Raw genomic sequence first — 72,089 nt, 5'->3', positions numbered from 1 at the left:
AAAATGCTTCTCGGAAGGTTAGAAATACTACATCTTACTGATCGTGTAGAGGGAAGGCTTTTAGGATGCTGTTTGAAGGAAATGTTAGGTTCACCTCTTCCTTCTTTTGATCTACTACCTAAAGATGGCGATCACCACTTCATGAAAAATTAAAACAGAAATCAAATGAGAATTTCGCTGTGCATCTTATTCATGGAATATTAATGCAAGATCTTCAGTGAAGTTAACAGATGCAATAAAGAATTCAGTGTTTCTGGAGTGAATCGACAAGGAAAGGAAACTCGCTGCTAGAAGACGGATAGGTCAGTCAGATACATTGTTTTGCATCCTGAGGTTCTTTAACCGGTACTCGGTGTTCATTAAGTAAACCAAATCAAATTCCTTGTGACAGCAGGTTGGTTTTGTTGAGGATTACAATACGCCATGTTACTCCCCGCTCTTGTGATTACGTAACCGCATTTTCCGACAGAATCTCCTCTCCGTCCGACGGCCTTACACCACCATACTGGGACGGCCCGTACGCTCACCTGTTACTACTTTACTGGTCGATGTTGGCGCCAAAGTCATGCTGCATAAATAACCTCCCCATCACCACGTGCTGCTTGCCTTGGAGTACATTCTTCGTCGGGCCAAATAGATGGAGGTCGGAAGGTGTGAAATTCGGACTGTATGGAGGACGAGGAACAACAAAGAAGTTTTATGAGTACCTCCCGTGTGCTTCAAAAATAATTCAAATGGCTCCAGGCAGACTTGTGTGAGGCCTTGCGTTGTCATGGACAAGAAGTAGTTCGTTTGCATTTTTTGTGGCCAACACGCGTATGAAGCCGTTTCTTCAATTTCGTAAGGATAGCACTATACACTTCCGTTTTTATCTTTGCACCGAGAGGGAGGGCATCAAACAGAATAACCCCTTGTTTAAATTTCATCAGTCTATCGCCTCACACGAGAGTGTCCTCATGTTCCAACACTGCAAGAATCATAGCTGTGTGCGGCTGGCCGGTATCTACATCTACATCTACATTTATACTCAGCAAGCCACCCAACGGTGTGTGGCGGAGGGCACTTTACGTGCCACTGTCATTACATCCTTTTCCTGTTCCAGTCGCGTGTGGTTCGCGGGAAGAACGACTACCGGAAAGCCTCCGTGAGCGCTCGAATCTCTCTAATTTTATATTCGTGATCTCCTCGGGAGGTATAAGTAGGGGGAAGCCATACATTCGATACCTCATCCAGAAACGCACCCTCTCGAAACCTGGACAGCAAGCTACACCGCGATGCAGAGCGCCTCTCTTGCAGAGTCTGCCACTTGAGTTTGCTAAACATCTCCGTAACATCTATCACGCTTACCAAATAACCCTGTCACGAAACGCGCTGCTCTTCTTTGGATCTGCTCTATCTCCTCTGTCAACCCGACCTGTTATGGATCCCACACTGTTGAGCAATATTCAGGTATAGGTCGAACGATTATTTTGTAAGCCACCTCCTTTGCTGATGGACTACATTTTCTAAGGATTGTCCCAGTGAATCTCAACCGGGCACCCGCCTTACCAACAATTAATTTTATATGATCATTCCACTTCAAATCGTTCCGTACGAATAGTCCGAGATATTTTACAGAAGTAACTGCTACCAGTGTTTGTTCCGCTATCATATAATCATACAACAAAGGATCCTTCTTTCTATGTATTCGCAATACATTACATTTGTCTATGTTAAGGGTCAGTTGCCACTTTCTGCACCAAGTGCCTGTCCGCTACTGATATTCCTGCATTTCGCTGCAGTTTTATCATGCTGCAACTTGTCTGTATACTACAGTATCATCCGTGAAAAGCCGCATGGAACTTCCGACACTATCCACTAGGTCATTTATATATACTGTGAAAAGCAATGGTCTCATAACATCCCCCTGTGGCACTCCAGAGGTTACTTTAACGTCTGTAGACATCTCTCTCATGCCGAACATCGGATGGATTATGCGCGACCGTTTAGCTATGACGACAGACGCCTCGCCCAACAACACACCGTGCTTTTGTTCACTGCCAGGTCTTTATAGACATTCTGCAAGCCCCTAGGATTATCTGCAATGCTCTGGTTTTCCGCCGTAAGAAACTCATTGACAGCGCTCTGCTTGTAACGCATCTCCGTTACAAAAGCCATTTTGAAGGATACTCATATCGGTGCGCCAGCTATCGGAACTTCATGGTCTGAAGCGGGATTGTGTTATGATATTACGTACCAATTTCCTCGGTTTTTCATTCGAAACTGGACGAGGAAAGACACATTACTTACTGAAAGCGCTTCCTATAAAGCATAAAGAGGGGGAATGTTTGCCCACCACGACAGGAATGTCTTCTGTATATCTAATCGTAGCACAACAGAAAAACGAATGGGAAGAGGATGAAAACGGTGTAAAACCATCCGATAAATTGACTGATAAACTTTTTATAGCAACAACAACGTCCATCGGAGCAGTTTGCGCATCTAGAAGAGCGGCCAGACATATAGGGCCTGCTGGCATTAGGTGCTCTCTGATCGATATTCCACAGCCGGCCAGTGTGGCCGAGCGGTTCTAGGTGCTTTAGTCTGGAACCGCACGACCGCTAAGGTCGCAGGTTCGAATCCTGCCTTGGGCATGGATCTGTGTGATGTCCTTAGGTTAGTTAGGTTTACGTAGTTCTACGTTCTAGGGGACTGATGACCTCAGAATTTAAGTCCAATAGTGCTCAGAGCCATTTGAACTATTTTTTGATATTCCACAACGCCGACCCATCATGAACAAGTGTAGCAGACCATCAACACGTCCACCACGGGTCACAGTGTTTAGTGCGGCTGATAGCTGGTTACGAGTTAGAAATTAATCGATCTTTCTAGATGGAAAACTGCCGGTAAGTGCATTAGAAGCCTCATCATGTTCGGCTAGACGCTTCTTAAGTTGCCATTTTTACATGTTTCTAGAATAGGGCTCTAATAACACTATGGTTCGGTAATTTTAGCACAGTAGATAAATGACTTAGTAAATGGTAGAATTACTGGCAGTATTGGGAAAGGAATATAAATGAATCTTTGTGAGAGGAGCTGGTAGCCGAAGACTTCTGTTAGTTTTTCTTCGTTTGTTTATTTTTTGCACATAATTAGAACCGCACATCGTTCACTGTTAGTCCATTGTGTGTTTTATATCCTCACAAAATATGAAAAGCATTTAATAAGTTCTGAAGACCAGTGATCGCATAATTTCTGCACATTTATTTAATCAAAACAATTCCTTTTGATGCAAGTACTGTAGTTTACATGGAGAAACATTTAAAAACCTATATACTTATTGCTCTTACTGTGAACTCAATAGAACGTTGTGGAATATAATCAAAGGCAAGTGTTTTTCTATTATTACTGATAAGGGTGAAAGTTGCTTATGAATAACGGATAATGTTTCATATAAGCTGGGCGAAATATTGAAACAATGTTCGATATGTTTTTCTTTTGCGTTTTTTTGTGAGTAAACTGCTTTTATAGCGCAATATGGTAAATCTGTATTGTTTTATGTTTTTACTACGTCGTACCTCTGGTTCACGTCACAAATCAATAATTTTCGAACAAAACTTGAATTAAAAATTGTCAGTTTCAATCTTGCTGTAAGTACTTTTATTTTTATGTAACAAATAGGAGTATAAGCATGTAGTACAAAATTGTTTCGCAGGTTGTGTGGCACTTTTTATATCCTCAGTCAATTTGTAAACAGTACACCGCTACCGGGTTCTATGGGTGTTTGAGACACTAATCGCATATGCAAACAAGGCGGTCAAAACGAGTTAACACCTGATGGGTATACAAAACATTTTATGTGCAGGTAACACGGTTACGACCTTAAGAGACCAAGACTGGGGACTGATGACCATAGATGTTAAGTTCCATGGTGCTCAGAGCCATTTGAACCATTTGAAGACCAAGACTTCCAAGAAAGCTACCGTAGTTTACGCTTACTTATGACAGTCTACGGTAGCCTGAGGTTGTCTTACAAATCTAATTATTCAGTCAAAGAGGAATTCTGGAAAAATACTGAAAATTTTAAACAGATGCAAGATGTTGCCTCGTTGTTGTCATTACTAAAGGCATTTTTTCATTTAGTCGGTGTACCTATGTACTGATTCCCAGGCAATAAAGGGGGCCAACCTAAACAGATTTATTACTTGAGATAGTTCCGAGTTATTCCCAATGTTATTTTTACGCCTTTTCTGGGAATAAAGTGATTCTCAGTGACCGTCAATCCTTCCTAGGTCATGCCACAAAAATTGACATAAATTGTGTAGCGTAAACACCGCGGGTATTAAACGGTGTAAGACACATGGACAGGCTGAACAAACAACTTCGTACGGAACTGAATCAGCTGATATTAATTTGTCGTTGTACCAACAAAAGTTTCCAAATAATTACTAAATTCTTAGATAAGTTATATCTTCTTCAGATCAATGTCTTTAAGTGAACTTGCAGAAATATTTAAGAAATAACACGTGACGTAAAGACACAAGAACATCGATAACAACAAGAAATAAGTACGAAAGAGAAAATGAACATTTTTCTGAAGTGGAAAAATACTTTTAAAATTATTTGGACTTGTTACATTAAAAATATGACCGCAATGTTTATGCTTTTTATCCAACAAATGTGATACCACGAATACGGAAGAAATATGTCATCACTCTCAGCCCACTACAGGGAAAAAAAACAAATAATATTCATGTATGTAAGAAAAAAAGATGTATGTATATGTGTATGTGTGTATGTTCCACATCTCCTAAACCACTGGCCGACCTGTGTGGCCGAGTCTGGAGGCGCGCAACCGCTACGGTCGCAAGTTCGAATCCTGCCTCAGGCATGGATGTGTGTGATGTCCTTAGGTTAGTTATGTTTAAGTAGTTCTAAGTTCTAGGGGACTGATGACCTCAGATGTTAAGTCCCATAGTGCTCGGAGCCATTTGAACCATTTGAATCCTAAACCACTGGTCCGATTTCAGGTAACCTCTCGTACATCTTCCTTAACGTCAGGCAACAATCATTGCCCAGCCAGGAAATATAACGTGGTAAGCAATGAGGTGCATGGAGTACTGCCGCATCACGAGTGGCGTTTATATTTATTACTTTTTTACTATTAACCCTATTCGAAACACATTTTGCAGACAGTAATCACACATGCCACAGAAACACCTACAACATTATATCATTGCATGTCACATAGTCCAGGAGATAGGACGTCACGAACAGTGAGTAGCGTGGAAAATTGCCGCATCATGCATGACCTTTATATTTATTGCTTCTTTGCTTTTAAGTCTATACACAACATATTTGGCAGAAAGTATCCACATATGTCTCTCAGTCTACCTACACAAATGCATCGTTGTACGACAGGGTTCAACAGAAATGATATACACTGTGATGCGTGAAAAAGTGGCGCTTCATGAAAGAAGTTTTAATACATTTATTCTTTACCATCAAGACGCTTGTATGGTCGTGTCAACTTCAGTTAATACCTGACATCGGGCAGTGCTTTTGACAGCTTTCTCTGAGAAGCGCAAACAGCTGTAGGCGAAAACAATACCTGTCTGTAGAGCTATGAAGAGGCGTTGCCGTAGATCCGTTTACAAAATCGTATTGTAGACACGCGAAGCAACTACGCATAGCGTATAGCATATGTCCGGGATACTGAATTTACACATTTGTACATTTTTCACACTTCTTTGTACTACAGTTTTAGAATTTCAAAGATGTTTTCACGAAAACATGGAGACGAGAAATTTTTTCGATATTATACCACAAATATAAATCATTTTCGTTTTCGTTTCTAATAGATTATTGGCTAAAAGAATACCCAGACGATGTCGGGTTTGTCAGCTAGTAATATACAGGGTGGTCCATTGATCGTGACTGCGCCAAATATCTCACGAAATAAGCGTCAAACGAAAAAAACTACAAAGAATAAAACTTGTATAGCTTGAAGGGGGAAACCAGATGGCGCTATGGCTGGCCCGCTAGATGGCGCTACCGTAGGTCAGACGTATATCAACTGCGATCTTTTTTAATAGTAACCACCATTTTTATTACATATTCGTGTAGTACGTAAAGAAATATGAATGTTTTAGTTGGACCACCTTTTTCGCTTCTTGACAGATGGCGCTGTAATAGTCACAAACACATGACTCACAATTTTAGACGAACAGTTCGTAACATGTAGATTTTTTAAAATTAAAATACGTTTGAACATTTTATTTCGGTTGTTCCAATGAGATACAAGTGCCTTTGCGAACTTATCATTTCTGAGAACGCATGCTGTTACAGCACGATTACCTGTAAATACCACTTTAATGCAATAAATGCTCAAAATGATGTCCGGCAACCTCAATGCATTTGGCAATACGTGTAACGACATTCCTCTCAACAGCGAGTAGTTCGCCTTACGTCATTTCGCATATGCATTGACAATTCGCTGACGCATGTTGTCAGGCATTGTCGGTGGATCACGATAGCAAATATCCTTCAACATTCCCCTCAGAAAGAAATCCGGGGACGTCAGATCCGGTGAACGTGCGGGCCGTGGTATGGTGCTTCGACGACCTATCCACCTGTAATGAAATATGCTATTCAATACCGCTTCAACCATACGCGAGCTATGTGCCGGACGTCCATCATGTTGGAAGTACATCGCCATTCTGTCATACAATGAAACATAGTGTAGTAACATCGGTAGAACATTAAGTAGGAAATCAGCATACGTTGCACCATGGGGGCCAATTATCCTTCCTTCCAAATGCCGCACCATACATTAACCCGCCAAGGTCGCTGATGTTCCACTTGTCGGAGCCATCGAGGATCTTCCGTTGCCCAACAGTGTATATTCTGCCGGTTTACGTTACCTGTTGGTGAATGACGCTTCGTCGCTAAATAGAATGCGTGCAAAAAATCTGTCACCGTCCCGTAATTTCTCTTGTGCCTAGTAGCAGAACTGTACACGACGTTCAAAGAAATATGGTACGGGTGCAATCGATGTCGATGTAGCGTTCTCAACACCGTTGTTTTAGAGATTCCCGATTCTCGCGCGATTTGTCTGCTACTGATGTGCGGATTAGCCGTGACAGCAGCTAAAACACCTACTTGGGCATCATCATTTGTTGAAGGTCGTGGTTGACGTTTCACATTTGAGTGAACACTTCCTTTTTCCTTCAATAACATAACTATCCGGCGAACGGTCCGGACACTTGGATGTTGTCGTCCAGTATACCGAGCAGCATACATAGCACACGCCGGTTGGGCATTTTGATCACAATAGCCATACATCAACACGAATATCGACCTTTTCCAGAATTGGTAAACAGTCCATTTTAACATGGGTAATGTATCACCAAGCAAATACCGTCCGCACTGGCGGAATGTTACGTGGTACCACGTACTTATACGTGTGTGACTATTGCATCGCTATCTAGCACAATGCGAAAAAAGTGGTCCAAGTAAAACATTTATATTTCTTTACGTACTACACGAATATGTAATAAAAAATGGGGGTTCTTATTTTAAAAAAACGCGGTTGATATCCGTTTGACCTATGGCAGCGCCATCTAGCGAGCCAACCATAGCGCCATCTGGTTTTCCCATTAAAGCTAGACAAGTTTCGTTCCTTGTAGTTTTTTCGTTTGATGCTTATTTCGTGAGATATTTGGCCCGGTCTCTATCAATGGACCACCCTGTATAGTATAGAAACATTAGGGCGATATCGTTTTTATTACAACCGACAAATCTGTGATGTACTTCATCGTAATGACAACATTGCACTTGCATATCTGCAAGAATCAAAAACGAAGGCTATGTTTCGGAAATTGATAGAGTAGCTTACATATAGGGAATTCACGTGTTCAGAATTAGTGAATATTCTTCAAGTTTGTAACCAACCATTTTTGAGGTTAATATTGTTACTTAGTTTTTCGACGTAAAAGTTATATTTACTTTTATGTGTTTCTCTTTTAACCGGATGTCATTGTCACCTGTTCCTCTGGCATGTGACTGTCGGAATAATGAAATTCAAATTCTATGTACCTGAAATAAATATCTTATACACATGCATTCATCCGCAACATTACAGATAACTGGACAAATTAATATCGTTAATCAGTTTCAGATTAATTTCATGACTGTGTGTGCACAAAATAAATTCGGCATTTCAAGCATTAACTTCATTGTTCTTATTAAAAATTCGTCACTTCGGACATTCTTTGAAGTTCTCAATTCAATAAACTTTACCAATATATACAGTTTAGGGAGTATCCTACGATGATTTTAGTACAGATGGGTTTTGGTATTCATGGAGATAGATGATTGTATTCGTTTTATGTGCTTCAACTTCGACGATATGATGGTATTCGCCTAGTCATTTACCTTTTATTTTATTAGCGTTCCCACATTCTTTACTGCTTCGAAACTTGCTAGGTCTTAGTATTAAGGTGGTTTGGTATCTATAGATAGGTCGTGTAAGGACTGCTTTATACTCTAAATGGCATGTATGAAGTAGTCGGCTATGAATTTAGAGGACTCGCCTTCCTTAAGTAGGATCTGACTCTATTGTGTGTTTCACTGTGGTAATGTCAACTTATTAAGTTATCTAAAAGAAACCAATCATATCTTTTATTCCGATTTACTGTACAACCTAGGCCAGAAGTTAGTTGTGAATACTCTTAGAGTTGGCTATGCATGCTGTTTTCTCTTAATATGTCGACTGCTGTTGGGTTTTGCGTCAAGTTAATTTTGACACTGTGACAACTAGCTACTTGTCTTACCATCCGTGATATTGCCTAGGCTGTAAATATGCATACTATTGTAATTCATACCTTACAATGTGACATTTTACTAAGTGAAGATTGGGACTCAGATACAGTAGGCGCTTGATTATACGCTGTCTAATGCTGATCTTTTTAATGAATTTACACGTTCCCTAGTAAATCTGTGATGTAAAATAGTTCTATGGCTAACAAATGTGTACACATGTTTTAGTCTATTGTGGTGGACACACAAAGAGGTTGTGTTTAATGCTACTAACAAATATATATACATATTTTAGTGTGTTGTGCTGGATGTACACACAGATTTTATTTAACGCTAATACTTCCATTATTTTTACGTTTATGCGGTATTATGATTATCTATCACTTGTAAACATGACTTGTACACCCTTATATTACTACATGTATTCTGCTTTATTATGCAGGAGCCTGAAGATAGCAAAATGAATTGCTGAAACAGGTGGCGTTCGAAATAAAATAAAATGACCCAAAGTATACGACAATTCGTAAAGTTTATTGAATTGAGTAGTACGTACCAGGCCATGTCCCCTGGCCAAAATGGACCGGCAGAGACATTCTTTGAAGTTGTCATCTCTTACTCTCAAGTTGTAATAATTTGCGGAGTTTCCGTTTTCTACACCAAGTACTGGGAAGCTGTAATTCAGCACTTTGTTGGCTACATTGTGTGTACATATTTTATACATTGGCAGGCACATTGGTATTACTTCATCTACGGCTTATACATGCGAGCAGATGGGTCAGAAATTGGCGGTTCCATAAAGTAACGGCAATCGGCTATCACTGTTTGCACGGCTCGTCCCAAGAGGGCAGTAGAAGCGCAGGGGCACTTCGTCGTTAGCTGCACCGACAATCGGTGGGCCGTACGTAACGACTCCTGGGGATTGCAACCACAACAAGCCATTATCGGATGCTGTTACTCCGGTAACTAACATCACCTGTGGTGAAACCAGTTTGGCACTTTCGTAATCGAAATACAAGGCCGAGATACTGTGTCACGTTTTAAACCAGAAACCGAGTGACAGAGTTCCACCACGTGCAAATTTATGGAACAGACAAATCTTTTTACGATGCGTATTATGTGTCCGGGCTGATTTGTTTAACCTGTTGCACATGAAACATACTTTCTGTTCAGATAGAGTTTTTTTAGTATATTACGAACACTGATTCTGAACGATAGGTCTTCCTAATAATGTTCACTCTAGTTGCTAGTTTTACTGACCACCGCCTCAAAAATAAGAGGTGGATATGTTACTAGATTCCTGCTGTCACATACCGTTGTCGTGCGGAGTAGCTGCACGGTTTGAGACGACGTGTCATGGATTGCGAGGCCCCTCCCGCCGGAGGTTCGAGTCCTCCCTCGGGCATGGATGTGTGTGTTGTTCTTAGCATTAGTTAGTATAAGTACTGTGTAAGTCTAGGGACCAATGACCTCAGAAGTTTGGCCCCTTAGGAATTATTTTCGCATAACGTTAGAAAGACGATACGAGCCACTGGGGGCTTTTTTGTGTTTGGTAGCTTATTTGTCAACCACCTCATCTCTGATTAGCACTCATACCCTACATCATCAAGGTCTTGTTGAATGTATTGCAAAATCGTTCTTCTCCTACAGGATATATTCTTTGCAGCTACCTGTGGTTCCTTGAAAGTTTTTCCCTGATGTCTGAACACACGTCTTACCATCCTGTCACTTCTCAGTGTTTTTTACATGTTTAATTTTCGCTGATTCTATGGAAACCCTCCACATAACTTATCTGTCCTTATAATTTTCAACATCCTTCTCTAGAAACACATCTCAGACGCACAAACTCTCTTCTTTTCTGGTTTTCTCTCTGTCCATGGTTCACTACCACACTATTCTGTGCTCTAAAAGTCCATCGCCAAAAATTTCTTCCTCAGATTAAGGCCTACGTTTGAAGCTACTAAATTTCTGTTGGCCAGGAATGCCCTCTTCTGCTAAGATGGTCCGATTTTTATGTGCTCCTTGTATCAGCAGCCATGTGTTATTTTGCTACCAATGTCACAGACTTCCTTGCCTTCGTTACTTCGTGGTTTCCGACTTTCATGTTACGTTTCTCGATAAACCCATTTTTGCTACTCATCACTTTTATCTTTTTTCTGTTTGCTCTCTATCAATGTTCTGTAGTTATAACACTATTCATTCAGTTCAACGCTGATTAAGCGACAGTTAAGGTAAAAATGTTCGAAGGTTTTTGCTAATATATGTGCGGAATTGTGTAATTAGTTACTAACTGATATAGCGTGTGAAAATTGAGCGTTAAATTCGAAATTCACTTAACAGCCTTTAATCATAAAGGTGTGAAAGAAGGTTAACAGAGTAGTCCGCTGGAAAGCTGTCATGATTCTGCATCTTGGGTGAAAATCTTGCTGTGAAAATCTAGCCGTCATGAGAAGAACTGAAATTCGTGTGTGATGTGTACCGTATCGCTTAGACGGCAACACTTCTTCAACACTGTTTCATAGAAGTATCCGGACACTTCTGTATAACGAGGAATTGAACATTACATGTCACAACAGTGCGACACGCCATTATAAAAGGAAATTTGATGTATTTTGGCGCCGGCCAGGGTGGCCGAGCGGTTCTAGGCGCTACAGTCTGGAACCGCGCCACCGCTAAGGTCGCAGATTCGAATCTTGCCTAGGGCATGTGTGTGTGTGATGTCCTGAGGTTAGTTAGGTTTAAGTAGTTCTAAGTTCTAGGGGACTGATGACCTCAGAAGCTAAGTCCCATAGTGATGAGAGCAATTTGAACCATTTGTATTTTGTGGACAGTAGGGAAACAGTTACTGAAGACGAGGCTGGTCTGGAGAGATCACGGACTTCGAACGTGGAGAGACATTTCCCCTCTTCTAAGTCTGCCCAAGTAGACTGCCAGTAATATAATTTTGAAGTGGAAACGCGAAGGACCAACCACACTTCAAACAAAGAGAAGCTTGAGGTGGTGTAATGAGCGAAGTCACTGGGTGACAGAACAGGACGACAATGGATGACTGGAAACAAATAAAGTGGTTCCACAGTATGATGGTGTTTCTAATGGTTAGAGTCTGTTCCGCTTAGAGTGCGTAAGAAAACACTAAGTTAGAAAGGATACGAACATTTCTGACAGAATTTAGAACTGTGTGCGGCAGAGAAACAGTTCGGAGACGATAATGTTTAAACCAGCATGACTATGCATCCTGTCATTGATCACCGATTGTGAGGCAATGATTTGTGGACAATAATATTCCTGAAATGTACTGGCCTGCCCAGCGTCCTGATCTGAACACAATATCACTCCTCTGGGATGAGGAAGGAAGTCGACCTCGCGTCAGACCTTGACCTAGACCCAGACCCTATTGTCAAACATGACTGTATTCTCTCGGTTAAGCTCCTGAGGATGAGTGAGCTGCTTTTTCTTCACAGACACTCGCATACCTCACTGACAGTGTCCCCAGCGGAGTTCACAAATTCGTAAAGGGGAATCAGGAACACACAGCATATTAATATCCAATAACAGCCCGTCCGGTTAGTCACGCGGTCTAACGAGCTGCTTCCCAAGCGGGAAGGCGTGCCGGTCCTCGGCACGAATTCGCCTCGCGCATTAGTATCGAGGTCCGGTGTGCCGGCCAGCTTGTGGATGGTTTTTATGGCGGTTTTCCATCTGCCTCCGCGAATGCACGCTGATTCCCCTGATTCCTCCTCCATTAGACTATGTCGGCGACTGCTGAGCATACACTGTCTCCACGATCGCGTACACCATAATTAATCTACCACGCAAACATTGGGGTTACACTCGTCTAGTATGAGACGTTTCTAGGGGGGGAGGGGGGTTCCACTGGGGGCCGAACCGCACAATAACCCTGGGTTCGGTGTGGACTGTTGTGTGGTTGTGAACCACTGAGGGCTACGGCAGGGACTAAGCCTTTCCGTAGTTTCTAGGTCCCCGGTTCAATACCCATTACACACACAATATTCAATAGTAAGTGTCCGGATACCGTTGCTCAGATAGTGTAAACCTCTGCATCAGAAGTGCTAGCATTTCAACAAGTCAGTCGCAGTGTGTTCATGGAGTCCTACGCTAACTACTTAATTTTATATTTTTCCAGTGTGACATCTAGTTCAGACATCTCGTTCAGTATTGGCATAATAGTGCAAATGTGTAACTTTCTTATGAAATTGTGACAGTAATGGTTATTATTAGACAGGATTGCGTAATACCCATCATCCGGCACTGTCGCTCTATACATACATGTATTTGTTGAAATTACTGCCCACTTTTATTGTGGATTAAAAGATAAAAATCATTTTAGAACATTTACAGGCGAGTAATTGAGGGACATCATAAACTAAGTTGCAGCCAGATATCAAACGCAGTGAACGAACTGATGTACACACTAGGGAGCCTAAACCAAAATGATAATTACTAAATACGTCTCATTCTTATTCAGTCGGTACAATAACATAAAACCTCGTTCAATTTTGAAATGTGGAATAGCTTCTTTCACACAATTGTTTTAATAGTTCTGTTTAGTGTAGTTTTGTCGTATAAATCAAATCAGTTGGCCAAGCGTTAGAAGGACACAAGCTCTGAATTTTCTGTGCGTACATAATTTCACATATATATGTAATTCACCATGGGAATAGAGAGTCTGAATGATTTTGGCTTATTACCGATATCGATACTGGCAAGATAATGATCCAGGGAATTTTAAGACCGTATGAAAATCTGTACAGTAGTTCCTCACACTAGCCTGGACATACAAAAAGAAGCGAGTAGGGGACTTCAGTTTTTATATGTAGGGAGAGACGATTTAATAAAAAAGTTTATTTTTTTCCTAGAACATTAGTATAATTTATATTTTATGTTCTCATGCAGCAATGTTCATGTACTATACTCTTTGACGGATGACGAATCCAATGGCAATAGTTCGAATGGTAAAAGTTATTTTTTTATTCATATAATTGCAAATTAACAAGTTTCAAATTTTTTGCTTTATTCGTTTGTGAAGCCTTGCTTTTTAGTGAATTTAGCGATTGTATGTCATAGGGAATACGCTTCAAATTTGGATGAGTTTACGAGTACCAAAGTACGTGACATGAATGATAGAAGCTTTTGATAGCTTTTATTCAGAATTTTAACATTTTGCACCGCTAAGGGGCCGTAGACAGTAGTATGTCACGTAAATGTGAACTTGCGATGCCAACCTATTCCAGAGAGGAAGGGATCTTAAAAGACAGACCGACAGACTGAGGAATAAAAAACAACAAATTCTTTCTTGTGATAATATCACAAATCAACAACTTTTGGATTTTGAAACTTCCCATTATGCATGAAAAGAATGACTGTGCTGGTAAAACTTCTACGTTACCTGATTTACAAAAATCTTTACTACCAATTTCAAACATATGGTAGGTACGATAAGCAATTACATCTCTATCATTAAAACTTTCAAGATCAGGTACTCTAGAAACTCCGCTATCACCTCTTACTATGGCAACGGTGAACCATCCATTTCAATGTGAGAAAGTATCGTTTATATCCAAGCTAAAATTAAGAGAACATCCAAGAAACAAACAAGGTCCATCGACGAGGGCGTTGGCTGCAACACTCTTCACTGGAATGCTATTTTTCTTGTCTCGTGATGTTGTTGTAAGTTCAATGTTTTCTATGGTTTTGTAGACTGTTGTGCGGGTACGACGTCCCCGCTGGCGCGCCGCCAAGGCCAAGCGATAAGACTGTTTACATAACAAAACTGTTGCATCCTTGAGCCTCCGATTCTAGATGTACCTTTGTCCGGTTAGTGGCTGACGCTACAGATCTTTATTTATGGAAATATACAGTACAATCAGTTTAACTTTTACTTATTCACATACACCTTTACCTTTAACACGAATAAATACAGACTCATTTTGATTATTTTTTCTTTTGCTACGAGTATACAAGACAAGACGACCTATCATATGTTTGAAATTGGTAGTAAAGATTTTGGTAAATCAGCTTATGACTCAACATCTCCTCTTGTCTGCCCAGCTTAATAAAAGATTCTAACGACTGAAGGAACTAACTTCTGATAGGCATATAGTTAGCAAATGAAAGGTTTTGGTAGAGAACAAACGATGTATTTACCTTAATAATGCTCAAAAGTCATAAATAAATTCTTAACATCTAGTTTAACAGATTTCCTTATTCTGACGGACACACGTCCATATCGCCCGCTCATATTAACATCTCAGAACTCTGGCATATCTCCCTCCCCCTCCTCCTCCCCCCCCCCCCCCCCCCCCCCGCCAACCACTGCCACTGGCAGCTCACCTCCAACTGCCCAACACTACGGGCTGTTCACATCCAACTGCCCAATACTACACTGGCGAATAACTTTCATCAACGAGTCCAATCAGACGCAGACTGCACACAACGCAGTCAACTATTTTAACACAGAGCGCTACGTGGCGTCACCAACATAAAAAGCTAAATTGCCTGCTTACGATTTTTACCTTTAATTGTACTATGAAATCTTACTCTATGCCACTTAGGTCCACAGTAGCGCCCTATAGGTTTTGATGAGTGAGTTTGCAAGTATCACATTATGTGACATAAATGGCCGTGTCCTATTACTTCATTGACTTAGAAGCTTAAAAATTTTTACACCTCTAAGACACCATCGATCTTAAAAAGTGACATAAATCTGAACATGATACGTCTACCCGTTGCCGAGGAAAAACGCTCTTTACAGTACGACAGACAGAGAGACAGACAGACTGAGACACGAAATCAACAATATGAATACCCAACCTGTCAGAAATACGTTTGCTTTGTATGGTTTATCGTTAACGAAAATTCAGCGAAAGCAGAGGACGTCTTAGATTTGAGTTACTCGTGTGAAGGACGTCCGAAACTGAACCGCAAATGAAAGTTTGCAATTGACCATCCATCATCATAGATGTAAACAGAAGCTGACAACATAGAAATATTTAAGAAAAGAAAATGAATCATTTTACCTGTATAACAACTTGCGACAAAGATTTGCATAAAGAGTCCCGCAGTTATTGAATGCTGGCCAAAGATAAATACGAAAGGACTCAGCAACAACTGCCGAATTTTAAAAATAAGTCGTCTTCGATTAAGCAGCGGTTTGTGGCGGTGCCTGAACCGTTGCTACACCAGTTCACGCCAGAAACTAAAAAGAGATTGAAGCGATGGTAAGTAACTGGAGGCCATGATTAATGGTCGATCTATTCAAATGAACAAAATGCCTGCTGTGACAGATCTGTGATATCTCACTACTTCACTTGTAAATGAAAATAAACAAAAGTTTCCACACGCTCAATCTCTCATTTCATACAACTGACTATAAACATAAAATTATAAAAAGATACATTAACATGAAATATTGCATAAGGCAAGAATGTCTGAGTTTCAAGCCATAGAAAGTCACTGAGTATTAGTGTCGCTAACGCTAATTTTAAAAATGTCTCTCCACTTAAGAATCGACTGAAAATATGCACATCAGCCTGGGCATAGTTTTGCATATGAGTATAGTGTGGACCAAATCCACAAGCGAAATGATGTCATAACGTTAATATAATCCAGCATTTAACAATACAGAATACAGAAGGTTTTCCTTGGTTGGTACAAGAGTGCCATGGGTCTGAGTGCGAATTATAACATGACGTTAGCTATAATGCACCAGGCCATTGGTTTTAAGTTTATTCATAGAATAGAGGGTATTAGTTTTTATTATTGAATTTTAGAATAACTAACATAGTTTTGTTGTACTTTTCTATTTACTACATTGAAATACAGAGTTCTCACATAGTACTGCCCTCTAACCTTTTTGATTGTTTAAAAAAAAGTCTTTCTGTTCTCGAATTTTAAATATCTCTTGGGTGCTAATGGAACTAAGGTTGTTCTTTAAATTTTTCAGCGTTTTGGCGTATTTTCAGTTTTCGTTGTTGTCCATCCAAGCGGAAATGGCGTGAGTATAAATTCATAATTACTGTACAATGGCAGTTTCACCATGTTTATGAAAAAGTAGCACCAGACGACAAGAGGATTAAAGCATGGCATATGCAGTTTCTTAAAGCTGGCAGCGTTCTGAAGCGTTTTGCGAGGGTCGACATCTCTCTGAAAAACAAGTTGAGAGTGTTCGCTAAGCTTTCCAACGAAGACTATTCAGATCAATTCGTTCTGTTTCACGGGAACCTGAGATGCCAAGTGCAACTTGTGATAAGGCCCTTAAAAAGGAGTTGTGTCTGTACGCATACAAGGTGCTGATTTTGCAGGCCAACGGTGATTTCCATTGCACGCGACACGTTTAACCGCATCACGGGTGACAAGATAACTGGGCTGTTCTTGTTCGATGAGAAGCCTGTCGCAGGAAGAAGTACCTACACATCTCGGAGGTGTTTGCTTTTTCCCAGGTTGAAGAGCTGCAAAGATACCTTTGGTTTCAGCAAGATGGTGCTCCCTTTTACTGGTCGTAGCATGTTCGGACAACTCCGAATCGAACGTTGCAGGAAGCCGCATTGGACGAGATGGACCGGGGTGAATTGGCCTCCACGTTCTCCTGATATCACATTTTTTCTGTGGGACTACGTAAAGGACAGAGTATTCGCAACTGCAATGCGAAATCTTAAAGACCTCCGTACTCGTATTTTGGTACCATCCCTTCGTTTGAAGCGAACCTGGATGGAAACTGAGTACAGACTGCCGAGGTCACATGGAACTATTTTGGTTTAATGAAGTAACTTTGTTTTGAAAATTTAACTTGACATACAACATTTTTTGAGAACACAGATATTTCTTATTTCACATAATTTTGCATTGAGAGCAAGTTGAACATTGGATATTTCAGTGTAAACACCCCGTATTATGTGTCATTTTATGAAGATGACATCACACACTTGGCTGTTTTGTTACGAAAGTGGCTTCACTGCAGATCTGAAATCTTTCTTCTCGACCAAAGAGTAGAAAAATCTCTGGAGTGACCATTCAGATTCGCAGAACAGATTTTGATTCTCAGCATACATTGCCACCCTGGTCACTTGATGTCGGAAAGACGTAGGTATGTCCGTAAAGCATCCTTAAGTTTTATAATGTCATTACATCACTACTACAGACAAATTACCTCAGTATATGCCATGAATTTTCTATAGGCGTTTGGTACCCATCATAAAGATTTGCATTTGGTACTTGGAATAAATTAGTGTTTTTGCTTTGAAGGAACATTTCGTTTCTTCGCGGCAAGTGTCAAAGTTTAGATGCACCTATTTTTCGACTTCTTTAGCAACCACAATAATTATTCTGTTTTCTTTTCTTTTTTTGCCACATTTCATTGCACTGGCAAATATATTGTAGCTAATGTTCTTTTTCACGGCACTGCAAAACGAACTGATAGCAGCCCACTACCTTTGAAGCTCTCCGGGGAAACATAGCGTTTCTCGAACATTAAACAGAAGTGGATCCACCTTGCGTTTCTCGTATGTTTTGTTCGATACTCATACACAAAAGACTTCAAAATACTTGTCGGACAATTGTCTTTTATGTGTAACATAGAGTCGGGCTAAATATAGACCAGTCTGTCACCACTACCAAGAGTTCTCGGCTCTCACTCGAGCCCAACTGTCCCTTGTAAAATTTGTTTTAGCCCTTCATTGTTATCTGTAGCGCCGTAGATCGTTATAACGGCATCAAGTTAAGTAGCCAATATGACACACATAAATGAGTTCACTGCCATCTTCAGTACTGGTATTTTATGCTTGTTAATCAAATAATGAAGACAATACCCTGAAAGAATTTCCAGCATAACAAATGAATTTCTACTGTAACGATTATACAGTGCTTTTTTAATATTAAAATTACACAATTAGTTTACTACGAGGGTCAGTCAAAAAGTAATGCCTCCTTTTTTTTCTATGTTTAATTGTCAGGAAATTTAAATGCAATTACATAGGTTGAAAACCACAACATTGAGGATCATTTTGTCATTTTTCAATGTAATCTCCGCCCATCTCTACAGTTTTGGTCCATCTTTGAACAAGGGCACGTATCCCAGCATGGTAAAAATCACAGCTCTGCTTCCTAAGCCATTGACGCACGGATGTTTTGACGGCCTCCTCATCTTCAAAATGAATCCCACGATGAGCTTCTTTTAGTGGCCCGAACAGATGGAAGTCTGATGGTGCCAGGTCAGGGCTGTATGGGGGATGAGGCAAAACTTCCCATCCAATTTTGACAATCTCGTCAGAGGTGTGACGACTGGTGTGTGGTCTTGCATTGTCACGCAAAAGAAGAACATCTGCCATTGATTTTGTTGGGCGAACTCCCTGAAGACGTGCTTTAAGTTTTTTGAGGGTTGTGACGTATTGGACAGAATTTATTGTGCATCCCTGCTCCAAAAAATCAACCAGAATCACACCCTCTGTATCCCAGAAAACTGTTGCCATAACTTTCCCTGCCGATCGCACAGTTTTGAATTTTTTCTTCCTCGGCGAGCTTGTGTGACGCCACTCCATTGACTGCCTCTTTGATTCGGGTTCAAAAAAATGCACCCATGTTTCGTCCCTGGTCACAATTTTTTTCAGAAACTCATCTCCCTCCAAACGGAAGCGCTGCAAGTGTTGGGAGGCTATTGTTTTCCTTGCCCCTTTATTCTGATCGGTTAACATTCTTGGAACCCACCGTGCACAAACTTTTGAGTACCCCAATTGTTTAATAATCGTGATCACACTGCCTTTACTAAGAGAAATAATGCGACACACTTCATCTGCAGTCACCCGACGGTCACCACGAATGATGTCATCAACTTGCTGAATGTTGTGTGGAGTCACTGCACTCACCGGCCTGCCGCTCCGCTTTTCGTCAGTCAACGGTGTTTGCCCTTCAGCTTCCTTACAACGACGAACCCATCGTCTAACAGTGCTGACATCCACTGTCACAACACCATACACCTTCTTCAGTCTTTCATGAATGCGTATGGGCGTTTCACCTTCTGCATTCAAGAATTCAATCACACAACGCTGTCTCAAACGAACATCGATGTCGGCCATCTTACAAACTTCTGCTGTGCTGCCACCTGTTGACACAGAAAGTTACTACTGCAGTGGATTGCAGAAGAAGGTTTGAGGAATGGCGCCAAATTCAAATTTTTCACTTAATTTTTTTAAGCAGAAAAAAAATGGGAGGCATTACTTTTTGACCGACCCTCGTATTATGCTTGTTTTGTTTGTCTGATTTTTGTTCCCCAGTATTCTGATACTCATTCAATCTTTTGATACCTTACTGCCTTATTTTCGAAGAAGAATATACAGCCTAGGACTGAAGATGCAAATTTTGTCAGAAAAGTAAGCACATGAAGTGTTCTGTACCGGGACTCTGCAAAAAATGTACTGGAGACACATGCTGAAGTTTCACCCAATGCAGCATTTCATATTATTCGATTTCTATTGATTTCAAGTTGCTAGTAGCACATACTCAACTTCTTATTTACTTTCAGTATTTGACTGTGAAGTTAATTACACTTTCCACGCCACCTCTCCCCAGCGACCACCGAACATGTCGATTTCTTCAATGGTGCATCATTTCAAACAAGCAGACAAGTGTGAAATATTTCCTACATCTACACGTACACAGCTACTCTGCTAATCACACTTAAGTGTTCGGCAGTGGGTTCATTGAACCACCTTCACAGTAATTATCTATTATTCCACTCTCGAACAGCACACGGAAGGAACAAACAGGAAGGTCATGCGCAGTCTATACAGTAGTCAAACGTCGTGTGTACAGTTTGTTTAGTAGATCTAGTGCATATTCTAATTGTTCAGCCAATAAAACGTTCGCTTTTGTCGGCCTTCCTGTCAGCATTTTCTATGTGGACTTTCCAATTTAAGTTTCTCGTAACTGTAATTCGTAGGTATTTAGTTGAATTTATCTTTATATTTGGTTGATTTATTGCGTAACCGAAGTTTAACAGATTCCTTTTAGCACGCATGTCGATGACCTCAGACTTTTCGTCATTTACGGTCAATTTCCAATTTTTACGCCTTACAGGTATTTTATCTACATCGTTTTGTAATTAATTTGAACCTGTGATAACTTTACAAGAAGATAAACGACAGCATCATCTACAAACAACCTAAGACGGCTGCTCAGATTGTCTCCTAAGTCTTTTACACACACAAGGAACAACGGAAGGCTTACAACACTACTATGAGAACGCGAAAAATCGCTTCTGTTTCACTCGATAGCTTTCCGTTGCGGTCTGTGACCTTTCTGACAGGGTATCACCAATCCAATCGCCTAAATGCGACGATATTCTGTAAGTACGCAATTTGATTACAAACTGCCTGTGAAGCACCGTATCAAAAGCCTTGCGGAAGTCTAGAAATACGCAATCAATTTGAAATCCCTTGTCAGTAGCACTAAACACTTTGTCTGAGTAAAGAGCTGGTTTACTTTTACAAGCACCGTGTTTTCTAAATCCGTCTTGACCGTGTGTCAATAGACCATTCTCGTCGAGGTAATTCATGGTTTTAGAACACAATGTGTCTTATAGAATATTTCTGCATATTGACGTTAATGACACAGCCTTAGTGATATGGTCCTGTACTACAGTGGATTAATGATTTTGCCTTTCTTTAACACTGGTGTGACCTGTGCAGCTGTCTAGTCTTTGGGTACCGATCTTTCGTCGAGTGAGCGGCAGTATATGATTGTCGAGTATGTAGCGATAAGCATAAGTTGACAGGAACTTAAGTGGTATAAAATCTGGACCGGAAGACTGGTTTCTATTAACTGATGTACGCTGCTACGCTACTCCGAGGATATTCATGTTGGCAGCTGTTCCTGAAACTCTGCATTAGCAGCACTGCCATCGGTAGTATTACCATTGCCATCGTGCAGAGAACGAATTGATTGTGTCTTGTCACTAGCATACTTTACATACTGAAAGGAATGTGATGAGATTCGATCAGGATAGAGCCACTGAAAAATGTCAGTAGTTCCCAACCGCAAGGTTGGACTAGTAGTACATCTTCGAGAAGTAAGATCTTTGACAGCTAACAGAGCTAGGTGCACGCAGTAAAAGTTTAAGTAGTGGTGAGGAGATACGCAGAGACAGCACACGTGTTTCGAGTCGGAGCTAGGTGCCTGCAGAAGGCAGCCGGGTCGTGACAGCATCAAAGTAAGAATTGGCGCTACGCACATAATAAGCTATATATTGAGCGAAACTCGGCACATATCTGGGGAAACTAGAAAGAATAATTAATAAAACAGGTTTTCTTTGCTTAAATAATGTCTAAAAGTTAGATAGAAATCCCATTGTTGATGCAATAACCGTTTTGTGAAACATACTCGTAAATCCGTGCTTTAGAAGTTTTTTTTTTAGTTTTTTGCATGTGCCTTAAAAATTTGAACAATAAATATTTGTTAGATAAAATTAGAGTTTCATCTCACACCTTATGTCGTTCTCCGCATCCTGTGCTTGCATTGAACCAAAAGGTACATTAAAGTATAGTTCCCATGAGTAAAGCTGATAATTTCATTTGTTGTTGTTGTTGTGGTCTTCAGTCCTGAGACTGGTTTGATGCAGCTCTCCATGCTACTCCATCCTGTGCAAGCTTCTTCATCTCCCAGTACCTACTGCAACCTACATCCTTCTGAATCTGCTTAGTGTATTCATCTCTTGCTCTCCCTCTACGATTTTTACATTCCACACTGCCCTCCAATACTAAATTGGTGATCCCTTGATGCCTCAGAACATGTCCTACCAACCGATCCCTTCTTCTGGTCAAGTTGTGCCACAAACTTCTCTTCTCCCCAATCCTATTCAATACTTCCTCATTAGTTATGTGATCTACCCATCTAATCTTCAGCATTCTTCTGTAGCACCACATTTCGAAAGCTTCTATTCTCTTCTTGTCCAAACTAGTTATCGTCCATGTTTCACTTCCATACATGGCTACACTCCATACAAATACTTTCAGAAATGACTTCCTGACACTTAAATCTATACTCGATGTTAACAAATTTCTCTTCTTCAGAAACGCTTCCCTTCCCATTGCCAGTCTACATTTTATATCCTCTCTACTTCGACCATCATCAGTTATTTTGCTCCCTAAACAGCAAAACTCATTTGTCAGAGTAAAATAATCTATATGCCATTGCACAGTTGGCAAACGGGAAGTAGTGCACGAGCTAAGTCCACAGACGCAGTCAAATGCAGATTGGTGACTTTCATTTATTTTTACCACAAAACGTTCATGCAGTGAGATGTGTATTTTGAGTATTAATTTTCATGCAGTCAGATAAAGTTCAGTTAAATACGCAGTCAGATGCTAGTTTTATTAAAGACTAAAGCAGTCACATGCGGTTCAGTCAAGTTTAAATAGAGAAGTTTTATTAACAACACTTTCAATACGACCAGAATCTCTTTGGATTTTCTGCCAGAATTCGATTCAAAGCTCCGTTGTGGAAACTATTAACAAGCATCTCGCGTTGAAATAGGAGCTAAACGTCGAGCTGCTGTAAAAGATCGTCAGTCTTGGGGATTCTGCGTCTATTTAAATTTGGCTTGCTTTTTTCGTTGTTTGTGCAACGGTGTTCTGACTTGTTATGTATAATGTCGGGGATCAGTTCTATCTATAGTTAATTTTTTGGGTATAAATCTAATTGCTGTCGTCACTGTTTCTTTAAATTCAAACCACATCTGGTCTATACTTCACTGTTAATTTGGAAGGAGTGGAGTATGTCTCTCAGGAAGGCATTAAGCGAATTTTTATCTGCTTTTTTGAGTATATATATTTCTCGTTTATTTCTGGTCGATTTGGAAGTTACAGTACTCAATCTCGCTACAACCCAGTGTTCACTAATCCCCGTATCCGTGTTGGCGCTCTTTATTAGCTCATAATTATTTTCACAACCGTGTACTTTTCGAGTAGGCTCTTGAGCTAATTGCTCGAAATAATGACCAGACAATGCGTTTAGTGCGGTTTCGGATGAAGTTTTATTTGTACCTCGTATTTAAACACGTAATTTCGGCAACATATCGAGGGTAAATTGAAGTCACCACCTGCTATACCGTCTTTGAATCATTTAGCAATTGCATCATCTGAGTTGGGAGGTCAGTAAAGTGATCCAATTATAATTTTATTCCGGTTTCCAAAAGTCACCTCTGCCCATGCTAACTCACAGAAGCTATCTACTACAATTTGGCTACAAGAGAAACTACTCCCACCAGCAACCAACGTGCCACCGTCAATTGCTTTTAGCCTGTCCTTTCTGAACACCAATAGGTCAATCGGAAAAACTTAGGCAGAACTAATCGCTGATTTAGCCAGCTTTCAGTGCCTATAACGATTTGAGCATCAGTCCGCTCTATTAGCGCTTGGAGCTCTGGTACTTTCCCATCACAGCTACGACAAATTACAACTGTTACACCGATGGTTCCTACATCTACATTCTTCCTGTGCTCGTCCTGCACCCTTTGAGACTGATGCTCCTTTTGTGTTTCCCCGAGACCATCTAACCTAAAATATTGCCACACAGCACCCGCTACCCGTGTAGCCGCCTCCTGCGTGTAGTGGATTCCTGATCTATTGAGCGGTATCGGAAACCTCACTTCCCTACGGCACAATTAGAGAAATTTGAGTCCTACACGGTCGCAGAACTGTCTGAACCTCTGATTCAGACCCTCCGCTCCATTCTGTACAGGAGATCCGCGACCAGTCCTGACGACTACGCTGCAGGTGATGAGCTCTGCTTTCATCCCTGAAGCAAGAACGGCAGCCATTACCACTTTCGACAGCCGCTGTAAGCCAGAGAGAATCTTTTCTGATCCAAAGCGACACACAGGAATCAACACAACTGCAATTGGCTGCACCAAGTGCTCTTCATTGCATCCGGTAGGACGGGTTCCAAGTCTGGAATGACTTCACCCGGGATGGAGACGGAGTTCACACTACATTTTGCAAATATAAGAACACAAAACTGTTTCCTTATACTACAGAATTGTTGTTGTTGTGGTCTTCAGTCCTGAGACCGGTTTGATGCGGCTCTCCATGCCACTCTATCCTGTGCAAGCATCTTCATCTCCCAGTACTTATTGCAACCTACATCCTTCTGAATCTGCTTAGTCTATTCATCTCTTGGTCTCCCTCTACGATTTTTACCCTCCACACTGCCCTCCAATACTAAATTGGTGATCCCTTGATGCCTCAGAACATGTCCTACCAACCAGTCCCTTCTTCTAGTCACGTTGTGCCACAAACTTCTATTCTCCCCAATCCTATTCAATACCTCCTCGTTAGTTATGTGATATACCCATCTAATCTTCAGCATTCTTCTGTAGCACCACATTTCGAAAGCTTCTATTCTCTTCTTGTCCAAACTATTAATTGTCCATGTTTTACTTCCATACATGGCTACACTCCAAACAAATACTTTCAGAAATGATTTCCTGACACTTAAATCTATACTCGATGTTAACAAATTTCTCTTCTTCAGAAATGCTTTCTTTGCCATTGCCAGTCTACATTTTATATCATCTCCACTTCGACCATCATCAGTTATTTTGCTCCCCAAATAGCAAAACTCCTTTACTACTTTAAGTGTCTCATTTCCTAATCTAATTCCCTCAGCATCACCCGACTTAATTTGACTACATTCCATTATCCTCGTTTTGCTTTTGTTGATGTTCATCTTATACCCTCCTTTCAAGACACTGTTCATCCCGTTCAACTGCTCTTCCAAGTCCTTTGCTGTCTCTGACAGAATTACAATGTCATCGGCGAACCTCAAAGTTTTTATTTCTTCTCCCTGAATTGTAATACCTACTCCGAATTTTTCTTTTGTTTCCTTTACTGCTCGCTCAATATAGAGATTGAATAACATCGGGGAGAGGCTATAACCCTGTCTTACTCCCTTCCCAACAACTGCTTCCCTTTCAGGTCCCTCGATATTCCACTTTAAATCAGTATTGACCCTAAATTATGCAACTGCGTATAGCCAGAAATATCAAGGGAGAAAATCTGGAACTCCTACAGTCTCGTTTTCAGTCTCACCACAGTGAGACGAAGTGGACATTTTTCAAACTGTGGGTTTTGATTGTATTTCATATGCGAGCTCACCAGTATGGAACTCAATATTATAAATGACTTAGACAAAAATTACTACCTTTTTTTGCATATGTAAGGACAGATTTAAAACATTTATTCAGAACGCATTCAAAATAGCACATTAAATGAAAGTAGTCATGTAACATATACTATATTTGTTAGCGTCCGGTAGCAGTGCCAGTAATTCACCATTGCTGCTACGAATAAATAATTGGTAAAATGCTGGAAATACATCTAATGATAATGTTTCAAACTCTGTGGAAAGAGAAGGTAAAGGCAGTAGTACGCCGAGACTGCAAGATGTCCATGTTGTCAGTTTATTTTGGTTATGCGGGATATCACATCTTACTTCTGTCTGCCAGGTAATACCCTACGTGGCAGAACCACCCATCAGCTACACCACTTCTAAACTATACACAATGGAGATCTGACTGTAATTAGTATTTTGCCCCTACTGGTGTAACTTAAGTGGACGTAATGTAACAGACACACAGCTTTGTAGAGAGAAGTGTACCACTCTGCATACTATCCTCAATTGTGATCAATTAGATGAAAGAATTGCGAGTCCAAAAAGCTGTCTACATTTCAGGATCACATGACACTCCCAGTTTATTGCTGACAATATGCATAAGACGAATTTCTTACCCCAGAGATATTTTTGTTCGATGTTCTATTCATAGGCCATAGAAAACATAGACCGCACATGCATCAATCTCTGCCATGCTGACGTTTTAAACCAACATCTAAGTCACGTGACTCGTGGCAGCAAGCTAAACTCGGTGCAGCAAGCCGAATCTCTGTCAGTAGGCGCTATATTAGTGGAGCTGACTGTTTTTCTTATTTATACCAGAAATCAAGCATTGATTTTGAAAATAGAATGACTTGTATTGCTATTCTACGTCACTTACTAGTACAGATAACGTAATTTTTCCCAAAATTCCTAATATTAATGCGATGGTTATCGTTATTACACGTGGTCATTTGAAAAGTACTGACTGTTATTTTCACAGACGGCCGAATTTGTTGAGTGCATGTTTTTGTTGCACTGTCAGCCTTAATTCACTGCTTCCACATGAGTGGCAGGCAAACTATAGGTTTGGCAGGCAGCATTAGTTTCCTGACGTTTCCCCAATAATATGTTTCTTTCCAAAATAAGCGTTTATACTTTCAGATTTATACTTAATCCAGTACAGATATCAAAACAATGGATATAAAATTCTAGAAAATATTGTAGAGAATTCCTGTAGTGAGTTAGAATTAACGTTCTGTCATTGTAAAACAGTTTTTCATCTAGTTTTTAGTCTAGGGATCAACATACAGTTTAACTTTGAACCGATGGAAATAACTCTGCCACAATTGTAAAGTATTTCACTTTCAAAACTGAGATTTCCGTCGGTTTAGTTAACCTGCAGGATGCAAAACAAAACTTATCTGACCATATGTGCAGGTTATTACTTCTGCTTCTTGTAAAAAGCACAACGTCACTGAGATTTTCGTCGGTTTAGTTAATCTGCAGGATGCAAAACGAGACTTATCTGACCATATTTGCAGATTATTACTTCTACTTCTAGTGAAAAGCACAACATCGAATCTGTAACAAAACTATATCACATCGTGCCCTATAAATGCGTACCCCTAGACATGTGGCATATGTGTCACAATGAAATGACGTCATGTGCAGTTTGTGTTATCTATGGTCTATGGTTCTACATGATACTGCGGCAACGGCGGCGAAGGAAGATGATCACTGAGTTTTGATGCACCAGACTTTTTCGCTGGATCATTGCTGAACGAGGAAGCGAATACGACGATGGATCGGCTCGGGAATAAGTAAATTAGCAGAAAATTTTTAAATATTGTGAGTGGGGCTCTGTCACACGACCTGACGTCTAGAATTCCTTTAAGAGACTGGTTAGTGATCAAAGTGGAAATCTTGAGAAATTTGTCAGTTTTCTAAACAGTGTACCTCAAAAAATAAGAGCTGTAAGCCCATGTAATGCTTATCATTCCTTAACAGATCTTTTTGGAACAGTTTGATGTACGAACCGCAGCTATTGTCTCACACTTTTTTCTGAATTGTAGTTCGTGCTGAAAGTGAAATAAAGTATGTTAATTATTCATGTACAGCATAGGTACACATATCTCACAATAAAAGCAGAGTACGAGCTTGATTTTTTCTGTTACGTTCTTTACATTATAATATTTAAAGGAGACATATAAAATATCTTTCTGTCATCAACTATGGTTCAAAATCTGTTTTGATAATGAATATGAAATATTTCAGTAATTAACTCAGTTTTTCTTTGAAATGCTTTTGATTTTCAAATTCATGTCATAAGAATAGTTTAGTTAAGTAGGTTTCAAGACAATTACAAAATTTCAGCCCTCTGTCTTTAATAGTTCCTAACAACTGTGTAACAGGACATCAAAAAAGTGAACTTCCAGGAAATTCAAGTTAAAGCTAAGGCTTGGTTCTCTACCTACCCTGCATAGCACTAATGCATCCCAAATCCATTTTCATCTTGTTTCTTCTCTTTTTCAGACTACTTCTTATTCCTGCTTCTTTGTTGTCTTCCAACACAGATTTCTCTGCTTCGAAGAGCGTCCTTTCCTCAGTGGCAAGTAAAGTTCTTTGCATATTTAGTTCACCCTGCACTCTGGTCAATTCCATAATCTTTATCCTTAGCACTGCACCAGTAATGAACCGTAATTACTTCTCCAATAGCCTTGTGTCACTAAGAGATCAGAAACTGACAAGTCATTCAAAACAAGTAAATGAGAACAAAATTACGTTTTGACCATGCAGGCTCATCATGTAAGCAGATCTTTTTAATTCCTCTAATTTTGGGGCTTGCTTTGGTAGGATTACCTCGAGGCAACCTTTTTCTTTCTGAGAAAACTGCTGAAAATTTTGTAAGACGATAGTTAAAAAATCGTTTTTTTAATGTTAATTACACACTAAACACCTTACAACGCCACAAATGAGATCTGAAGATGAAATTTTCTGGGGTGCTTCCTAAAGGCATGCAATTTTAGTAGCAACAATGGACACCCACAGAATAATTTATATAAGTGGTTTGAGATCCATTTATTCAATGTTTTCTTTCTCGTTACAAATTTGTGACTGCCGCTCCCTCCCCCCCCCCCCCTCCCAAAAAGTAATTACAGTGACAGAAACTGCACTTATCCAAGATAGTTTTCTCTAGCACAAAAGATCACGTAGTTGTTACTCTCTGTTTACGTTATCTACTCATCCGCTGTAGTTCACTGGCTTTTTCTCTCATCAGGAAATTGAAGAGCTATTGCCTTCTCCACACACTGTCGCCATTATTGTTCCATAAATGTGTACTTTGACGAAAAATCGCACAACTCTCTTTTCTCTGTTGTCTTGATTTTTTGACTCTTGATGGTTTTTTGCGTCGAATCTCTCGATAATTCAATAAGTAGTGTTCAGTTATCTCATTTTCTCCTCTTCTATCGCGTCTACCTTACCTCTCCGTTGAGAACTTCAAAAACTCGATATTTCGTGGTAAAAGTCAATGTCTCATTGTAACACTGACACCATTACGTATCTCTGACAGTGTTTCAGCCTGTCCATCGTTAAACGTCGACTCTCTTCTCCACGCAGTACCATCTACCACCACAAAGGAAACGACCTTTCCACAAAATTTTACTCATATCTCTGTTAACGGACTGCCATGCTATTCCTAACTCCTACTTTCAACCGTCTGTGCCATTGATGACAATTACAATGATATAATTTTAATCTATTGGGCCATAGAACATCTAACAGTTAATATTAAATCGACTTACGCAATAATTTACATGAAACATAAGAAAAAAATTTACTCTTTGGATTTCTTTATTTTTATGCTACGATTTAGAACATCTGTAGATGTTATATACAAATATTAGTGAAGTCAGAATTATATTAAATCAGTATTAATTTATAACTGAAACGGTGGTCCGTTAATTCATATCTGTCATAGAGCATCGATCAGAAATGTAACAACCAAAACAGATATGTGAAGACTTCATCTATGAAATATCAACTGCCAGGAGGGATAGTTTGGACTGACATTTAACAATGTAGTTATTTAGCCTAAATTGTATAATTGCGATAACCAGAAACATTAGTTGATATAAATGCACTTGAACACCTGTCATTTGCAAAACAGCTCCCTACTAATTCATATTAACGATATGCCCAACATATACGCCCCTGAGCAAATTTATAGCGAATAATCACGACGATTTCGTCTGACAGTTCTCTCGCAGTTGTACGCCACCTATATTCCTCATTTCATACATTCAAACGAGCTGCTTATTTGGCAGAGCCATAGTAACACACTGGAACACATGCAAACGAGACACACACGTTGACTGTCGTTATGTGCTGAGACTACAGCACACCCAGCGGCCAATATGACACAATATTCAGTACCAGATGAGTGTGAAGATTGTCATTTTATTGATATGTGGATTGATTTTCATGGAAGAAACGTATGTAGCTCGATAAATTGAGCTATCAGAAAAAGACACAGCGGTAGTCCTTATTTAGGTTCACCAAGATATGAATCATCACATTATGGAATCGTTTAGTTACAATACCCTTGTAACCTAGATACATTTACTTAATCATAGGACTTAAACAACGGCAAATTCCTTTACGAAGCCGTGTGATATCATGTGCGATAAAAATTATGGCGAAAGAAGTTCTTAATGTTCTACTTAATGTTTCTCCACTGATTTCTGTATTAAATTTCTAGCCAGGACGTGTTCGGTGGACACGATTTACGGAGGTTCTGTCTTTCTACTCAGTTGTGTTAGTGGGTATTCAATCTATGGAGATTTGTGCTAAATTTCTGGAACATGGGTAACCATAAATGTCTATAGGGTAGCTGTAATCCTATTGTCAGAAAATTCATATGTAGACCTTATTATAGCATTGGTGTAAAAAAAAAAAAAGTTCTTCAACATGAATCGATGCGAATGGAAGTCATATGCTACAGTGATATGGAGGTAATAGTTCGAAAGGACGAAGAAAAAGGAATTTTTTCGATCTCATCTTCTGTCAGCGAGACTTTTAAGCATATATGTACCGAACGCATAAGTGCTGGATACTTGAAGAGGATCAAACGTTGAGACATATACAATTTTTCATTCCTTCCTATATACCGTCCGATCACAGCAGTCCGAAAATCCAATATATTTAAAACATACAGCGTTGTGATTTATACTTGGGCGAGATTTTAATCTCGACGTCCCATAACTCAACCAAACAGTTTGCAATATCGATGTATTCGTACAATATTCAGCGCTGTCTTCTAACATAAGTTACTGTTACCTACACACGCACTTTCTCGACGAAACGCTGGTATTGTATGAAACTCAAATTTTCCTTCGGGTATATTCGCCAAGATACATCAAAAATACAGTTTGTGGACGATACATTCCTTTCCGCTTTTCTGAATGAAATATCACGTTAGGACCTACTACGAAGTGGAACAGTCAGAAACGTGAAACAACGAAAAATACACCACCAGGAATCGATACTGTAGTTTGCATTACCTTTACTTTGTTATTATTGATAGACGGCAAATATTTAATGTTGTAGACTGTGACTGTATCTGAAATAAAAATTTCACAAGGTGGCAAATGATTTTGCCCCTCTTAGAATATGTAAAGACTGGAAATAAAGTTTCCAAACAGGACAGAGGAAATTTAAAACAATAATCCTGTGATTTCGTCTTCTTCTACTACTCAGGTGATGAGAGCCTATTACTATAGTGATAAAGATCCAGTAACTATAATGGTTACTTTTCAAGAGTAGAAAGTGTGGGCTGTATGAAGTAGGCTTATTTACAAGAAACAGAACGCTGTATGAAAGCAGTTTATTCAGAAGAAACAGTGTTTCATTTTGTGATATAGGGCTTTGAGATTATAAGCAGATACAAGTTAATTCACTAAGGATCTTACTTTATATACAAATTTCGGGAGATGTGCAATTTCATTACGTATTTGGAAAAATGTAAGCGCATACGCTAGCGGCTGCCACATAATAATGCTAAGTGTATTATGCCCTTACTATATGACAGCCCCAGGAGCATGCATATCTGTTTAAATTACGTTATTGAAAGTTTGTAACTTCCATTTTCTTTACCCTTGTTTATGTTTCCAAGGTATGACCTAACAAAAGTGCGTATGACAAACACAAGTCCACACACCGAGCGCTATTATCCTACCCACTTCGCATTTGATCGTCTTAGTACCCTCTCCTTCTCCCTCTTCCCATCTCCTCATCCTCCCGTCCTCATTTCCTCATGCCCCTCACTGCCATAAGACTTATGCAAAGAGCACATGGCAAAATTTTAATTTCGGTCCTTGTCACCACATGACGATATGATGCATATTTCACTATCAAATTTCATGATACTCAGAAAGCATACAACATTCACATATGAGGAGGAAACAGTTTTTAGCTTATCACAACTGAAGATGACAGTATACTGACGAAAGCGGTGATGTGAGTATTGCAGTAATAAGTTGATCTTGACGTACAAGCGTGTGAAGCCTTATTTAACCAGGCTTCCGCCTAAAGACCACACATAAAAGCAGTACCAAACACAAAAGAACTTTGCTTCTTTTAGTGCAAGGAAATACTAAAGTGCTTACAGAGTAACAACTTTTATAGCCTCATTGGCTGTAATTCGTTAGACTCTGCGTGTCGCTAATTCCAGATGCCGGTCCCAGCCACAGGATATTTATGTTTCCAGCGTTGCATAAATGACGGCTAATACTCTTTTCAAATAGTCACCTATCCTCTACCACAAAATTCATAACACAAGTGATGAATTATCGGGTTGTTTTTGATGCGTTCAGTGTTTGTAACATATAACTATATGTATACATAAACATACAGTTAGAAATGTCCCCATTCGTAGTCGCTAATTAAAACAATATGTTTACTTTTGTGCTGTAACATATAGCTATAATCAGCGTTGTATATTTGCGAACGCCGACCGTGTGCGGCTGTTTCTTGTTGAATTGTCTGATCAGTCGGAAGTTGCATTGCACAGGAAAGTAAATGCCTATTCAAAATATAATTATTTTTGGATCGCTCACCATGTATTTCCTAAGGGACCGTAGATTATCATGCATTTACCATTAGAATGTGGCGTGGAGAAAATATTTCGCCGCATCCAACTTCCGTTGAATTCGTGACTGTGAACTCTCTAATTGGCAGAAACATAAAGAAAATTAAATAACTTCATGAAGGAGTGAGACATAGATTCTACACTAAATAAATAGTTTATACACCAATTCCATTTAAATCTGAATTTATGGCAATTAATAGATGAACTTACACTACAATGAAGAATTTTAACATTGATGCCGTTTTGACTGGCACTTTTCTCGTAATGACAATAATTCCTTTGACGTTTTCACATACACGTCCCACAATAAATTTACTGCTATGCAGTACTACACTTTTAGTATTGCACTTTTACTTTACACTAAAATAATATTATTTTTAACGATATTAATACGGCGGCAAGACATGCGCATCCGACACAAGTTACAAGAGACAAGAGAAGAGTGAGTAACTGTTCATCGAGAATATCTCGTACATAAAAAAATGTGAAAAAGTGCGCTTCTTCTGTCCGTTTTTCGCGCCGCGGTTTTCAAAGTCAATAACTCACTGCATCTCTGACTGCGCTTCGACAATAAACAAGTTACGTCACAGGTCGTTCACCTTTTACATTCTCGCAACATTATTTGCTAACTGTAGTTGTTGCCGAGCGACTGCTCGATTAGTGAATGATTTAAAATGATAAGGCAGTCACATAATGTTACAAACAGCTGCATACGCGGATTCAGAGCTCGTAAAAAGGCATTGCACTTACAGCATGTTTCTGTAGAACAATCATTTTATGTGGAATTTTTCAGGGATAGTATTTTGGATTAGGTTAACAAAAGGGAGTACGCCAAGAAGGCAAACGTTCTGGAAGTACAAAAGAAATAGTAATAAGTTTCTGACAGCAGAAATTTTATTGTAATGTACTGTCGCTCGACTGGTATGTATGTATGTGTGTGTGTGAGAGAGAGATGCTCTTCTATTTATTTTTTGTGGTTTCCACGTTGATTTGCTTCTATGACACTGTAACCATAAACACACATCGTGCCACTGTTTACGAAATACTTTAACTGTGCCTCTTACTTGGTTCGCATGTTCTGGGCGATAATTTCGAGCTTTGTAACGACAAGTGGTCCTGAGTGGTGTGACTGTGCCCGTTTCTCTCCCTCCCTCCCTCCGTATATCTCAGTCTCTCGGTCTGAGAAACACAGATAAAAAGACACACACACAAACACAGAGAGAGATTCAGCTAGTTCTTTAGGAACGGAAAATGCTTCAACTGTAGAGGGCGGAATATTCATTTCAAAGGTAGATAAAAATAGCTGCTAAGGAGTACATTCTGTGCAACATGCTTCGGTAACACAGAGTACGGATTTGGTAAAAATAGTAACACTAGTAAATAATAACAATGAAACATCTGTTATTTCACGTAACTCTTTCACGCTACCACCTTGTCCTCTTCCCGTGTTCAACATCCTTCACATTATAGACACCTTCTCATTATAGACGCCGACTCAGTGCTTCAGACTAGCGGTTGGAAAGTTGCGATTAACAAAATGGAAGCCAGACGTCGTCGATATGATCTGGTGGAATATGTAGCGTTAAATTATGAAGTAATCTGTGTATACTGTGTGCAGTGTGATGTGTGCAGTCACTGGTAGCTAAAAATGCAAAAAATGGAGCACTAGCCTTTTACATTATTAAGTAGTTTATATGCAAAACCCTAGGAGTAAACCGAATGAAGTAGTTATGTTTTAAACAGAATCGACTAGAATTTGGGATCATGATCGCTCCAGTTGTCATATTTTCATTCTGACTTAGGTTTTTCATGTTTCCCTTAAATTACTTCAGGGAAAAGCCGGGATGGTTGCTACCGTAAGAACTTGGTTGCCTACATGTCTCACGCCCCAGATTAGACCAGTAAGTATGTAAATGCCTGTGTAAATGAATTACGTTGCGTTTGTTCTAATAACTATATCTACTACTATTTCTACTAGCGAAGTTACTAGAAATGGCCAAAACAGTCAACCAGTCACTCATCACACGTTTCCTGTCTAATGGCTCCCAGGGGCAACAAAAATTTCATCTTCAGAATTTCATATGTTTATTGACTGAATTAAAAAAATGAAACTGATGTCATAATCTACTGATCATGAACAGTCGATCTGTGTTACAGGTTTAACACAATACGTCAAGTATAAAGGCTGGAAACTGTATATATATCTTGCGGCATCACAACTCATGAGCTGCAAATTACTGAAACTGTTTTCATACCGTGTTTGAGAATGGGAGCGAACCAAACATATTTTACATATATTTTGAAACCCTTTCAGAACGTTTTCTCGCTTCCATAAAACAATGATAGGAGAAAAGTTTGTCGTTTAACACATTTTCATTCTTTACGTAACAAAACTATACCTTTGGGCTTCGCTTCTTATTTACTACTAACTGTATTCCCAACATATTTTGCAGACAGCATACACAGGTCATTAGAGACGAAACACAAGCTCGAAACATTTCAAGGATCGGGATGGAAATTGGCCCCGTCATTTCAGAAGAATCATCCCGACATTTGCCTGGAGCGATTTAGAGAAATCTTGGAACGCTTAAATCTTGATGGGGGATAGGGATTTGAGCCGTCGTCCTTCCGAATATGAGTCCAATCTGCTTTACCACTGGACCACATCGCTCGATAGCTGTTTTATAGATGTAGCATTTCTTTATAGGGAGAGGTTGTGGTTCCTGGTAAATGAATACCCATCTCTCTGCATTAGAACTCCATTCTCAGTTCTCAAAACATTATTAGAAGTTCCAGACACATAGTAAAAGTAAAATTCTCTCTCTTTTTCCCTTTCTCTTTCTTTCTAAAGGCACGATGTTATTACCAAAACAAATTTATTAAAAAATCGTGTTATTCAAGGTAACTGATATGTAATATGAGGGTATCAGATTAAACATCTATCGTTCAGGGAAAGGAACAGAATCATCCTCTGTGCTTTTGTTAAAGTGTAAAATCGTCTGCCTGTTTTGAACACGTGAATATCCAAAATCAGCAGACCAATTTTCATGGGGTTTTCACAAGGAATTTGAGCGTAACTGGGAGCAACAAATAGGCTTTATTTTATCAACGTCAGAACACGGAGAAGAAATATACAGTAATTTAAAGTGTTAGTTGTAAATGTCTGCTCAGCTTAGTACGTGGCGTATTTGGGAAGTTAGGTCCGATTCGGAGCGAGATGGAAAACACTGTGATTATTCGATGAATGCACGGATGTGTTTAGCAGTGTCCTTAGTGTGCCTATCGATTGCGTCACGTCGCTCATTTCACTTCAGAGCGTAAACTAATCGCCTAGAAATGCCTAAAACAACAGTGTCTCCGCCAAGTATGTGGATGTGGTGAGACATTTCGACTGAAGGTATGCAGTCCACATAACATAAATGTCATGCGTTTCTTTGTTCAAGACAATTTTCAGCCGCATTCTACAGGGGTAATGAAAACGCTCCTGCAGCGTTTTCTATGGGAAGTCTTTGATCACCCACAATACAACCCATAATTGGCTCCCTCCGTTGCTCATCTTTGCTCACGCGAACCACTGGCCACGAAGACAACATTTTGGCACAAACAACGAAAGTCAGAGCAGCGCAGAGAATTGGCGGAAGGGACAGGCGGCTGCTTGCTGTGACGAGGTTAATGGAAAGTTTGTACAACGCCATGACAAATGTCTAAGTCGGAGCATCGACAATTTACAGAGGTAACTGGAAGTGTGGCTTTCTTTTCGCGACCGATCCGACGTTACTTTACCAACTGCCCTCATAGTTCGGATGTTTAGTCATCATGACGTATTACACCAATTAACCAATAGATGGCGTTGCTAGTTTAGTAATATAACAGAAAGCCAATAGATGGTGCTCTTAGGTTTTATAACTCAGTGACAGATGTATTTTCTTAACATTATATCAGCGATGGAATTAGGCGCCGCAGTACAGGTGTAAACTAACTTTGACTTTACTTGGCTAGGATATGCAGATTTACTGATTTCTGTTTATCATAGTCATTGCTTTGCTTCTTTGTAATAGTTTTATATGTATACTTTGCTAGCAAACATTAATTTATTAAGTTTGTGATTTGCGAGTTTCCTTATTACATTCTGCTCTCTTTTTTTTTAATAAAAATACCTAGAAAATGGGCGATTCCTTTTGAATACATGAGAACGGCTATAACACTGAGGACTATGGAGTCAAAGGGTTCCAGTGACAATCGTGAGGCGTGACTTGTGTGGCGCGAGGACAGCAGGCTCTACGTCGCTCTTTGGAAACCTGTTTCGATAGCAAGGCTTATCTATTTGCTCAGAACCATTCACTTACAGAGGATTTAAGTTACTTTTCTGTAAAGTAAAACTACAGTTGCGGAGATTTTGATCCAAAGTGGCACAAGCCAGCGAGTTTTTATGTCCCAAAGTCTGCATGTTATTAAAAATTTACAATTTTGCATTAAACATCTACAATTCACTTGGAAGAGCAGCTGAACGGAATGGACAGTGTCTTGAAAGGAGGGTATAAGATGAACATCAACAAAAGCAAAACGAGGATAATGGAATGTAGTCGAAGTAAGTCGGGTGATGCTGAGGGAATTAGATTAGAAAATGAGACACTTAAAATAGTAAAGGAGTTTTGCTATTTGGGGAGCAAAGTAACTGATGATGGTCGAAGTAGAGAGGATATAAAATGTAGACTGGCAATGGCAAGGAAAGCGTTTCTGAAGAAGAAAAAATTGTTAACATCGAGTATAGATTTAAGTGTCAGGAAGTCGTTTCTGAAAGTATTTGTATGGAGTGTAGCCATGTATGGAAGTGAAACATGGACGATAACTAGTTTGGACAAGAAGAGAATAGAAGCTTTCGAAATGTGGTGCTACAGAAGAATGCTGAAGATTAGATGGGTAGATCACATAACTAATGAGGAAGTATTGAATAGGATTGGGGAGAAGAGGAGTTTGTGGCACAACTTGACCAGAAGAAGGGATCGGTTGGTAGGACATGTTCTGAGACATCGAGGGATCACCAAGTTAGTATTGGAGGGCAGCGCGGAGGGTAAAAATCGTAGAGGGAGACCAAGAGATGAATACACTTAGCAGATTCAGAAAGATGTAGGCTGCAGTAGGTACTGGGAGATGAAGAAGCTGGAACAGGATAGAGTAGCATGGAGAGCTCATCAAACCAGTCTCAGGACTGAAGACCACAACAGCAACAACAATAATTCACGGTGGACTTACGTTGTGCCACAGTCGTAAACAAAGCACAAGGTCAGACAGACCATGTTGCTGGCGCGGATTTTAATGTCAGCTGATTTTCGCTCAGCCATCTTGGCTTGTCTGTCTCTAACTCTCTCTCTCTCATGTCACTGTAGCAGACAAGCTATTTCATCATGTCTGCAATCATAGGTCAGAAACACTGTATACAAACAAGCCTAATAAGTCAAAAATAAATCCAAAGGTTATGGTATGGATCTCCCACATAGCCTCCTAAAGCACTGGACCGATTTCGATCAAACTTGGTTCATGTGTCTCTTAATTTATCACATTTGGGTTGAAAACCATTAGTCTATGAAGAGGATGGGGGTGGAGGTGAAAAAGTTGTTTAGCCTGTGACGCGCGATTCGTCAAATTTTTTCATACATTATTTCAAAACGGCTTATATATAATCTCAAATCTTTAAGAAACTTTTTCTCTCTTACGACTAGCTAAAGGCAATTAAAGGGAAAAGGTTTATCGCTTACTACGTTTCTGCTGTTAATTCAGAAAAACTGTCGCATCAGGTATGATAGCAGGCCGCTGTGGCCGTGCAGCTCTAGGCGCTTCAGTCTCGAACCACGCGGCTGCTACGGTAGCAGGTTCGAATCCTGCCTCGGGTATGGATGTGTGTGTTGTCCTTAGATTTGTTAGGTTTTCGTAGTTCTAAGTCTAGGGGACTGATGATCTCAGATGTTAAGTCCTATAGTGCTTAGAGACATTTGAACCAGGTATGATATTGTTATTTATTATTTCCTTTATACAGATTGTTTTCGTCACGAATTTTGTAATCAGTTTTCCCATATAGTGCTGTATATACCGGGAAAATTATATAATTAGGTAAATGTATTATACACAGTTCAGAAGCTACATCATAAACACTAAAAATAAGCTACGTGAAAAACTACCGCATCATGCATCATTAAATTTATTACTTCTTTCCTACTAAAACTATTCACATGTTTTGCAGACAGTATCGAAGTATGACGTCGTGAAATATACCTACACAGTCCAGAAGCTATGACTTCATGGACACTGGAAACGCTGCCGCGGCGTACGTTTGAGCGTATTACTTCTTTGCTACAAACTCCATTTACGAGGCACCTTTCAGAAGGGCTTCACTTATGCTACTGAATGTACCTGCAAAATTGTATCATTATGTGACACATTGTTCAGGAGATATGACGTAGTAAACACTGAGATGTGTGCAAAACCGCCGCATCATGCATGACGTATAAATTTATTACTTCTTTGCTACTAACAGTATTTCAGTATTCCAACAAGTTTCGACGGCAGTATTGTAATATATCGTCGAATAAACTTACAAAAGTATATCATAATACGACAAACAGTTCAGAAAATATGATGTCATAAATAACTGAAATGAGTACAATGCTGCAGCAGTCTGTGAGACCTTTAAATTTATTGATTGCTTCCTACTGATACTTTTTGTAACACACTTCGCAGACAGTATCCGCTTATGCTGCTGAATGCAATTAGAAAATTATGTCATTGTGCGATACATAGTTCAGGAGATATGACATAATAAACATTGAGCTGCGTGAATACGAATTGCATGGAGAAATTTGCTAGAGATAAATCTGTAGAAGTATGTGTGAAATATATTACTTATGCGTGGCAAGTGCACACACGGGAATAGCAAGATGTAAAAGGTTCTTCGTGAACTTACGCATTGATTTCAAACTAACTTGGTACACATAGTAATTATCATCTGGAGAGGAATTAGTATGGTGTAAGAACCAGTAGTTTTCTATTGGATTCGGGATGGTATTGTGGATAAGGTGGCGGAGATGGGGGAAGGAGCAGATGGACACAGATTTCGGGAGAAGGGGTAGGAGAAAGTGGGCAGAATGCGAAGAGGAGTAGATGGATAGAGTGGAGAGGACGAGGTGATCACAGAGATGGGGAGACACAAATAGAAAAAGGGAGAGGAGGAGGTGATAGACTTTGATGGAGAGAGGGGGGAGCGTAGATGGAAACAGGAGAAAGAAGCAGATGGGCAGTGGGGGAGAAGCGAACACACAAAGGAAAAAGGAGGAGATGAGCATGATGGCCAAAAACACGAAGAAAGAAGATGAGACAGACAGAGGAAAGGGAGGCCACAGACAGACAATTGAAATAGGAGGAGGGTGACAGAGACAGGGGAAAAGGAGATGGACAGAGAGAGGGGGGGTAGAGTATGTGGACTCAGAGGGGATGAGGAGAAGACAGAGGGGGAAGAGTAGAGGGTTGGACACGATGGTGATATACGAGGGTTGAACGAAAAGTAATGTCTCCACCTTCGTTATTTGGGTTTGCTTGAATACTTTAATAAATCAAACTCAGAAATCATCCTTAGAATCTAATCCTTAATTACCAATATTCACATATCCACGTAATCACCAGCCCATTTGATACATTGCTGCTAACGCTGAACAAGTTTTCTGAAGCCATCACGGAAGAAGTGGACACACTGTTTACGCAACCACAGTCTCACAGTTCTCTTAAAGTCTTCATCAGAAGTACAATGATGTCACTGCAGATCGCCTTTCAGTATCGGGAACAGATGGAAGTGAGACGGTGATAAATCTCGACTGTATGGAGGATGCTGTACGGTGGTGAGATTCAGTCTCTGAAGGTCGGCTGTGGTGGCACGTGAAGTGTGTGGTTTGGCAGGCTGCAGAATAACATTTCCCTTTTCCTTTCGGACCCTTGTTAGCAGTCGGTTCAGAGTTCACAGCGTTGTGGTGTAATGCTCTGAATTAATTGTTGTTCCGCGATCAAGGAAATCAACATGGATAACACCATCTGCGTCGCAGAACACTGTGGCCATGATTTTTCCAGCACAGGTTGCGTCTTGAATTTCTTTTTCTGGGGCGAGTCTTTGTGTCCATATGCCGTCACTGGCGTTTCATCTCCGGTGCGTAATGGTGTACCCACGTTTCGTCTCCTGTCACAATTGAATGGAGAAAGGCATCACTTCATTCTCGTAACGGGAGAGGAGTTCCTGGCAAATTTCAAATTTGTGCGCTTCCATTTCAGGGGTCAGCATCCGGGGTACCCGTCGTGTACAGATCTTACGATAGCCAAGCAAAGCAATAATGTGACCCACACGTTCTTGTGAAATGCCGAATGTGCTTGCAGTTTCTCTGTGAGTGATACGATGATCGTCCTGGATCAATCTGTCAACATTTTGCTTGTGAAACTAGGTGGTTGCTGTCTTGGGACGTCCAATTCTTTGTTTGTCACGCAGGTCAGATGCTCACGCCTCAACATCTTTACACTTACTCGCCCAGCGAAGTACAGTACTCACATCAACACAATCACCATAAACTGCTTTCATTCTCTGATGAATCTCCATTGGGGTGACACCTTCTGCTGTCAAGAATTCAATGACTGCACGTTGCTTAAATCGCATTGACCGACCGTTGCGCAGGGTTCCATACTTTACATTGTAACAACACAACCGTTCAATGCTAAGGCTTGCCTCCAACTGCAGCTGTAGAGAAGAGGCTACGGAACAAGCCAGTACCTACCGCATACCAATACTGCCAACTGTTGAAGAATTACTATGGTGGTGGCATTGCTTTTCAAGTCAACCCTCGTAAATAAAAACCTGTGTAACGCCGGGTACTGAGCTGGTACTATAAATAAATACCTAAGCAGATCCGATTTTCTCAGCTAGTTATTAATATAATGTTACTGAAATGAACAACTCTGGATGCGAAAACCCTGGCACGTCCTCTCCTGAGAGACTGTTTGTGCCGCCGACGGCAGGGGCTTTCGTTTTGTTCGTGGTGCACGTAGCGGCGCTGAGCTCTTGCCTCTCCAGGGAGAAGGGCCACGTCCGGCTGGCTGCGAGCTTTTAATCCGCCGACAGCCCGCAGTCTGGAGCCTGCACAGTACAGCACAGCGCAGCACAGCATAGCACAACGGGCTGTGCTGGCACCCGCTTCACCCTGCAGCCGACTGCAACCTTGTTCCGGGGAAGGGACGGAGGTCTGCGGCAGCTGCTGAGTGCAGGCATCATCCGGTAATTCGAATCACGCCAATCGAGTAATAGTAAAAGTTGATACAATATAGGCAGATTTACCAGTCGTTGATGTAAATTGTGAACACTAATTTGACAAGTATTGCAAGACCACTGAAAAGTAGAATTTCGAAAATCTCACAGCCAAGAAATATTGAAAGCGCCAAAAATATGTTGCATTTTAATTTCAATAAATTGTTGGATATTTCAACTCATCGCCTGTACTGGTATGTGACGGAAGTAGAAACTACTTTCATATTATATTCAAGCAAGGATATATTTTGAGTGGGACTGAATTTTAAACAATGAAATATGGCCTTGAAGATGGCCGATGACATTGTGATTATATCGGAAGCGTCAAAGGACTTGGAAGAGCAGCCGGCCGAAGTGGCCGTGCGGTTCTAGGCTCTGCAATCTGGAACCGGGAGACCGCTACGGTCGCAGATTCGAATCCTGCCTCGGGCATGGATGTGTGTGATGTCCTTAGGTTAGTTATGTTTAATTAGTTCTACGTTCGAGGGGACTAATGACCTCACAAGTTGAATCCCATAGTGCTCAGAGCCATTTGAACCATTTGGAAGAGCAGCTGAACAGATGTGACGTTGTCTTAAGATGAACATCAGCGAAATAAAAGACAAGAATAGTGGTCTGTATTCGAAGTAAATAAGGTGATACATAGTGAATGAGATACTAAAGGTTGTAGATGAGTTTTGCTATTTGGGCTGAGAAATAACTGACGATATCGGCTATAGAATACAGAACGGCAACAACACGAAAAGAATTTCTCAAAAAGTAGAATTTCATAACATTGGAAAATAATTTTGGTATTACGAATTTTTTTCTGAAAGTACTTCTCTGGAGTGTAGGTGTACAGAGAACTGAAAAGTGCACAGTACACAGTTTACTCAAGAAGGAAATGCACGTGTTTTTGAAATTTATTATTGCAGAAAACTGCTGCTGAATAGATGAATCGGTGGAAGAACAACTGAGATGGTAGCGAATCGAACAGGGCAAATAAGGAACATATGGTACAATTTGAGTAAAAGAGAGGATCAGTTGACAGGGAGCAGTCTAATGCATTAAATAAATATTTACTGATTTAATTAGTCTTCCGATTTCAGAATACTCAGAGCCTCTCTTACGTCCAACCGAGAATTCCACATAATTTGTACTGCGTATATTACAATGAGCATGTTATTTTAAGTAATATAGAATAGAACAAAGATAAATTATAAACTCAAAGTTTGCATTATTTCAACCATAAATGACAATGAGACAGCTGGAAAAACGTAAGTAAACTCTTTAGTACTTGAAAAGTAATCGCTATTACTATTAATATATTTGTCCTATTAGAAAGAAGACGGTCACTGCCTTCATGGAAAAATATTTGCGGTTGACTATGTAGCAATGACAGTATTCAATAGTGCACCTGTTGGTCCGCAGCAAACTCACAGCCGCTAAAGTCTTTCTTCAAGGATCCAAAAAGATGGAAATTACAGGGGGAAAAATCGGGACTGTATGAAGAAGGTGTACGGGGTTCCTAGAGAAACTTCTGCAGTGCAGTGAATGCAACAGCCACGACAGCTACGGGAAAGTCATGACTGCCTCTCTCTTTGTCTGCAAGGGCCGCTACTCATTGACTTTCTGGAACACTGCGCCACAATTAACACACAGCGGTAAGTGGGAACTTTGTAGCAATCTAAGCGCGCCATGAAGTGCAAATAACCAAGAATGTTGAGGGACGGCATCGTTCTGTTGTACCAACAACGCTGAAGATGCTAAACTGGAAAGCCTTTACCTATCCTCCACAGTCCCGAACGCTCCCTATGTGATTCCTATATTTTCGGAGCCCTCAAGAAAGACATTCGTGGCCGGCGATTTGCTTCGGTCGAAGAGGTGCACATCTCGGTAGGATCACGGTTCCGTAGACTAACAACGTCGTTTCCTCAGTTCAATAGTCACGAAGATACTAATATGTAGATAACAGCGTCTTCTGTCAGCATCAAATGGTTCAAATATCTCTGAGCATATGGGACTTAACATCTGAGGTCATCAGCCCCATTGACTTAGAACTACTTAAACCTAACTAACCTAATGACATCACACACAACCATGCCCGAGGCAGCATTCGAACCTGCGACCGTAGCAGCAGCGCGGTTCCGGACTGAAGTGCCTAAAACCGGTCGGCAACAACGGCCTGCCTTTTTTCAGCAGAAAACGGAATTTTAGACAGATTATTCCTAAGTTGACAGCAGCAGTTATGAACAATAAAAAATTATACTCACCGTGGATTTTCTTATCGCTTATCTGCGCATCTTCCCGTAAAATTAAGAGCACGACTTCTTCAGAATCCCTGCTCTTATTAGGTTTAAGAAAAGACATTAATTCGTTGACGATGAATTATAGCAGTATGCTCTTGACCTCAATTCTGTCAATAACATAATTCTCTTCACTTACAAGGCTCGTTAAAAGCGATCACTTTCAAAGTAAACACTGATGTGTTGTCGTTGGCAGGAGAGCCAGCACCGTGTTACTAGAGGAGGCCGAAATGCACGCGTTTTAGCTCACGCAGGCTGGCGTGAGGTCTGGAACATGACAAGGAAATTAGAATTTAGAAAAAAACGGACTTAGCTGGTGGAATACTTAACTTTAATCCATTAATGATGGACGTCGGTATTGACGGTAAATGATTCATAATATCAATAGCAACTGATAATGGCGCCTTGCTAGGTCGCAGCAAATGACGTAGCTGAAGGCTATGCTAAACTACCGTCTCGGCAAATGAGAACGTACGTAGGCAGTGAATGATCGCTAGCAAAGTCGGCTGTACAACTGGGGCGAGTTCTAGGAAATCTCTCTGGACCTGCCGTGTGGCGCGCTCGGTCTGCAATCACTGATAGTGGCGACACGCGGGTCCGACGTATACTAACGGACCGCGGCCGATTTAAAGGCTACCACCTAGGAAGTGTGGTGTCTGGCGGTGACACCACATGATTCATCACAAATATTAACATTCTTACTGCTAACGTATTTGATCGTAGTTAACTAACAAGACAAACTTCACTTAATTGAACCTGGAAGCAAGACGTAGTCGTATGCTCCTACGGCCGACCTTCTCCACTACTACAGAGAAACACTCAAGACCAAAGTTATGTCAGAGCAAACAGCACACTCCGTAGGTGCAAAGAATTTGTTTGATAACATTACAAAAAGTCTAAGTTAACATTTATAAAGAAAGCAATAATCAGAACACAAAGTATTTTATAAAGAAAAAACAGATACAATGTCTTAAACATAATTTTGGGGACTGAAATTTCGTAATTAAGGTAATGTTAAATATACAATTATCTGCCTGTTACTGACTATAGAAACAAATCGAATTTCATAGGATAATTACCGTTTCCATAAGTATCACGAAAATGAAAGACATGGAGTTTCAAAGTATAGTACGAAAACCATTAAAAGATAACGAAATTTCATAAAGTAGTCACCAAACAACAAGATAACCTCGAAACTTCCCAAGAACGAACAGAAGGTATGCAATTTTAAGAAACATTGTCAGAATAGGAATGGATCGAATGGTTCATTAAAAAGAGGTGTATCGTCATCTACTGTTGATCAGAAGACACTATGGTACAGATTCGTGTCAGTAGGCAACAACAGACATTTTCGCACGGTAATATTAACCGTCTTGTCTCATAATGGGATAAATGCATTAACTGTTATGGTGAGAAACTTCCTGGCAGATTAAAACTGTGTGCCCGACCGAGACTCGAACTCGGGACCTTTGCCTTTCCCGGGCAAGTGCTCTACCATCTGAGCCACCGAAGCGCGACTCACAGCTTTACTTCTGCCAGTATCCGTCTCCTACCTTCCAAACTTTACAGAAGCTCTCCTGCGAAACATGCAGAACTAGCACTCCTGAAAGAAAGGATATTGCGGAGACATGGCTTAGCCACAGCCTGGGGGATGTTTCCAGAATGAGATTTTCACTCTGCAGCTGAGTGTGCGCTGATATGAAACTTCCTGGCACATTAAAACTGTGTGCCCGACCGAGACTCGAACTCGGGACCTTTGCCTTTCGCTGGCAAGTGCTCTACCATCTGAGCTACCGCTTTACTTCTGACAGTACCGGGCGTGAGTCGTGCTTCGGAAACTCAGATGGTAGAGCACTTGCCCGCGAAAGGCAAAGGTCCCGAGTTCGAGTCTCGTTCGGGCACACAGTTTTAATCTGCCAGGAAGTTTCATATCAGCGCACACTCCGCTGCAGAGTGAAAATCTCATTCTGGAACTGTTATGGTGTTTACTGAAATAATAAGCAGTTTACTTACTTTTTCCATCTGCTCGTTTTCATTTCATTTGCATCGTATAGATATTGCAGAAGGGTATGGTTTGATTCTGATCACTAGAAGCAATTGACATGAGAGAAATTGATGGAAGAGGTAGAGAGGAAGCAATGTAGTAACATGTCGTTCAAAAAGATAAGGGAAAAGAAAGCAGCGTGAGTCATGGAGAAAACAAAGAGAAAAAAGTATAACTGACAGAAGCACTGGCTTTACTCTTTGAGAAAAGGAAAACTGGCCACGCACGTTAATTTTCTGAGGAATGTCACATTGGTAACGGAAGGACGTGGTTCGGCTTAAAAGCAAGAGGGCGTTTAACTGCGTACGGAGTGTAGGGCAGTTTGCACCAGAGAGGGAATTTTCGAAAGTGTATGATCTCGGGTCTGCGACCTTGCTAAAGTGATAACAGTGGTTCCCGTCAGATCACCGAAATTAAGCGCTGTCGGCGGGGGACTGTCCGGTATGCCGAGTGCTGTTGGCAAGCTGGGTGCACTCAGCCCTATTGCGGCCAACTGAAGAGCTACATGACTGAGAAGCAGCGGCTCCAGTCATGGAAACTTACAACGGGCAGGAGAGCAGTGTGCTGACCAAATGCCTCTTCATACCAGCGTTCACTGACGCCTCTGGGCTGATGATGACACGGTGGTACCGTTCGACCTTCCGAGGCCTTTCCGGACAGAGTTTACTCTGTTTTTAGTTTGTTTTGTGAATGGGGCAGGTAGAACACTGGATACGTGCGACTTTGTGTTTTAATTAATGTAAGAGACACATATTTAGTCTGTGCTGCGAGGTACTGAGGTGCCCGCGCAAGCAGGAGGCTATGAAATAGACATAACATACGGTAGTCACGTAACTTGACTGTCCGCAACCAACTTAACTGGGGGTAGAAAGCAATGATTTGGTCATATAGACGAATGTTGAAAATTTAACGTACCCTCAAGAATTCATGGTTGGTCCTAGCCGTGTGGTCTCTCCATCTACATCTACATGACTACTCTGCAATTCACATTTAAGTGCTTGGCAGAGGGTTCATCGAACCACAATCATACTATCTCTCTACTATTCCACTCCCGAACAGCGAGCGGGAAAAACGAACACCTAAACCTTTCTGTTCGAGTTCTGATTTCTCTTATTTTATTTTGATGATCATTCCTACCTATGTAGGTTGGGCTCAACAAAATATTTTCGCATATCTGCCACACTCTCTCCCCTATAACGTGATAATACAAAACGAGCTGCCCTTTTTTGCACCCTTTCGATGTCCTCCGTCAATCCCACCTGGTAAGGATCCCACACCGCGCAGCAATATTCTAACAGAGGACGAACGAGTGTAGTGTAAGCTGTCTCTTTAGTGGACTTGTTACATCTTCTAAGTGTCCTGCCAATGAAACGCAACCTTTGGCTCGCCTTCCCGACAATATTATCTATGTGGTCTTTCCAACTGAAGTTGTTCGTAATTTTTACACCCAGGTACTTAGTTGAATTGACAGCCTTGAGAATTGTACTATTTATCGAGTAATCGAATTCCAACGGATTTCTTTTGGAACTCATGTGGATCATCTCAGACTTTTCGTTATTTAGCGTCAACTGCCACCTGACACACCATACAGCAATCTTTTCTAAATCGCTTTGCAACTGATACTGGTCTTCGGATGACCTTACTAGACGGTAAATTACAGCATCATCTGCGAACAGTCTAAGAGAACTGCTCAGATTGTCACCCAGGTCATTTATATAGATCAGGAACAGTAGAGGTCCCAGGACGCTTCCCTGGGAAACACCTGATATCACTTCAGTTTTACTCGATGATTTGCCGCCTATTACTACGAACTGCGACCTTCCTGATAGGAAATCACGAATCCAGTCGCACAACGGAGACGATACCCCATAGCTCCGCAGCTTGATTAGAAGTCGCTTATGAAGAACGGTGTCAAAAGCTTTCCAGAAATCTAGAAATACGGAATCAACTTGAGATCCCCCGTCGATAGCAGCCATTACTTCGTGCGAATAAAGAGCTAGCTGCGTTGCACAAGAGCGATGTTTTCTGAAGCCATTGTGGCTTCCATGTTAGATTACATTGCTATAGACGGTTTGGGGGAGGGCGGTTGAACGAGTGATTGCACAACCTTACAGACATGCTGTGGAAATTTTTTGATGGCCTAGAGACAAGCGAAAGTCTTCTTGAATGTGGTGACAGTAATTTTTTCGCGGTTGAGATGCTCATCCTAAGTCAGACCCAACTTATGTACCGTTTTATGATAACGTATGGGAATACCGTCGACAAGAATAGGAAGCAAATGTTCACGCAATTGTGGACCCTAAGATTACTTGAGACTTGTTAAGCACTCATGTTTCGGGAAAAATTTTATCACTTAGGGTCGATCATAGTTCACCTGAACGAATGCAGATCTGGGACGTGGGTAAAGCTGGAGGCCCTCGGCATGGTAATGACGTTTACAGAAGACCAGAACCTACGAAGTATCAGCGATATTGATGTAAAACAAAAGTGGGCACAGAGCGCTGACTTGTTGCGCTCTCGAGAGAACACGGTTCCAGTGCAAATCACCATTTCCAAAGACAATACACTCCAGTCTGTTTTTCAAGAATCTTTCAGACAATACAGCGCACTATCTCAAAACTTCAGCGGTCACATTTTTCTGACTGGTATGTCAAACATGACAGGATGAAATGCCCTACTCATATCTGCTTGTGTCAGTTTTGTGGCCTCGTGATTATTCATGGCATGTTTCAGGACGAAAATTACCTTCGTTAATGCAGCGGCTGTGCTACAGTGTTTGGGAAACCCAGACAGATATTTGTCACTTAAGTTGAGTTTGCAGAAGTGTAAGGTAAATTGGTCTTAAACGCTGTATTTGAAGAACTTGGATACAGTGGATAATATGCTGATTGGTCAGTGTTCAAAACGTGCTTATGTGCTTTGTTTGTAAGGCATAGATCGTTCTTTTCTACGAAATTGACTGTTTTTCATTCACATGAGAAAGATTAAATGTGTTTGTTGAAATAGGTAATAAGCTAACTGCAACATTTTTGATCATAGTTATATCGTTGCCTGTAGTTTCAGAACAACTTTTATTTTTCTGGCATATGTATACACAACTATAGGTTGCAAGTACATGCGTCAAATGAATACGAGATAATATTATTTTAACAGTAAAATGAACCATGGACCTTGCTGTTGGTGGGGAGGCTTGCGTGCCTCAGCGATACAGATAGCCTTACCGTAGGCGCAACCACAACGGAGGGGTATCTGTTGAGAGGCCAGACAAACATTTGGTTCCTGAAGAAGGGCAGCATCCTTTTCAGTAGTTGCAAGGGCAACAGTCTGGATGATTGACTGATCTGGCCTTGCAACAATAACCAAAACGGCTTTGCTGTGCTGGAACTGCGAACGGCTGAAAGCAAGGGTAAACTACAGCCGTAATTTTTCCCGAGGGCATGCAGCTTTACTGTATGAATAAATGATGATGGCGTCCTCTTGGGTAAAATATTCCGGAGGTAAAATAGTCCCCCATTCGGATCCCCGGGCGGGGACTACTCAAGAGGATGTCGTTATCAGGAGAAAGAAAACTGGCGTTCTACGGATGGAGGGTGGAATGTCAGATCCCTTAATCGCGCAGGTAGGTTAGAATATTTAAAAAGGAAAATGGATAGGTTACAGTTAGATATCGTGGGAATCAGTGAAGTTCGGTGGCAGGAGGAACAAGAGTTCTGGTCAGGTGACTACAGGGTTATAAACACAAAACCATATAGGGGTAATGCAGGAGTCGGTTTAATTATGAATAGGAAAATAGGAATGCCGGTAAGCTACTACAAACAGCATAGTGAACGCATTATTGTGGCCAAGATAGATACGAAGCCCACACCTACTACAGCAGTACAACTTTATATGCCAACTAGCTCTGCAGATGGCGAAGAAATTGAAGAAATGTATGATCAAATAAAAGGATTTATTCAGATAGTGAAGGGTGATGATAATTTAATAGTCATGGGTGACTGGAATTCGGCAGTATGAAAAGGGAAAGAAAGAAACGTAGTAAGTGAATATGGTTTGGTGGTAAGAAATGAATGAGGAAGCCGCCTGGTAGAATTTAGCACAGAGCACAACTTAATCCATAGCTAACACTTGGCTTAAGAATCATGAAAGAAGGTTGTATACATGGAAGAACACTAGAGATACTAAAAGGTATCAGATATATTATATAATGGTAAGACAGAGATTTAGGAACCAGGTTTTAAATTGTAACAGATTTCCAGGGGCAGATGTGGACTCTGACCACAATCTATTAGTTATGATCTGTAGATTAAAACTAAAGAAACTGCAGAAAAGTGGGAATTTAAGGAGATGGTACCTGGATAAACTGAAAGAACCAGGGGTTGTATAGAGTTTCAGGGAGAGCTTAAGGGAACAATTGACAGGAATGGGGGAAAGAAATACAGTAGAAGACGAATGGGTAGCTCTGAGGGGTGAAGTATTGAAGACAGCAGAGGATCAAGTAGGTAAAAAGAGAGAAAATATAAAAGGAGAAAATATAAAAATGCAGTAAACGAAGCAGGCAAAAAGGAATAAAAAATCTCAAAACTGAGATCGACATGAAGTCCAAAATGGATAAGCAGGGATGGGTAGATGACAAATGTAAGGATGTAGAGGCTTATCTCACTAGGGGTAAGGTAGATACTGCCTACAGGAAAATTAAAGAGATCTTTGCAGATAAGAGAACCACATGTATGAACATCAAAAGCTCAGATGGAAACCCAGTTATAAGCAAAGAAGGGAAAGCAGAAAGGTGGAAGGAGTATATAGAGGGTCTATACAAGGGCGATGTACTTGAGGGCAATATTATGGAAATGGAAGAGGATGAAGATGAAGATGAAATGGGAGATACGATACTGCGTGAAGAGTCTGACAGAGCACGAAAGACCTGCGTCTAAACAAGGCCCCCAGAGTAGACAACATTCCATTGGAACTACTGACGGCCTTGGGAGAGCCAGTCCTGACAAAACTCTACCATTTGGTGAGCAAGATGTATGAAACAGGCGAAATACCCTCAGATTTCAAGAAGAATATAATAATTCCAATCCCAAAGATAACAGGTGTTGACAGATGTGAAAATTACCGAACAATCAGTTTATTAAGCTACAGCTGCTGGAAAAACTAGTAGAAGCCGACCTCGGGGAAGATCAGTTTGGATTCCGTAGAAACAGTGGAACACGTAAGGCTATACTGACCCTACGACTTATCTTAGAAGAAGGATTAAGGAAAGGCAGACCTACGTTTCTAGCATTTGTAGACTTTGAGAAAGCTTTTGACAATGTTGACTGGAATACTCTCTTTCAAATTCCAAAGGTGGCAGGGGTAAAATACTGGGAGTGAAAGGCTATTTACAATTTGTACAGAAACCAGATGGCAGTTATAAGAGTCGAGGGACATGAAAGGTAAGCAGTGGTTGGGAAGGGAGTGAGACTGGGTTGTAGCTTCTCCCCGATGTTATTCAATCTGTATATTGAGCAAGCAGTAAAGGAAACAAAAGAAAAATTCGGAGTAAGGTATTAAAATCCATGGAGGAGAAATAAAAATTTCTGAGGTTCGACGATGACATTGTAATTCTATCAGAAGCAGCAAAGGATTTGGAAGAGCAGTTGAACGGAATGGATAGTGTCTTGAAAGGAGGCTATAAGATGAACATCAACAAAAGTAAAAGGAGGATAATGGAATGTTGTCGAATTAAGTCTAGTGATGCAGATGGAGCAGATTAGGAAATGAGACACTTAAAGTAGTAAAGGAGTTTTGCTATTTGGGGAACAAAATAACTGATGATGGTCGAAGTAGAGAGGATATAAATGTAGACTGGCAATGGCAAGGAAAGCGTTTCTGAAGAAGAGAAATTTGTTAACATCGAGTACAGATTTAAGTGTCAGGAAGTCAATTCTGAAAGTATTTGTATGGAGTGTAGCCATGTATGGAAGTGAAACATGGACGATAACTAGTTTGGACAAGAAGAGAATAGTAGCTTTCGTTAATGTGGTGCTACAGAAGAATGCCGAATATTAGATGGGTAGATCACATAACTAACGAGGAAGTATTGAATAGGATTGGGGAGAAGTTTGTAGCACAACTTGACCAGAAGAAGGGATCGGTTAGTAGGACATGTTCTGACTCATCAAGGGATCACCAATTTGGTACTGGAGGGCAGCGTGGAGGGTAAAAATCGTAGAGGGAGACCAAGAGATGGACACACTAAGCAGATTCAGAAGGATGTAGGTTGCAGTAGGTACTGGGAGATGAAGAAGCTTGCACAGGATAGAGTAGCACGGAGAGCTGCATCAAACCAATCTCAGGACTGAAGACCGCAACAACAACAACAACAGTAAAAGCAGATTTACATTGAAATAACTCAGTCAGTCCACCTTCCATGTAATTTTGGAGTATTATCAAGTTCTTCAAGTGGCGTAGCTGTTGTGCTGTTAGTAATATTGTTTGCACCGCCCCAGTGGTTGACCAATATCGTAGTGCCAAAGCGTCAGCCCTAATTCTGTGCCCGTGAAGTGGAAGTCACAGGATATAGCAAATTTGTCCTTACAAAAGGGAAAGCCGCAGAGAGCCATTTCTAAACTGGCTTTCGATTACGGAAGTTAGATTATGGAAATATAGTACACGTTTGTAGGGTTTCTCTACTTCAAAAAGTATTAAAAATGTAAAATAGTGCAGAACGTTAGCAATTCTCAGGAAGGTAGTTGCAATCGGTATGAAAAATCCGGTAATATGAACAGACGGGGAAGATCGCTACACCAAAAATTAATTAATAAAAGTAATTTAATTTCGGGAATATATTTGACTAGGTAACTTATTTCAGTGATAACATTACAAAATCACAGGTTAATGTGAGAGCGAGACAAGCCATCGCAAACGTGAAGTGCTGGTCCATTAATAGCCAACGTAACCTCCCGAACCTTGAATTCACGCATGAAAAAGTGCAGAAATTGTGTTTTACGGATGCTGGATATTGTTTGTGGCATAGAGTTCCATGCATATTGTAATTGGTCGCTCAATGCAAGGACAGTTAATGCTGTTTGCGGATGAAGCAGGAGTTTTCTTCCGAAGACGCCCCAAATGTGCTCGATTGGAGACTTATCTGGTAATCGAGCTTGCCAAGGTAACATATCGACACTATGTAGAGTTTGTTGGGTTAGCCAACAGTATGTGGACGAATGTTATCCTGTTGGAAGACAGGCCCCGTGGAATGCTGTTCATGAATAGCAACACAACAGGTCGAATAAAAAGACTGATGTACAGCTTTGCAGTCATTGTGCATAGGATAACCACTAAAGTGCTACTGCTGCCATATGAAAGCGCATCCCAGACCATAGCTTCATGTGTAGGTCCAGTGTGTCCTGGACGCCGAGATTGGTTGTAGGTCCTCAACTGGTCAGCTTCGAATCTACACACTGTCATCACTGGCACCGATGCGGAACAAGGATTCATTAGAAAAACAACACACCTCCGCCATTAAATCCACTGAGCTTTCGTTTGACACCTGTGAAGTCGCAAATAGCGGTGGTTTGTGGTCAGTGGAATGCACGTTATACGGCCAATGACTCGGAACTGTATTTTTGAAGCAACCAATTTGGAACACTTCATTGTGTCACTGTGGTGCCAACTGTTGCTCAAATTGCTGCTACTGATGGAGTACGATGCCATATGCCGAAAACGAAGGTCTTCCCTCTCTTCCCGTGTGAACGTCCAGAGTCCGGTCTTCTTGCGAACGTACATTGACGTTAGCGTTGCCAGTAATCACGTACGTGCCTCATTCCTGCCACGTCTTTCCACAATATCGAAAAACGAACATCTGCTTTCTCGTAGCGAAGTTTGTACGATCTCGTTAATACTCGTTGAGATATTGATAATGATGTCTTAGTCACCTTAAATGCATTCTTGACTAACAGCAAGACTGACGGAGAAGTGTGGTACCAACTGCCTCATTCTACCTTCCTCACCACCTTTAAAATTCCCCAGGCATTTAGGCATGCGAAGGTATTCGCGCTCATTTTGACCTGCATATCCTTTCTCGCTCCCCTAAGCTCCTCTAACTCGCTCACACCCACTAGTCTATCACTGCTAAGTCCCCTACACGCTTCCATTCCCACCTGCCCTTTCTCACTCACTCTTTCAGCCCAGCCTGTTGTCATTATCTCTTTGTGTCCCTGATAGTCATTGTCTCCTGTCTTATAGCCACAGTCTCCGGCGTGCTGTCCTACTACCACTGTCTTCTGTCACTGCCGCTGTCTCCCGCTTTCTCTCTCTTACTTCTACTATCTGGTTCATATCTTGCCATTCCTGCTGTCTCTTCTCGCTGTGTCTAACTGTCTCTTCCTCATCATTGTCATCGACTGTCTCTAATTTTCATTAGCACTCACCCACTTGCGTCTCTCTATTGCTTTCCCACTGGCACTGTCTCCCTCACCTTCTTCCAACCATTGTTCTGTCACTGTCAACTATGTTCCACCGCCATTGTATCCCTCTCTTTCTCTCATACTGCCATTGTCTTCTCCGCTGTTTCTATACCACAACTGGTACTATCTTTCACTATTTATGACTTTTCAGTATCTCACTGATACTGTCTCCCCCTTGTAATGGTTCTCTATTTATTTGACCATTACGGCACCAGAACCCCAGTTCTAGATACCAGTAATATCGTACTACTTCTCTGCGGAGTAAAAGACATATTTTTGTGACAATATTCACATTTGGTTTATTAATGTATAGGTACTCCCCCCATGAACGACGGACCTTGCCGTTGGCTTGCGTGCCTCAACGATACAGATGGCCGTACCGTAGGTGCAACCACAACGGAGGGGTATCTGTTGAGAAGCCAGACAAACGTGTGGTTCCTGAAGACGGACAGCACCCTTTTAAGTAGTTGCAAGGGCAACAGTCTGGATGATTGACTGATCTGGCCTTGTAACACTAACCAAAACGGCCTTGCTGTTGTGGTACTGTGAACGGCTGAAAGCAAGGAGAAACTACAGCTGTAATTTTTCCCGAGGGCATGCAGCTTTATTGTACGGTTAAATGATGATGGCGTCCGCTTGGGTAAAATATTCCGGAGGTAAAATAGTTCCCCATTCGGATATCCGGGCGGGGACGACTCAAGAGGACGTCGTTATCAGGAGAAAGAAAACTGGCATTCTACGGATCGTAGCGTGGAATCTCAGATCCCATAATCGAGCAGATAGGTTAGAAAATTCAAAAAGGGAAATGGATACGTTATAGTTAGATATACTGGGAATTAGTGAAGTTCGGATTGTTGGAGGAACAAGACTTCTGGTCAGGTGAATACATTGTTATAAATACAAAATCAAATAGGGATAATGCAGGAGTAGGTTTAATAATGAATAAAAAAATAGGAGTGGGGGAAGCTACTACAAACAGCATAGTGAACGTATTATAGTGGCCAAGCTAGACACGAAGCCCATGCCTACGACAGTAGTACAAGTTTATATGCCAACTAGCTCTGCAGCTGACGAAGAAATTGAAGAAATGGATGATGAGATAAATTATTCAGGTATTGAAGGGAGACGAAAATTTAATAGTCATGGGTGACTGGAATTCGACAGTAGGAAAAGGTAGAGAAGGAAACATAGTAGGTGAATATGGTTTGAAACTAAGAAATGAAAGAGGAAGTCGTCTGGTAGAATTTTGCACAGAGCATAACTTAATCATAGCAAACACTTGGTTATCATAAAAGAAGGTCGTATACATGGAAGAATCCTCGAGATACTAAAAGGTATCAGATAGATTATATAATGGTTACACAGAGATTTAGGAACCAGGTTTTAAATTGTAGGGCATTTCCAGGGGCAGATGTTATCTCTGACCACAATCAATCGCTTATGAACTGTAGATTAAAACTGAAGAAATTGCAAAAAGGTGGGAATTTAAGGAGGTGGGACCTGGATAAATTGACTAAACCACAGGTTGTACAGAGTTTCATGGACAGCATAAGGGAACAATTGACAGGAATGTGGGAAAGAAATACAGTAGAAGACGAATGGGTAGCTCAGAGGATCAAGTAGGTAAAAAGACGAGGGCTAGTAGAAATCCTTGGGTAACATTGAATTTAAATGATGAAAGGAGGAATAACTGAAATGCAGTAAATGATGCAGGCAAAAAGTAATACAAACGTCTCAAAAATGAGATCGACAGGAAGTGCAAAATGGCTAAGCAGGGATGGCTAGAGGAGAAGTGTAAGGATGTAGAGGCTTAACTCACTAGGGGTAAGATAGATACTGCCTACAGGAAAATTAAAGAGATCTTTGCAGATAAGAGAACCACTTGTATGAACTTCAAAAGCTCAGATGGAACCCCAGTTCTAAGCAAAGAAGGGAAAGCAGAAAGGTGGAAGGAGTATATAGAGGGTCTATACAAAAGCGATGTACTTGAGGTCAATATTATGGAAATGGAAGAGGATGTAGATGAAGATGAAGTGGGATATACGATACTGCGTGAACAGTTTGACAGAGCACTGAAAGACCTGAGTCGAAACAAGGCCCCGGGACTGGACAACATTCCATTAGAACTACTGACGGCCTTGAGAGAGCCAGTCCTGATGAAACTCTACCACCTGGTGAGCAATATGTAGGAGACAGGCGAAATACCCACAGACTTCAAGAAGAATATAATAATTCCAATCCCAAAGAAAGCAGGTGTTGGCAGATGTGAAAATTACCGAACTATCAGTTTAATAAGTCACAGCTGCAAAATACTAACGCGAATTATTTACAGACCAATGGAAAAACTGGCAGAAGCCGATCTCGTGGAAGATCAGTTTGGATTCCGTAGAAATGTTGGAACACGTGAGGCGATACTGATCTTACGACTTATCTTAGAAGAAAGATTAAGGAAAGGGAAACGTACGTTTCGAGCTTTTGTAGACTTAGCGAAAGCGTTTGATAATATAGACTGGAATACGCTCTTTCAATTTCTGAAGATGGCAGGGGTAAAATACAGGGCGCAAGAGGCTATTTACAATTTGTACAGAAACCAGATGGGAGTTATAAGAGTCGAGGGGTATGTTATTCAATCTGTATATTGAGCAAGCAGTGAAGGAAACAAAAGAAAAATTCGGAGTAGGTATTAAAATCCATGCCGGTGACATTGTAATTCTGTCAGAGCAGGCAAAGGACTTTAAAGGGCAGTTGAACGGAATGGATAGTGTCTTGAAGGGAGGATATAAGATGAACATCAACAAAAACAAAACGAGGATAATGGAATGTAGTCAAATTAAGTCGGGCGATGCTGAGGAATTAGATTAGGAAATGAGACACTGAAAGTAGTAAAGGTGTTTTGCTATTTGGGGAGCAAAATAATTGATGATGGTCGAAGTAGAGAGGATATAAAATGTAGACTGGTAATGGCAAGGGAAGCGTTTCTGAAGAAGAGAAATTTGTTAACATCGAGCGTAGATTTAAGTGTCAGGATTTCGTTTCTGAAAGTCTTTGTATGGAGTGTAGCGATGTTTGGAAGTGAAACGTGGACAACAAATACTTTGTACAAGAAGAGAATAGTAGCTTTCGAAATGTGGTGCTAGAGAAGAATGTTGAAGTTCAGGTGGGTAGATCACGTAACTAATGAGGAGGTATTGAATAGGATGGGGCAGAAGAGAAGTTTGTGGCACAACTTGACTAGAAGAAGGGATCGGTTGGTAGGACATGTTCTGAGACATCGGGGGATCACCAATTCGTAGTGGGAGACCAAGAGATGAATTCACTAAGCAGATTCAGAAGGATGTAGGTAGCAGTAGGTACTGGGACATGAGGGAGTTTGCACAGGATGGAGTAGCATGCAGAGCTGCATCAAAACTGTCTCACGACTGAAGACCACAACAACAGCAAGGTACTCTGATGTATCGTTATATTATAGTGATATGTTTCTTGTGCGTATTCATTTCTGTGAGACTGTCATAATCTTTGACTTAATAGTAACTGTTTTGGCGCAAATGCTCACAGAGCAGTCTTTGTTTCACTTAGCAGAGGTTAAGTTGTTATTTCGTTTGGAAAAGAACAGTCAAGTCTTGTGTTAGGTTAAAGTGGAAATTAAATATATGAAGATTGATACAAAACTGTTTTCTTGATAATTAACAGTTAAGAACAAGTATATGTGAAATTACAAGAAGTTTACTAAAAATATGGATCCTGAACACAAATTCAAAAATTATTTCTACCATACCATTGTTATGATCTGCGTTTGTTTGATCATTAAGAATGTCCTGAAAAACGCATTTGTTAGGTCTTCAAATATCGCTAATAAACAGATCTGGACCTAGCAGTCAAAGTGGAATCACCCTAGAATCAACAAGATGAACCATAACAACTTCAACGAAATCTACGTGGCCATTCAAGATAAGTGCCAAAATAAATGACTTTTTTACAGTGTCTTAATTATTTCCATTCTGACGATACCATCCACAGTCAATAACTTTTTGTTGCCCGCTAAAGCGAACGTATGCTGCGTGAGCAACATTATTAATCTGGTTTCTAACCTACTTGTAACACCCTCTCTCAGCATAAAAAGCATGAATATGTGTACATGCCAATTTTTAGGCGAAAATTTGCAGAGGAACTGAGAAAGAATGAGGCAGCTGGTACAGCACTCTTCCGTCAGTCTTTGGAACAAGACCATATTCGTCTGTTTTGTGCTACGACAATACATAGTTAAAAGTTATTCAGAACCCCAAAGACGGCCGGCATGGCCGAGTGGTTCTAGGCGCTTAAGTCTTGAACCGTGCGACCGCTACGTTCGCAGGTTCGAATCCTGCCTCGGGCATGGATGTGTGTGATGTCCTTAGTTTAGTTAGGTTTAAGTAGTTCTAAGTTCTAGGAGATTGGTGACCTCAGAAGTTTAAGTCCCATAGTGCTCAGAGCCATTTGAACCATTCAAAAATTGACCCTCTACGTAGAATAGTTATAGTAAGACGATCTTTCTGCTGGGTATACAAATGATCCCCACCCCAAGCGCTATCCAAAGCATATGACCCTACCTTTCCATCAACAACAGAACCTGAGGTTCCGTTTTAACTCGCGGCGTTTTGGAGCGTACTGATAGCGCATTCCATCGCATGCAGAGCAGTTAACACAAAAACCATGAGGTAAAAATAAATACCAAGAACAAAGTATTCTGAAATTTCCTAGCAGATTAAAACAGTATGCCGGACGAAGACTAGAACTCGCGACCTTGGCCTTTCGCGGGCAACTTCTTACGTGAAGTTCGGAAGGAAGGAGACGAAGTACGGGCGGAAGTGAAGCAGTGTGGTCGAGTCATGAGCCGTGCTTCGGTAGCTCAGTTGCTCAGTTCCGCTTCGAGCGCCGAGCGGGATGGTTCTTGTTTATTTCACTTACCACCGCGTCGCTCGTGTGAAGTTTTTCTTGTTGGTGTTGTTCTGTCTGCAGAGCGAGTCGTAGCGCCTCCTCTCCGCCTTACTGTCTATTTAGTGTAAGTCTACTTGCAGCGGCGTCGGTCGCTCCGCTATGGCTACCATGGTTTCCACGTGTATTCCACGAAAAGGCACTGTGAGCTTTACTTTCGATTAAAACAACGCTGCACTTGCAGCCCGGTTCTCTAGAAATCCATGACTGGCTTGTCGATACATTTCATGTGAACTCTGATCGGGTCTATATCGCTTAGTTTGATGCAGACGAGTACGTATTTTACGTGAAATTTACGGATCGCCTTCACGTTGAACAATCACGGTACTGTTCGAGCATCGCGATAATTCTGTGAGTATGGCGTCACCTGCAGATGGTGACATTGACTACACCAATGTTCGAGAGTTCAACACCCCTCCGGAAGTTGATTATAACTTTCTAATGGACGTATTGACTCCTTATTGCAACGTGAAAAACGTCCGTCGTGAACGCTGGTCTACTCAACTCAGATTACAGTGTTTGGACAAAGGTCAACTTTTACACTGCTAAATGCTGCATTTTCGGGCTATAACAAAGTTATTATGTGGCAGTTGTCATTAGAGCACAGTTAATAAAGTTATTTCATGTAATAATAAATAAACTAGGCACTCATCTTTTCGTGTTTCCCACGCTGGTCTCGTTGTAAAATCATGGCTCAATCGTCGAAAATCTAGGTGGTGATGATTCCAAGCTCGGATGCAAAGAGGCCTAGGTTTTATTCTGCTATATTCAAAAGTTTTATAGATGTGTTTCACAAACCATTCTTGAAGATTAAACCTTTGAAAGTTAGCACAATGTTGATGTAAAAAAAAAGTAATCAGCACTGCGAATTGAAGTTAAACTTCTTTTTTATTGCTTTTGTTGGAATGGCACGTAACACACAAAACATCAATTCACAATACAAAACATACTTGAAAACCTCTTCCTCAGTGTTAAAGTTCACATTTTATAAACTGGCTACAATATGCGTCTTTCCAACATGACGTCCAGCACTTGACTTTCTCTAGGTCCGACTCTCTAACTCTAATAACCGCTTACGCACCCAAAAATCTAGAGTTACAAGTACGTCAAAGATCATAGTGATAAAAGAAAGAATATACATAAGAATAATATCATTGCAACACAAACATATCGATGTATCAAAGTACCTCTACATTAATGAAATCCAATCTGAATGTTATCTCAGAAATATGTCAACTACTTTACAGAAAGACAGTAAAATATTGCTGGTATCGAGAGGTTCAGGTGAGCTGCCGTAATGATTACGTAATTCAAGTACCATTACATGGTCTAGAAGGAACAAGCTTCCTATATAATGAAGGTGGACACGTTCGATCTAATTGCCCGCGGAGGGTTTTTGTATTAAAGCCGTCTTCATTACAGCGTCGCAAATTGACGGTTGCTGATTTTGTTCCTTCCACTCCCGCCGTTGGTCCTACCCGTACTTCGGATAATAATGAACAAAAAGTCAATTATGATAATCGTGTCAATGATTTATCGCCTTTATCTCTGTGACAGGTTCAGAATCCTATTGCCTCCAGGACAGAACCTGTAACTATGACAGACAAGCGACGTCGCACTCATGATGGCGACGGTGAGGATTTGGCTGTGTCTTCTGCTCCAACCTCCTCCCCATTGATTGTGCCCCTGCTCCTCTCGACAATACGATACCACTGCGTGGTATGGTGAGTTGCGAAGACGTTATCTCCAGCATCCCTTCTGCTCGCGCAGTGGCTCCTTCTGAGCTGACTGTGTGTGGAGCTGAGTCTCCCCTTCGTCTTTGTGTCCTCCGTTACAGTCTGAGAAGATGCAATGTCTTCCTGCTCCTTCGTCTTCAGCTGCTGAATGTTTCCTAAATTTGCCGCCTACAGCAACTCCCGAGGAGACTAAAATTAGCGACCAAGTATCACCTGTTGCATTGACAGTTTCACAGAAGTGACTGGAACTGAATTACATGACCCTTGTTCTGAGGTGCAGGAAGCTGCGCCTATGACCCCTCCCACACTTCCGTCTTCAGAGGCCGTCCTGCCACGTAACCGACAGAAACAGTGTATACAAACAGACCTTGCGGTGACACGTAAGAAATCTCAGTAAAAAGGTTGCGATGATGGGGTTTCTGGTCGCCTGATTTCTGATTCCTCTGTAGATTCCGCAATGGACCTTGATTCTCAGTTGTCTACCTAGTACTGTTCGGGATTCGTACATCCCTGATCAATGACCCAAGCCCACACGTCGCTTTCCTCACATGTTAGTTGCGTGGAATCAGAATTGCAATTGGTTTCGCTGCGTCATTTAATTTATGATTAATGTGCCGACATAGTTTTGTTACAGGAGGTGCTACTTGGGCACCTTTCCTTACCTTGTTTTCGTCTGATGTTTAATGTAGCAGCCGGCCGCGGTGGTCTCGCGGTTCTAGGCGCGCAGTCCGGAACCGCGCGACTACTACGGTCGCAGGTTCGAATCCTGCCTCGGGCATGGATGTGTGTGATATCCTTAGGTTAGTTAGGTTTAAGTAGTTCTAAGTTCTAGGGGACTGGTGACCACAGTAGTTGTCCCATAGTGCTCAGAGCCATTTTTTTAATGTAGCATCCGAATTTTCTGTGGGGATGGCCTTATTTTTCTCGAAGGCATCCCTATTGCTGAGGTGGAAATATTGGATTCTGGCAGTTGCATAGGTTGGCAACCTTTTAATCTTACCTTGGTCTTCTTATGTGCTCCTTCTGACACTGATTTAGCGCAGGATCGTTCGCCTTTTTATAAAGAGGATATTGTTTATCTGTTGCGCTAGAATCCTCCGGGTATTCTGTTGGGTGGTGGTTTTAACTGTATGTTGCGTCCTGCAGATAAATTTCCAAATTTTTATTTCTGTCGCGAATTACATGAATCGGTCCGATCCGTACGCCTGCAAGACCTCTGGATACGCAAATATCAGACGTTAGTTAAATTTACCCACTTCATTGCAACTTCTAGTAGCAGGCTAGATAGGTTTTACTTATCAGACGGCCTGCGCGATTGTATTCTTAATGTTGAAGGCCTCCAAGCTCCCTTTACGGATCACTGTGCCGTTACTACAACCCTCAATCTAGAACGGCAACCAGTCAAATTGTTTCGCACTCTATGGATGTTAAACGCCGCTCACCTAGGTGATCCCTCTCTTGATGACGTAATGCGAGCCGTGTGGATGCGTGCTCTACGGTTCACAGGAAAGTACTCTTCCAGCCTTGACTGGCGGACACAGTTAGTAAAAACGAGGCTCAGGCAAACTTTAATAACTTTCTGTGCTGCCAAAGCGCGATACTTTCGGAGAACCTATGAATATTACTATTCCATCCTGTGTGAACTTTATGATGCTACGAATCAGGCCCCTTTCTGCTTATTGAGGATGTTGGGCGTGTAAAGGCAAATATGTTGACCTTGTAAAGAATACAAATGGAAGGGTTGAAAATGCGATCCAAACCACGATCGTTGGTGACGGAAGAACTGGCCTCCTTATATCATTCGCTTTGGCATCAGACCCGTCTCCGACGTGCTTGTATTAATTCTCTAACGATAAATAATGGACGTATCTTATCGGAGCAAGCTGATATAATGCGTGTCTTACACCGATACTATGAAGACATCTGCAACACCGATTAGTCCAGTGCAATCTCTTACGACCCACTAGTCAGCGTCTTGGATACGGCACTTAAAACTGAACATCATAAGCGCTCTTAGCTGGATTCCAGCCTGAGAAAGTTTAGAAACTTATTATGGGATCAGCTTCTCAATAGTCTCCGGGTCTGGATCGGCTTCCTAAGGAATTTTACGTGTTCGTTTGGCCATTGTTGGATACTAACTTTACGTCTCTTTTGAAGGAAGTGTTGCAGGGTAGAGTTGTGGCGACCTCGTTTAAAGCGAGAAAAATTGTTTTTATCCCGAAACCCGCTGAACCGGCTTCCCCTGATAGCTTTCACCCAATTATTTAGTTAAACTTTGATTATAAGACTGTGAGAGGGCAATTAATAGTGGGATTTCGGCACTGATGGAAATGTTTGCTGCAAGATTTCAAAGCTGCGTACGTAGGCGCAGCATTCTTACTGCTGTTGCCGAGCGTCGTGACGTGGTTTCGGTTGCTGCTGTAACGTCCGTCCCTTGTGCCTTTGCTTTCCTAGACTTTGATAAGGCATTTGATACTGTTAATCACGACGTTTTGCTTCGGACTCTGAAGGCAGTGGGTTTTATTGTTGACACACGGCGAGTGCTCTCGAATCTGTTTACGGATATTTCAGCTTCGGTGGCTGTTAATGGCCAACAGACGCCCTCCATAAATATCCCTTCTTCCAGAATGATAAGGTCACCCAAGGAATACAATGAAAACATTCTACAGACAATAACGCTCCTTCCTCTGAGCTGGTCCTTTCCACAATGGTCGCAAGATGTTTGCTTTTAGGCTTTCCATATCGTACACGTCAACGGCCGTCTGTCAATTGACCCTAAAACGTGATTCATCTGAAGGGGCCACCTGTCGTCACTCAGCGGACGTTCAAATGCGGCACTGGCGCTAAATTTCAGCCTTTTTCGCCGATGAACTGCAGTCAACGTGGGTGTGTGAACGAGGTACCTGATGCAGAGACCCATCGGCAGCAAAGTTCGATGAATAGTCTTTGTGGAGGCACTGCTGGTAGCCACTTGGTACATTTGGGCCCCAGTTCCTTAGCAGCTGCATATCTGTTCGCCCCTACATATCTTCACAGTCATCTTTTTCTTTTCCTTTCTGGAGTTTTGATTCCCGCCGAAGGGGGTGGGGAGGCAGCAGCTTAGTACACCACTCTTCACAATTTTTAAAACAGAAGATGATAATAAACAATAAAAGCAGGTGATAATAACGATGACTTCAAATTGTAAAATGGCGGATAATTGTGGAAGTTAAATCATAAAACAAAGGGTTGGCGACGCTAATAAAATGCACAGGAAGCAGACAGGTAAAACAGTAGAAAGTCAATAGAGAAAAAAAAACATTGTGAAAGTCTGGTTTATGTTCACAAGAGATATAAAAATCACACCCAGCAGCAGTATGATTTCTGTTCGCAACACTGCGGAAAATACACACAACAATTAACACTCACTTAAAACACTGCACTAAAAAGTTGGCATGAAGATGACACACCACAGTCAAAGGCAGATGTGGAGGGAGGGGGGCCTGGACAGATTAGAAGGAAAAAAGGGGGAAGGAGAGGAAAAACGAAGTAGGGGGAGGGGAGGAGCTGACTGAGGGAGAGGACACATAAAGGGGGGGGGGCAGGGCGAATGTGAGAGGGTGAAGGGAAATGTGGAGGACGGGAATGCAAAAGGACTTGAGGAAGAGAAGGGAGGCTGAGAGAGGGTAGGTGGAAAAAAACAGGATGGAAAAGGGGGAGAGGAGCCTAGGAAAAGGACAAAGGAAGGGAGGGGGCCGTGAGGATCAGAGTTGATAGGAGGGCACTCATTTTATCACCCCTGTTATCCTCAGCCCGTGATGCACCACAGTTGCTTTGGTGGCAGGTTAGAATGGCTCCATTTTGCGTGCCGTATGTACTTCAGTCACAGTGGCATGCAAACACTTTAGAATGTTTGTCGTTTCGGAAATTCTTCCATTCTGGACTTTTCAGATAAACCGTCCGTTTCTCCATGAAGACAACGACTGCACTGTTTTACTCTCCCCTACACGCTTTATCTACCGTCAACTTCTGGTACTGCCACCTGCTGTCTGAGAGTGGTTATCACACACAGAAATCGAACATAGACAGTGGTCACCTTAATGTGACTGGACCGTGTTATAGTATGCATCTAGCTACTGACAGCTAAGCGTCAACTAACGCTAAGAGTTTAAATGTTTACTTTTCCTACTCAATAACAAATAAAAATACCTGTACGTTAGTAATGTTTTAAGATGCGCATAAGTTCTGTTACCGTTGTTGAATTCAACTAAAAAGTTGGTCGCCTGCTCAGATAAGAGGGTTAAGTATTGCGAATTTTGCCGGTTTACGTGATATGAGAGGAGCACCGATTTATTATTGATCTTCCAGTACTGACAGCTGACGTGAGCGATTCGTATTGTTCAGCCGATCAGCTGCTGTCGTATAAATTTTAACTTAGAAGTAACACGGGTTCATGGGTAATCTTGAAATGTGGTACTTATTTGTAGCAAGGAATGCGAAATTAAGGCCACTGCAGCAAAACAAAATGAATAGACAATGATATTCAAAACATTTAGTAAACACTTGTGAGCGTATCTCATATTGCATAATCGTATGGTCACAAAGACAACGCTGCGCCGTTTCGTCAGACCGTTACAGTGAGATAGCTTCGGATTGATTACGTTGGTAGCAGGCTGAATTAGAGAACACTCGAGATAAAATGTTCCGAATGGTGACGACTTTTAATGATCAGCACCTGAGAAGTGCCGGCTGAGAACTTATTGCGTCCTTACTACAGGTAGTCTGCTGGGGGCTGGTAAAATAGTAATTTATGTAGGTTAAAAATTGATCATAGGATCGGTTGATACGCTGTCTGAGGTGATTCTCTGAATGCCAGTATTGGCCATTCAGAAAAAGAAGTACGTCCACTGTACAAGAGAGAACTGTAGAGAGTAAAGAATATGGACGAAGACAGAGATAAGCGTATATAAGACAGATAATGGCAACTGCACTGCCGGAAAAAATTCTAGCACCAAGGAGGAGTTGTGCGGCTCTATGAGGATGCAAATCAGATTTTCTTTAAATGCACGCTGCAATGGTCGTAAGTGAAATTGTACATGATGGGATGACGTTAGTAAAAATGTTTTGAGGCGACGCAGACGCCATTATCAGCACCTCACCTTAACAGCACCTCACCTCACGACAAGCTGGACGTTCCTCCAAACATATTTCAGAAAGTCCAGAAAGTCTTGACAGAATGCAGCCACTGTACATGACTACTAGCAGATGGTGGTCACGAGAATATAGGGTGGTAATAAGACCGGCATCCGGAGAGCAACGTAGCTCTACCGAGAGGCAAAACGATCATGTTCGGCATCTGGCTTTGGTGCATTGTACTGCATCAGCAGCAGCAGATTTATCTGCAGATAGCACCACAGTGACGGAAATGGTGGGAGGTTCCTACCCCCATTCTGTGGCATCTAATAGTCAGGCCTACTAGATGAGAGGCTTGCCAAGCGAGTGCAATTAGTATTCGTACATCAGAAATATTTTCATGATTATCATACTCACTGCAACTATGCTTGAAATATGAGCCCTAGTGCCTTTCAGTTAAGCTACTATTTATTATCGTCCTTACCTTTTAATGGAAAACGCATTCGACTAAGAGCTATTGCACATTTCTCCACCCTATCCTGGCAAGGTCACATTTCCTTCCTGTTGTATATATTTTATCCAAAGCCTGGACAACCCACCAAGAAAATGGAGGTTATGTTGAAATACCTCAACAAAATGGCTATCCACAACTCATTAATCAAGACAACTATTTATGTCATATATCTCCTCTTTTATTGCAATAAAATCTTTCATGCTAATGTTGCAAGAATTTCTTGCATTACACTTAAACACAATAGTAAAACAAGTGCTCCTCCACCCAATGGGCATGGTATAACATAAGCATCTTACTATTCTATGGTCTCGTAATGTTTCTGTCTATTGCTACTGTGCACTTTCTGGATTGGTAAGGAATCTTTTGCTACTTCGCTCTCCCACACTCTCGTAATCTCATTCATTACCAACACAACGAATTTACTGACCTTCATGCTCTACTGGGAAAAATTATACTTGACCCACTAAATTCGCTTGAGTCTCGTGCAAATCACGCAGATTAAATACACATAAGAAATCACACTGACAGTATGAAACACATCTCCAAAAATAAAATGTTGGTTTTTCAACTCATTCTGCTTTCCTACATCAGACAATAGTCACCCCAGATTCACATGTCACTGACCTACATAATAATATTCCTACCACAAACTCTGGAGGATTTATGCACACCTTCCTGTGCTATGTAACCCTAATGGAATTGCAGGGTAGATGGCTGACTCACCTTAATTCACTCTCAGCGTATCTGAATATCATGGCGTCATGCGAATGCACCTCATAATGGAAGTTTTGGTATTTTATTTATTTCATACACTGATCCTCAACTGAATGCTATTACAAGCAGTTCTAATTCTTTTCATTGCCTCATAGTCTGGTTGAGACTCACACTGTACTCACCACATGGAAGTGCTTGTCTCTAATTCAAGTTCTGCACGTGGAAACCTTAATTATTTTCAACTTAGATTTACACACGCAAGTATTTCGTTTTAATAATACCACACGCTAGTATTTCGTCTTACGATTATAACACGTGGTTTCTTTGTCACTTCCGAAGAATCCTACGTTTCCCATGAATTTTTACCTGCCTATCTTTTTCAGAACAATTTGCATCCCACCAAAAGATTCTGAAAAGAGAATTATTAGCTCATATACTCCTAAATATTCTACACGCATACCATTTTCATTTAACTTGGTTTTTATGGAGCACACATAGAGCACGTCTTCACACCTCAGGAACCAGTGACGGAGTGCTGAAACATGGGCGTTCATCCGGTCATCTCGCACTTCCGCAGAGGTGGTGGAGGACCTTGCCGCCGTATTGGTTAGCCACTTTCCAGGCCCTCTGGTGCTCTGGTATGCTCCCTCTCTTTGGTTCAGCCAATGGTGACCAGAGAACGGTCCCAAACGTGATTATATAATGTACCTTCGTTATCTGTAGTCAGCAGACGACCATGGATTCAGGGATCTGTTTTAAGGAAGTGCACATCTGAATAACAAAACATACAAGTTGCCCTTCTTTCCTACATTGGTATCCGGCTTCGGTGTATTAAATAAAGTGGTGTTATTCTACAAAAACGCTGTTCTGACAAGAACAACAAAGTATGTTGTTGTACACCTTTTCTATGCCGGACACTACTGTACCCTTTCAATGTTACAAAACTATTCACAATAAGATTTTCACTCTGCAGCGGAGTGTGCGCTGATATGAAACTGTGTCCCGAACCGAGACTCGAACTCGGGACCTTTGCCTTTCGCGGGCCAGTGCTCTAGCAACTGAACTACCCAAGCACGACTCACGGCCCGACCTCACCGGTTTACTTCTGCCAGTACCTCGTCTCCTACCTTCCAAACTTTGCAGAAGCTCTCCTGCGAACCTTGAAAGACTAACACTCCTGAAAGAATGGAAAGTGGTAGAGCACTTTCTCGCGAAAGGCAAAGGTCCCGAGTTCTAGTCTCGGTTAGGCACATAGTTTTAATCTGCCAGGAAGTTTCTTACAAAACTGTTATTTGACGGAGAGGTCCGAGCCAGACGCCTTGTAGCCTGCATTCCGCTGACCCCAAACCACGGCCATTAGCTCCTTCAATGGTGTCAAGCCAGAGTGTAGGGAAGGGTGGAGGTTTATGTGTTTTCTGATGAAAGTTCGTTCTGCCTCGGTGCCAGTGATGGCAGTGTGTTGGTTAGAAAGAGGGCAGTTGAAGTCCTGGAACCAACCTGTCCACATGCTAGACACACTGGATCTACACTTTGGGTTATGGTCTGGGATGCGATTTCGTATGACTGCAGGAGCACTCTCGTGGTTATCCCACGCATCGTGATAGCAAATTTGTACGTCAATCTAGTGATTCGTCCTGTTGTGCTGCCATTCATAAACAGCATTCCAGGGGGTGTTTTACAACAGGGTAAATCTCGCCTCCATAGCGCTTTTGTAACCCAACATGCTCTACAGAGTGTCGATATGTTGCCTCGGCCTGCTTGGTCACCAGACCTATCTCTGATCGTGTACACATGGGACATAATCAGATGACAAATTCAGCGTCATCGACAATCAACTTTAACTTGTTCCTGTATTGACCGACCAAGTGCTACAGTCATGGAATTCCATCCCATAAGCTGACGCCCGACACTTGCACAACAAAATGTAAAGCCTACATTGTATGACTACATTGTATGAAAATGTAAGAACGTTTAAATGCATGCATTCAACATGCTGGCGGTTACACTGGTTATTATTTTTCAGCATTTGACGTTTTCAGTAGCTAATCTCTCGCTGACATTAGCTTCTGATATTGCAATGATAATCGCTTAAATATGTTACCTAGACCAGGTGTCGGCAATCTTTTGAGTCGGAAGAGTCAGAAAATACAATTTATAAAGTTTTTAAATAGACACAAAAATTTTTCTTGCCAACAATAAATAGTATTTGCATAAATAACTTTTTTTTTTGAAAAAACTTTTCTATTGATTCATAAGAAAAAAAATGTATTTATTCATGTACTATAAGTAATGTTTTATCACAACAAATTAGATAATATATATATAGTATTATTACATGATCCCTAATTGTTCAAGTAAAATAGTATAACAATTAAACATTCACATAAAACACTATCTTGTACTTCAATAACAAACAATAGAGCAAACAAATTAAGTGGGAGTGATGGCTTTTCATATTTATTCAAGTAGAAAACTGAATTTTACTAAACAATATAACATGTAATTAAAAATTAAAAAAAACGATTACATACATTGGAGCAAAAAAATTCAATGGGGGCATAGGCTTTGCATGGTTTTAGAAAGTTTGGATGAATTTGGCTTATAACTAGTTGTTTTAAGTTTCAAAGACGATTATATACACTCCTGGAAATGGAAAAAGGAACACATTGACACCGGTGTGTCAGACCCACCATACTTGCTCCAGACACTGCGAGAGGGCTGTACAAGCAATGATCACACGCACGGCACAGCGGACACACCAGGAACCGCCGTGTTGGCCGTCGAATGGCGCTAGCTGCGCAGCATTTGTGCACCGCCGCCGTCAGTGTCAGCCAGTTTGCAGTGGCATACGGAGCTCCATCGCAGTCTTTAACACTGGTAGCATGCCGCGACAGCGTGGACGTGAACCGTATGTGCAGTTGACGGACTTTGAGCGAGGGCGTATAGTGGACATGCGGGAGGCCGGGTGGACGTACCGCAGAATTGCTCAACACGTGGGGCGTGAGGTCTCCACTGTACATCGATGTTGTCGCCAGTGGTCGGCGGAAGGTGCACGTGCCCGTCGACCTGGGACCGGACCGCAGTGACGCACGGATGCACGCCAAGACCGTAGGATCCTACGCAGTGCCGTAGGGGACCGCACCGCCACTTCCCAGCCAATTAGGGACACTGTTGCTCCTGGGGTATCGGCGAGGACCATTCGCAACCGTCTCCATGAAACTGGGCTACGGTCCCGCACACCGTTAGGCCGTCTTCCGCTCCCACTCCAACATCGTGCAGCCCGTCTCCAGTGGTGTGGCGACAGGCGTGAATGGAGGGACGAATGGAGACATGTCGTCTTCAGCGATGAGAGTCTCTTCTGCCTTGGTGCCAATGATGGTCGTATGCGTGTTTGGCGCCGTTCAGGTGAGCGCCACAATCAGGACTGCATACGACCAAGGCACACAGGGCCAACACCCGGCATCATGGTGTGGGGAGCGATCTCCTACACTGGCCGTACACCTCTGGTGATCGTCGAGGGGACACTGAATAGTGCACGGTACATCCAAACCGTCATCGAACCCATCGTTCTACCATTCCTAGACCGGCAAGGGAACTTGCTGTTCCAACAGGACAATGCACGTCCGCATGTATCCCGTGCCACCCAACGTGCTCTAGAAGGTGTAAGTCAACTACCCTGGCCAGCAAGATCTGCGTATCTGTCCCCAATTGAGCATGTTTGGGACTGGATGAAGCGTCGTCTCACGCGGTATGCACGTCCAGCACGAACGCTGGTCCAACTGAGGCGTCTGGTGGAAATGGCATGGCAAGCCGTTCCACAGGACTACAT

The sequence above is a fragment of the Schistocerca gregaria genome, chromosome 4 (assembly GCF_023897955.1).
Source record: "Schistocerca gregaria isolate iqSchGreg1 chromosome 4, iqSchGreg1.2, whole genome shotgun sequence".
NCBI lineage: Eukaryota > Metazoa > Arthropoda > Insecta > Orthoptera > Acrididae > Schistocerca > Schistocerca gregaria.
Note: the sequence above shows the minus strand (reverse complement) of the source record.